At 44.8% G+C, this 60,196-nt stretch overlaps 1 protein-coding gene across 1 annotated transcript; it reads right to left on the reverse strand.

Moving 5' to 3' along the window:
• Positions 1-44,837: 44,837 nt before the first annotated feature.
• LOC119292392 (Werner syndrome ATP-dependent helicase-like) lies at positions 44,838-45,518 on the reverse strand. The gene has a single exon (XM_037571247.1). The coding sequence runs from the start codon at positions 45,516-45,518 to the stop codon at positions 44,838-44,840; it is 681 nt and encodes a 226-aa protein (XP_037427144.1).
• Positions 45,519-60,196: the final 14,678 nt, after the last annotated feature.

Raw genomic sequence — 60,196 nt, forward strand, 5'->3', positions numbered from 1 at the left:
TTTGTTCCTAATAAACATATGAACAGTGCAACATTTGATTTGTTTTCTGCTCCAACCGGCCCTCCCCAACATCCTGCCTCCGCCACTGCAGGCATGCCGGCCTTTGGTTAATTGCTATACTTTTGAGGACACGTCACTAAAACGACTAGAAGAGGTACCACAAGTCTATAAAACCCTTATTGCATTTTTTTCATACGTACAAAAGTAAAGAATAAATGTGAATTTAGCTATATACTTTAAAAGTTGTACTGGTTTTGCATGTCTAATATTTTTTTTCTTATGATATTGTTTTGTTCGCAGGTATTTAATCCTTGGGGATTTTTATCTTTCCCTTTCAGAGTAGTCCAATTGATACTTTCGATGGACACACGACGGGTTGCCGATGATGTCGTCTAATCCATATTGGAAGGTTTAATAACGTACTTGAACACTAAAACTATATGACGGATGGTTCTAGATGGGGGCAGGGATCCTCCATTTCCTTTACCAGATGGAGGTCACATGTTGTCTGGCCTTTTCTCTATGCTCTCTCCACCTTATTATTTGCATCATTTCACATGTACAAGTCATCAAATGGTTATTACTGTTTCCAGTCTGTTGTTCCAGTGTACCGATTTGTGGTCAGGGCCCTGAAGCACAAGCTACTCACTATACTATAGAACCGTGCTACAACTATGAATTTTGCAATCCTGGTATAGCCCAATTTGAAGGTGTTACAAATCATTGCAGAGTAGAATTACAAGTAGCTATATGTGGATTGGAATTTACTGAAGCTTTGCATATTCAAACTTTTAAGTCAAATGAGACGTGCATTGCATGTGCAAGCTTACTAGTCAAGATCTAATGGCCCTTAATCGTTCTGTGTTTAACGCTACCAACGCCAGTACAATCCATCGCTAATCTGCCCGTAGTTAAAAAACCGATTGGCCCGCACGACCGCACGATCTCCTCCTCCTCCTCCTCCCACGCCGTTCATCTCCCTTCGCCGCCGTTAGCCGCACGAGCCGCACCGCCGCGCCCTTCGCCGCCTCCCGCAGCTGCGCCCTTCGCCGCCGCCTCACACCGCCGGAGCCATGGGAGCCGCCACCAGGGCCGCAGGGTCGCCGCCTCCCCAGCGCGGGAGTCGCCCCGCCACCCCCTTTGCCACCTGCCGCAGCTACTCGAGGATGCATTCCTGCAGTTGCCATCGGCGTTGGAGGGGGCGATCCCTCTTGGCCCCCATCTTCCTCGTCCTCGCGGCCGGCGGCCCTGCAGTCCTCTGGTCCGGCTCACAGGCCCCGCATCTCCCCTTGAGACGAGACAAACCGCGCCCGCCTAGGGTTTTTGCCACCATCGGAGAGAGGCGGGGAACAGAACCAGAGCGAGATGGTAGTGTGCTGGCCTTTCGATCTCTTTCTCAATTTGATCTCTACTCAAGCAATGTTTTTTAACTGCGTGGGTGTGGCTGACGTTCTGTTGATGACGATTTTGCAGGCCGATAGGCTACTTGGGAAACTCCTCGTCATGGGCAGCAGGGCCATGGTACAACCGTATAGGCCTATGCCAAGACATCATGAGTGAGTGCTTCCTCTGCCCTCTGTAAAAAATTTATTGGCTGCTTCCCCTGAAAATGCGATTCCTGTAAAGTATTTGTTTGTCACTTGTTGCTAGGAAGGATAACTATAGTGGGAGAATTTTGCAACTCTTCCTAGATCTTAATATCTAGCTTACAATTGTCGTATGCAAAAGATGCTTCTTTTAATCCTTTTGAAAACTGTGTGGTGGTGAAATGATGGTAATAGGATTTATTTTAGGCTTGATGGGCACTGCACTCGGGAATACTGCACTGTTAAACTGAAAATGAGTGAAGCCAGAAAGTTTTTTATCTTCCATGTTACTTGTGTTTGTTCTTGCCATGTATGATTATCGTTTTGTATTGAAGGATGTACACTAAGGATTCATTTAGCAGCCTTAATAATCATTTGATTAAATGATTCAAAACTCAATTCTTTTTTGCCCCATTAGGCCCATGAAGCCATGTGTTGATGCGCTCAACGAAATCCTTTCCCATGAGCTAGAGCTTCTTTTTTCTCTTCATCTACAAAATACAGTACATGGTTGTCCAAATATGCTGCAGCTTTCTGTAATGGAAATTTGCATATGACAGAATTAAATTATTTAGATATAGCTGAGAAACCTTAATCAGTTTGACAAAATAATGGCATCTACAATAGTTCTGCACAGTGAAATTAAGAACAAGGCCTTTGAATTCTAACAATTTTCAATAGTTCTAATGTATGTTAACTTTATAAAATACTCCCTCTGTAAAGAAATATAAGAGCGTTTATATCTTAACCACTTTTAATTGGGTGAAACACCATAGATTTATGTGAGTGCTAATTGTGTACTGGTCAATTAGACTTAGTAAAGTAAAACATGATTCTGCAGTTAACTATGTCACCCTGTTAGTAATCCATACCAACCCTGTAGGTAACTGGGTCATCACACGCAAGAAGAACCTGAATATAGGATAAGCAACGCATTGTGCAAAACTGCAGTAATCTATTTTTTAGCATAAGAAAAGTTTAAAGAGAACAATACTTGCTAATGGACAGTACTGCATGAGTGTTACATGCTACAAGTTTAGCGTAAGTATATGGGCAGGAGTGCTCCAGAGTGTCCCACTATATTAAGAATTTTTACCCCTCCAATAAAAGATCTATTGGTGATAAATATTTCCTATTGAGACAAATCTTCTACTGTTCTTTTGTTGAATGCATATAAGGCACCCTGCAGCCTCTCTGCTTGGAAAATAAAGGCTCTGCTTGGTACACTCATGACATTAGACCTTTCAGCTCAAGTTAGAGATTTTCATGTGATGGTTCTGTATAGTATATTTTTTAGGGTGCTTCCTATTTGGATATGATGTGCTTTAGTTGGATTGGCTAAAAAGATTAAATATTCCTGTAAATGCATTAGTTTTAATTTGTTTATTTAGTTGCAGTTGCAAAAAAGATCAAACATTCCCATAAATATGTTAGATCTCCTTTAATTTGCATTCACACAAAAATGAAGCCCAATGAGATCTCAACTATATATGTTTCAACCATATTATGCCAAGTTCTCATTCTTTTGATAGTTTCTAGGAGCACGGAGCAGAGGAGCGGAGGCATGGGACGCAGCACGGGGCAGAGGAGCGATAGTGCGGCGGTTGCACAGGTGGAATGTTCGTGAGGACAAAGCGGTACAGATTTCTAGGGGCTAATTGGTGGGATTAATTAACTGTGCGCTTAATGTATGTTCAGAGGGGATTTTAACACCTTCCAAAACTATTAACATTTCTTAACATTCTGTCATGTTTAACGGGCAGACTTGCTTGCCTTTTGGAGTTGGTTAGCACTCCAAATGCGATACTTAACATCTTGCTACTGTACCATTGTTGTCAAGTTATATTCAAAGTTTGACTCTGTTTGTTAGATCTTTCATACACCTTTTCACTTTACATCTGTAAAACTAGCATAGAATGGGTACAAAATGGTTTGATGGAGAATGATAGTCATAAGAATAAGAAAGCAGTATCATTTCTATCTAAAAGTGTTGCTTCTTGCAGGTATGAAGAAGTAACTCTACGAGAGAACATCATGGATATGGAGATGGAGCACCCATGCTTTTCATGGATTATGATAAACGGTATGTCAATGTCAACCTAGATGATGATGACTTCTTCTGCACCGAGCATCGTCATCAAGGTATTTTTTCCTGCACACCGAAATTAAAATGTGTAGTGATGGATGAAAATGGAACCGAAGTTAAAATGTTATAGCTTGAAAAACACTTGTATGCACAAATAGTGTCTACTGGCGACCTCTATAAGTGAAGCACAAACCTTGGTTAATACGAGCTGACGGAAACCAATAGCTGGGATTTGTTGGAACCAGAAACTTCAACTTGTAATATACTTTCACCATCAACTGCTAAGCCATTGGTTTTTTAGTATTTATGTCCGAGCATTAGTTTTGTGTAGATTATATCGTTAGGTATAATTTTTGCTTACAAACATGCTCTGAACTGAGATGTGTCCATCTGTCTGCAGCTCCAAGATCCATAGAGCAGACAGGTTAGAAGAAATAGGATTGACCTTGTGCAGAAAAGAAAATGAATTGTGCTAAGTTGCAACGATGTTGATGTGAGAAATTATTCATGACAAGTATCTCAAATACCCCAAATGTTAGTGTAATTAAAAGTGTTTCTTAGACTGCTGTGTTACATGTCTGTAATGTGATATGTTGAGATATCGCAATTGTGAGTTGCCATATTTTCACGTGGAAGTTTATCTGGCGAAGCTCTGCGCTTTGTGTATGTGAGCTTTCCACCAGTATTAGTTGTATGTATATTCAAGTGTTGCACCAAGTATTATGCTCTCTTGCATTTACCCAATTGACAAGAACTTGATGTTGGGTATTGTCAATGCAATGCTCTGCCCTGATCAATCAACTTGAATCAATACCTGGTGCAAACAAAATTCTTTCTGTGCATTTTAATTATCTCGTATGTTTGTAATATTAATGGAGACGTGCATTTGCACGTGCAAGCTTACTAGTCTTTGAAAGAGACGCATCCAAACGACGCGACTCTTCGGAGAGACGGGAGTGGAGATATGCGACGGTTAGCAACAGGCTAACCGACTTTCTCTTACAATGTGGGATTATCTAATTTAATTACATTTAATTAATTCCAACATCCGCAACAGCTGCTGCAGGCGGCGACTGTTGGAGCGCATGCCGACGGACGCTGTTGCACCATACGTACTTACTGTATATTATGTGCCAGTGCAATTAGCCTTTGCATGCCCTGCAAAACCGCATGCGCCATACGTACGTTACATTATTATTTTTCGAAACACACCATGTCATATTGCCATACGTATATTAGACACATGATACGATTCGTATGCACGAAGACCAAACGAAGATGTTCAACGGACGCGTGTGGACGAAATAGGTTGGCGTGTTGGAGTTGCCCCCTAGACATACCCTAACAGAGTGAACATTAAGTTAGATGTGGCATAGTTATATCACATATAGATGTGCCCTAGACAAACCTTATCCGTTTTTTTAATTCATATCTAGATGTTTTTTTGAAGATGTCACATCTAAGCTCTCACAAATATATGATGCAACAACAACAAATAAAAAAAAGTAGGACAAAAGATATAGACCACAAACATAACTATGTCACATCTATATGTGTCATAGACAGACCCTAGGTATATTATGTGTCAGTGCAATTATCCTTCGCACGCCCTGCAAAACCGCATGCACCATACGTAGTACTCCTATATTATTATTTTTCGAAACACACCGTACGTATATTAGACACATGCACGATACGATTCGTATGCACGAGGACCAGACGAAGATGTTCAACCATGCATGAACTGATGCCCTTTTCTTCTATTTTATTTTATTTTCTCTTCTTGCCGGAGAAACAGCCGGTCCAGTTTGGCACGTTGGTGCAGCGATGGTACGGTACGTGAGAGAGAGAGAGGGGAAACAGTGGAGTCCCATCCGTGTAGCCGAAGGGTAAAAAACACGACTCTCGTAACTCTCGTTTGGCTCACAAGGTCGGAGCCTTCCTCGTTCGCGTGGCGGCTCCTCGCGACCATGACGGACTCCGATCGATGCGTGAGCGACGACTCACATGGCCAATACGCTAGGTTCTGACCGACACGACGAACGGCCTTGCCGGGCGACGGCAAGGGATCCGCTGGGTTGTCTAAGCTCGGTTGTACTTGCACAGCACGACGGGAAGATGCAGTGGCCGCGAACAGCAGTATGTCGATTGGAGTTTATTGAGTGGTTAATGGCCGTTAAAAGCAGGCCAGTTTCGTTTGTCCATTCATATTTTTCCTTTAAGTCACGCGCGCCCATATAATAACACCTGGCCGCTGCTCCATCCCCACTTTCCTCACTTCCACAAAACCATTCCCCCACATCCATTGGTGATGCTTAGGTCTCTAATTTATCCCAATCCCCACTCCTTCCTCCCCCTACCCCACTCTCTTCCTCCAATTCTTCATCTGTTCTCAGAAAATTTGTTTCATTGATGTTGTTCTTTCTGCTCACAAGCAATGCAGGTTCGTTCTGCTAGGTTAGCTCACTATGCTGGATTAAACGGTTTAGGCATTACCCATTTGAAATGTGATGCGTTGATTTCAATTTCACTGTTTCTGTTGTCTCTGCTGCTGTTCTCGTTGCTGGTGCTGACTGTTGTGCTTGTTCTTCGTTGAGTGGAGGTTTTTGGGCATCTTCCTGTTCTCTCTTTTGGAGTTCATCGCCGCTGCCGTTGTTTTTGTCTTGTAGCTTTTGAAACACACAGGTGGCTAAGTGGCAGTGCATTTGAGCTTCAACAGAGCTATTTTATACTTTCAGAGGATCAGCTTATGTAACTTTACCTTTTCAGTTGTTGTCGCTGCTGCCGTCTCTGCTGCGGTTTTTTTGGTGAGTGAATATTTTGGCGCTTGGTCTTCTTTGATGTTGATGTCTGCCGTTTGAAGAACATTTTGCTCTTCTTCTTTGGCGTCCTTTTGCTCATCTGTCTCCTCTCTCTGTGATTGAGGAAAGTAGTGAAATGTGAAATGCGTATTTTTGAACTATAAGATAATTCATAGATATTATGTGTTTTCACCTCTGTACTTGTTACTGCTGATTGTTCTATGTGTTCTTCGCTTGGTGTTTTTGGGTCCTTCTCTTGCTCTTTTTTTTGCTGTTCATCATCAGTGACCTTGTTTTTTTTGCAGCTGTTCAAATATAGAGGTGGCAAAGTGAGAGTGCATTGGAGTGAGTACAGGTGTGGTAGGTTGGGGTTTATTTAATTGTGCACGCGGCAATTTTATAATTTCATGCTTGCAAGTTTCGTAACTTCACCTTTTCAATCGTTGACGCTGGCACTGTCTCTGGTAGCTATTGTTTGGTGATTGATTTTTTGGTGGCTTGGTCTTCAGTGGCATTATTGTCTACCGTTTGATAAACATGTTTGGGTTGTTCATTGGGCTCCTCTGGTTGTGTTTGATGGTCTTGATTGTTGGTGCTCTCCTGAGCTTCTTGTGTCTGCACCAACAGAAAAAGTATTTAAGAAATGGGTGCATCTCTGATTGTTGAGTTACAATTTTTTATAAGACCTCTTTCTCTGGATTTGCAGGACTGTCTCCTGCTAGAACTACGGCTTCTCCTTGTCTCGTTCTGTCCTCTACTTTTTCTTGTTCAATGTTTATGTGAGTTCTTTTGCTTGCTTCCTCTTCCTGTTTAATAAAAAATTGAAATTATAGTTTGAAGTTCATTTGTGCCTCAACTTTCTAACCTCACCTCTTCAGATGTTGTTGTTTGAAGTTCTGTGTGTTTTCCAGTTTCCTTTGGTTGCGCTGCTTCTTGATCTTCTAGATCAATGTACTTGTTTGTTTCCTGCATTTGTTCAAAGAAAAGGGTCAGACATGCCTTATAATTGTTGTATTGCGGTGGTGGGGTGTATTACGTAGTTCAGACATCATAAATGGTTTGAAAAGGGTTTGTTGTTGAATTTTTACCTCTGTGTTGATGACTGGGTTATTTGTGCCTGCATCGACTGTTTCTTTGTCAGGTATAACAATCTCTAGTTCCTCATTGGCTTGGATGTCTTGGGTTTTCTCCTTTGTACTCGTGATGGTGATCTGCAATGTCATGGCACTGGAAATCTCTTGTGCACAAACTTCCTGTTCTGTGACTCCTTCGTGTGTTTGAGGTTCACTATGGGGTTCAATTTCAACACTGGTTGTCTCTTGGTCTTGCAGTGATTGTGTTACCTGGAGTTCAAACAATATGAGTTTGTGGTTCACTTTCTTTCCTGCCATTATGAGTTTCAGGTGTGGGGTGTAGTGGGCTGTGGACTTTTACCTCCTCTTCATTGTTTTCTTCTTCTTTGTCGTTTGTTATGCTAACGGTTGATTGTGGGTGAGCCTCCTGCATTTGGTTGACGGGACTACTGACTTGATTGTTCTCCAGCTGAGCCTATATTTTGTTGAAGGTTTGTCAGTTAACTTATAACTCTATCCAGTTTTTAAAGTAAAAATGGATGTTCATACTGACCTCTTCACTGGTTTTGATGTCGATCGTATCTTGTGCTTGTGTTGGAGTAGTTGTTGTTATAGCATTGTCTGTTGTGAGGTTGCTTTGTTTGTTGCGTTCATTCTTGTTTTTGGGGTTGTTTACGCCATCCTGCTGTTGGAGTTCATCTTGGCCTGGCGTGCTATTGGTACGTTCCTGAAAGCATTGACACAGCTCTTTTCAATTGAGGTATGAAAACAAGGTTTTGCTTGCGGATGGCACCATGCATTACTATTTATTTACCTGTTTTTGTTGCTTTATCTTCTTCTTGTCAATGCCCACGTTCCTTGATTTTGTTCTTCTCTTCCTCTCTTCATCCTCTTCTTCTTTCTTACCTTTTCTCATTTCTCTTTGTTCTGTTGTGGCCACTATTTCATTCGTGCGGCTGGCATCGACTTGTCTACTTGATGCTGCTGGAACTGGTTGCTCTAGTGTCTGCAGGGTCGCGTTGTCTGTGAGGTACCTTGTGCAAACTATGTCCTGAAATTGTCTGAGTTGTTCTATAGAATCCATCAGGGCAATTGTTTGTTGCACGACTTTGTCCTTATTTTTTTCATCCAATATCTCTTCTTTTTCGTTGCATCGGTGTTCAGCCCTTTTGGTTACTGCGGGTAGCTGTTTTGCTTCATGGAGCACTTTTTCCAACAATTTGTTTATCCTTTGGAATCTTTCTTCTAGTCCTGTGCTGATGTTTTTGTTTGGTTCCGTGCTTCCACTGGTTCCGATACGTGGTTCACGCCGGCGCTTGGGTGGAGGTGGTAGCAGCTTGGTTGTGTGCTGGTGTTGCTGTTCTTTACGATGTTCTCCTGCTATCTGGTGAATTGAAGACGAAGTTGATGTTGTGCTGGTATAGAAGATCCTCTTTGCTGTTCCTTTTCATGTCTGCATCATTTCGGTGGAAGGGAGTTGATTAGAATGGAAATTGTTTTCAAAAAGGGAAGTACTGATTTATGTACAACAGAGCTATACATGTATCTTGCCAAATTCATAGTCATCTGGTCATGCTTTTCCATCCGTTTTCATGTCTGATCTAGCTATTTTCGCTAGGTCACTCTCTTTGAGATGGTTTGCTCGTGGTAATGAGATTTTGTCCATTGTCTTTGCAATCTTCCGCATTTCTTTTGTGTCGGTTGGTAGCAGCAGGGAGTCAAGGTACATGATTACTGGTACCTATGCCAAACCATTGATGTGCTTTTTGTTCTTTTCCTCCTGAGGCAACATCCTGTGCTTCTGCCATGTCTTAGCTCCTTCCCTAATACATTCGACGATTACCTCGCAGAAATCCATCTTTGCCATTTCTGGATAGTCCATGTCCTTGACCATTATAGCTGTCCGGGCGTAGATAACGACGCTTGACCCGCAGACAACATTGTGGAAAAAAATAAGGAAAAATATTTTAACTGATTTCCTGTTTGATTCTTCATCATCTATTTCCACCAATATTTGTAGCTTCTCGAACAGTTGTTTTGGCGGGAATTTTGTATCTTTGAAGCCAAGCTCTGACATCAGTTCTTTCATTGAAGCTGGGCTAGTCTCTGGCCTTGGTGCTGACCTTTGCGTGCCATTTGGGTATCCAAACACCTTGTGGGTAGCTTCCTTGGTAATCTTGATTTTTTTTTGTCTTCAGTAGCATCACCGAAGGTTATTGTCATGGTTTCTGTGTTGAGGTTGTCGTAGATGTGTGCTGCAAGCGGTCTGCAGATGGAGCCCATTATTTTGCAGTTCTCTATGCTGCCAAATCCTGCCGTCCTAATATCTTTCTTGTGACGGTCTTTAAATAAATTCCATGCTTTCTTGACATGGGCGAATGCTGCCCCTGCCTTGATTTGGCATTTCTCTTTGTCTGTTTCTTGGTGTTCTTCGTCAACTGTTGGTACTACCAGTTCTTTCCCGCTTGTCTTTCTTCTCTTTCTGTCCTTCTTGCCTGATTTGGGCTGTTTCAGAAGACAAAAGGAAAGGGTTTTGTTAGAAAGGAATGTTAGATCCCTAGTGGTATTCAAATTAGTGCATAAGTGTGTTTTTACATCGTCGTCATGTTCTGTGTCGCTGTCGTGCTCTTCGGCATCATCGCCGTCTGTAGGAATGAAATCTGCATCATGCTGTCTGTCATCGTCGTCGTCATTGCTATCTGAACCTTTGCTGTTGGTATCGTCTTGTTCATTTTCTACCCTTTGGCGTTTGTTTTTCTTCTTGCGTTCAGCTTGTTTCTTCGTGCCGGTTGGTTCTGTTGGCGGGAGTACCATTAGAGGTAATGGTTGATGCTGAAAGGTACCAGTGTCGACGATGTTTTCAACATTTTCCTTTTTCTTTTGCCTTTTTGCTCCAGGAGTAATAACAGTGTTGGTATCTGATTTTCTCTTTTTTTTGCTTGTTGCTAGGTGTTTACTCCTGTTGAGCCTGGTGTAAGTTACCATTTCTGCCGCAGGTGGTTTGTTCCTCATGGTCTGTTCTATGTCCTTTTCTGATGAATGAGGAGATATGCTTTGTGTTTGTGTGCTGTCAATATCATCGTCTTTGTGTCCTGCATAATGACCAGGTAACGAAAAACGATATTCTTGTGTCCGAAAATAATTTATATACATTTGAAATATATATCTTCAACGGTTATGCATAAGGAATGTGAAATTCCCAAAAGGGGATTTTTAGTTTTCTTTTTTGGGTTAAGAAAGGTTATTTCTACTATTGCCGATTGAGCTAATAAGAGGACTGAAAAAAAATTAATTATGGTTATAAGTGGAGCTGGGTAAGTGAAGTTAGGGTGAAGCATTTTTTGAGACAAAAATGCACTCTGCAGATGATATTTCTACATGTTTGTCCAAAGTGGCAGGTAGTTTTATTTGTAGACATAGTTAAGTTATTGTTGTCAAGGATAGCAGTTAAGTTATTAATGTCTCAATACAGGTTTTTGCAGATAGGCAGTGGACTCTTTTGGTCAAACCTTTGACAGGAGCTTTCTGGATTGCATGTTCTTCAGTAGGTTCTTCATCAGTATTTTGCTGGGTTTTAGCTTCTTCGCGAGGATTTCTCATTGCTGCATAAAAAAATGGGCAGGTGTTAGAAGCAGAGTTGAGTGTCGCAGAAAGAAAAGCTGCGTGGTGTGAAAAAAAACTTGTATGTATACAGAGGCACGGGTTGTTTTACACCAGAAGCACATGGTACAGGTATTCTGTGTTCACGGTTTTTCAGACCAGAGGCACTTAATTTGAAAAACGGTTATATTGAAGGGACAAACATGTAGAAAATGTCGTACGGTTTTCAGGTTTTGGCCTCTCAGGATGCTTGCGGGGTTTGGATCTACCGACGTATTCTAGTTAGTGATGTTTCAGGTTTAGTAGTTTTGAGCACTTACCGTATGGAGAAAATTCCAGGGCGGAGAGCTGTAGCATTTCTATTAAATCTCATCTCTCCGGCAGTTCAATTTGTTAGACAAATTGATTTTAGGTCATTCGAAAACTCCTTGGTAGCGGTGGCTAGGGTTGCTGCTCCTTGAAGTTGAAAAATCACTACGATCTACCCGGTGGAATGGAGTGGGATAGAATGATAATTACCTTCAATTAGTTGTGCGGTGTTCTTCGGTTCCATCCGCTTATTGTGTCGTTGCTCTTTTTTCGTTGCAATTTCCGCCGCCGCTGTCGAAGTTGTCGCCATCGGTCGCCGCAGCCGGCGGGGTTATTGGTGTTCTCGCGGGCAATGTGTGGCTGTGTGTATGTCGGATTGGAGGGTGGTTGGGGAACGCGGTGGCGGTTTGTTCGGTGACGCGAATTCGATTTCGAATTTGTGTTTGTGTGTAGAAGGAAGGAGGAGCAGAAGGAAGGAGGAGAGCGTGCGGGAGTGATGAAGGTTTTGAGATTTACTTTGCGGAAGGGGAAGCAAAGTAGTAGAAGAGGGAGGGAGAGATGGAAACCATCGAATCGTCTCTAATCTTCAACCGTCCGTTTGAGCATCAAGATCCGTTTTTTCTGATGTTAGGATCCGGAGTGTAGGTTCTACAGACACGTAGATGCAGACACAGGAGGCACGGCAGTGCAGGTTCTACAAGCAGGTAGAGAACCACGGGACAGGCAACAATCGTGTGAGGCACGTGGATGTAAGCATAGGAGGCACGTAAATGAAGGCAATACAGGCACGGACATGCCGCTTTTGGAGGCATGGGTATCAACGCTGAGGATGTACAATAGTGCTGTGGCAAAGGCATGCGTTAGAAGCGCCGAGGCATCATTGTGAAGTCTCAGGAGCGACGCGGGCGTTGCAGTGGGGCCATTTAAGAGTAACGACGTATGTTGTGTTAGGCACGTGAGGCACGTGGGTTCAGGCACGGAAGTGAGAAAAGGTGAATCCACAACAGGCACGTACGTGTGTTTTCTCAAGTCACGGGTGTGCAGTCTATAGATGCAGAAAAGTGTGGCAGTAGGGGCATGGGTCTGACTACTCGGTTACAGAACCACGGTCGTGAAGTCACATGGGTGTGGCACTACGGGACACGTAAGTGTCACGTTGCGGACGTGGGTGCAGGTATGTAAGGAGGCACGACATTCAAGGCAACGGAGGCAGGGACTTGCGGTTTGTCGAGGCACGGGGTATCAACCCTGCGTATGCCAAAATAATGCAGTGGCAGACGCACGTGTCAGGACGCTTGGTAACAGAGGCACGGTTGTGAAGTATCAGGAGCCACGCATGTCAAGTTGCACACGTGGGTGCAGGTACGTGCAGGCACAGAAATGAAGGCACCATAGGCATGTACGTGCAATCTCTGGATGCACAAAAGTGTGGCGGAAGAGGCATGGATCCGAGTACTCGGTTATAGAACCATATTTGTGAACTCACGTGGGTGTGGCACTACGGGGGACGTAAGAGTCTCGGCAAGTGTCATGTTGTGCACGTGGTTTCAGGTGCGCAAGCCACAGAAAATGAATGCACCACAGCCACGTACGTGCATTCTCTGGATGCACAAAAAGTGTGGTGGCAGAGGCATGGGTCCGAGTACTCGGTTAGATAACCACGGTTGTGAAGTGACGTGGGTGTCGCACTACTTGGCACATAAGAGTCTCAGCAAGTGTCGCGTGAGGCGACGTGGGTGCAAGGACGTAAGGCACAGAAATCAAGGCACCACGGTTGTGAAGTCACGTGGTAGTGATGAAGTGGAGCCTCTCTAGAGGCATGTGGATGCAGGCACACAACGCACGGAAGTGCAGGTTCTACAGGCACGTACATTCAGGCATAGGTGGCATGGAAGTGTGGGTTCTATAGGCAGTTAGAGGACCACGGGACAGGCAAGAGTCGCGTGAGGCACGTGGATGTAAGCATAGGAGGCACTGAAATGAAGGAAATACAAGCACGGATATGATGCTTTTGGAGGCACGGGTATCAACGCTGAGGATGTATAAGAGTGCGGTGGCAGAGGCATGTGTTAGAGTGCTCGGTTAAATAGGCACAGTTGCGAAGTCTCGGGAGCTACGCGGGTGTGGCAGTGGGGCCATGTAAGAGTCACTGCGCATGTTATTACGTTAGGCACTTGAGGCACGTGGGTGCAGTTACGAAAGGCAAAATTGGTGAATCCACAACAGGCACGTACGTGTGTTTTGTGCAGTCACGGTTGTGCACTCTCTGGATGCACAGAAGTGTGCCGGCAGAGGCATTGGTCTGACTACCCGGTTAGAGAACCACGTTTGTGAAGTGACGTGGGTGTGGCACGACGGGCCCCGTAGGAGTCACTGCAAGTGTCACACGAGGCACGTGGATGTAGGCACTTGAGGCACGACATTGAAGGCACAGGAGGCACGGATGTAGGTACAGGAGGCACTAAAGTACTGGACCTAAGAGGAGACCTTTTGTGAGTGCGGAATGTTTCGAGATTTACTGTGGAAGAGAGGAAGAAAGAGAGTAGTGGAGGTGGGAGAGTTGGAAATGATGGAACCGTTTGTTATCTTCGACTGTCTGATTTTAGCATCAAGATTTGTGCCGCCTGGCTTTGTTTTTTTTGTTCGACGTAGCGTCTTAATACACGTGTGAGACACGGAACACCAGGCTCTACAGGCACTGACGTTGGAATTATAGAGGCACTGGTATCAACTCTGTGGATGCACAAATGTGTAGTGGCAGGGGCATGCATCTGAAGACTTACTCAGACCGTCACGGTTGGAATTATAGGGGCACTGGTATCAACTCTGTGGATGCACAAATGTGTAGTGGCAGGGCATGCATCTGAAGACTTAGTCAGACAGTCACGGTTGTGAAGTCTTTAGAGTTACGAGCGTGTATCACCACGGGCACGTGAGAGTGATGCGTCGGGAAGTGTGGTAGTAGAGGCATCGGTGGGAATAGTAGTCAGAGAGCATTGGTCGTTCAGTAGTAGCGGCGTCCGTCGGGAAAGGTGCGAGGAGTTCAACATAGTACGTGCTTAGTATATGAACGCAGTGCACTCTATCTAAGTGTGCCAGTGCAGTGTGTGCTTGAATGGTTTTTAGGCAAGAACATTTGTTACGTGATTAATTGGATGATTTGACGGTTGCTTTTTCCCGGCAATCGCGAGCACTGCCACTCGGCGGTTTCCCCGGCGCACAGCAACCGCGAGCGCATGTCTACTGCCCTTATTACCACGATGAGGCCTCGTCCAACCGCCTCTTCCTCGACCCAAACCTTGGCACAAAAGGGCAACTGCGCTTCCATAGCCGCTCAATTACGGACACACTATTGCCGCTCCATCTCAACTAGCAACTCTCACAAATTCTGTGTCAAGGCCGCCATCGGTGGAGGAGCGTAATGGCGGATGAACCGTCTGCCAAGCGTCCGCGTGGTGAGATGTCCGACCAAAGCACCGAGGTTGACAACGTTCAGGTCCCCGGTCAGAAGCACGACTACAAGGTGCACCTCAAGGAGGTTGGCATCCACGGCAAGGAAAAGCTGGATGTTGTATGCACCAGCAATCCTGACGAAGCCGACAAGATGATTAGCAGGATCCTGAAGAGGGTCTGCGGCTTGTACCCTCAGTTTATCGGCGTTGATGTCGAGTATAGCAGGGAAGACGAACCTCCGCAGAGGGCAGTGGTTCTGCAGTTATGCATGGAGGAACTCTGTCTGGTATACCACATCACCGCGGCAACTAAATGGTGAACCATCCTACAGCTTCAACCTCTCCATGTTTTTCTTAGTTAGCATTTCACCCTGAAATTTGATTAAATTTGTTTATTGAATTGATGTATCAATGAAGTTTCTGAAGTAGATAAAGGAGGATAGATTTTGAACTTGACACACCAGATCAGTTTATGTATTTGATGCACTAGATTAATTTATGAATTTGATGTATGAGATTATTTTCTGAACTTGATGTTCTAGTGCACTTTCTGTTCTAGTGTAGTTTCTATATTTGATGTTCTAGTGTAGTTCAGTTTCTTGAATTGACGTGTTAACGTGGGTAAGGAGTACATAGGTCTTTTATTCAAGTGTAACTACCAAAAATAAAAATGACATGCTGTGCTTGTGCTTGTGTTTGCAAACTCTGCACAGCAGTTTGTGAAATTTTTTCGTCCACAAATTATACGTACTATATAAGTATTTACTTGATGGATACTTGATGGATCCACCTTAAATGTGTCATGCCCCTTGCAGGCCCAAGAGCTTGCGCCTGTTCCTGAAGGAGGATAGGTTCTACACCTTTGTCGGCTTCAGTATTGAAGGTGACAAAGAGATGCTATGAAGTTCTGGTTTGGAGATCAACCCCGACAAGTGCATCGACATCCAGCGCAAATGGAGAGTTCCGTTCAAGGGAAGAAAGAGGTACCACTCTTTGGCTGATGTTGCAGTGAGCGTGATCCATCCATTCTACAAACAGATGAAGGATAAGATTGACAGGGTTGAAGACCATAAATTGTGGGGGATCAGCCCACTGCCAAATTACCTCATTGAGTATGCAACGATAGTTGCGTACACCACCTACGAGTCTTGGAAGAGAATTGAAAAGATCAGAGAAGGGCTGGAGAGTGCAAAAGAGGCAGAGAAGAATTATGACGATCCTTACTACGCCTACTAGTGATGACGAAAACATAGAAAACTGGTCGGGGAGTTTCTTGTGTTTCTGCTTGTTGTTTCTATTGTTTCAGGTTCACAGTTTAGTTCTGTTAGGACGAAGCAGTTTCTAATGTCACCTGTATCAGGTTAAACAAGTTTGCTTATGTGAAGTTTGTAGTTTGTTTATGTGATTGAACAGGTTGTCTGGCTTGCTAAGTACTATGTTTATTCAGCAATCTTGTGATTTTGAATCAGTAATGTTGCTTTTTAGTCTAAAAACAACTAAATACAAAGCAGTCTTTTTACGCTAAGTACAATTTAGTTGTGCACACAAGCGCGGCTTCTTGAGGAGTGGCAGGAGTGGCATGGGTTGGAATACGCATTTAGAGAGGCACATGTTTGCAGTCTGTAGAGCCACCGGTGTGTGTTAGTGTAGGTGTCGGAGGCACAAAAATGAAGTCTTTACAGAAATGAAGGCACCACAAGCATCCATCCAGAGGCACGTGGAAGGAGTAGCAGAGGTGAGCTCCGAATACATAGTTACAGGGTCACGGTTTGGAAGTGTGCAGAGCAAAGGTTGTGCGACAGGATGGGGCATGTAAGAGTCATCGCAAGTGTCATGTGAGAGAGGCACCTGGATGTAGGTACGCAAGCCACGGAATGCACTGTCGTGACGTTTGTGAAGAGACACGGGCGTGGTACCGCAAGCATGTAAGTGTCGTGGGGTGTCACACGTTAGGTACGGAAGTGAAGACTCAACCGGCACGGAAGTTGGGTTTTTGTTGTTTCGAATAACTATCAATACTGTGGATGTTCTAAAGTGTGGTACCAGAAGCATGCTTCCGAATACGCAGTTAGGGAGTCACGGTTGTCAAGTCTCTAGAAAGTCACGCGTGTTCTGGCATCACGGGCATGGAGTGGTGTGGGGCTTCGAGGGGCATGAGTGGCCCTCAACCCTGTGGATGGATGGTGGTATGGTAGGAGAGGCACCATTGTGGATGCATAGGAGTGAGGCCTCTAACGGCGTGAGTGGGTGGCACCACGTGCAATTGTTTGAATACTCATTTAGAGAGTCATGTCTGTCTGAAGCCAGATGCATGCCGTAGGTTGGCGGCATTTGGCAGCACGCAGTTGCAGAGAGGAGGAATGTTTGCGAAACATCAAAGTCACCTGGCGGCCACGCGTGAGGAGTATGTAGAGTATCTGCGTGTCGACGTGACGCATGTATGTCTAGTGACGGACTTGGGGCACTGACTTGTGTTTGAATGCTTGGTTAATGAAGAATCAAGGAACTACATCAATAAAAAGAGTCTGCTGCTTCATTATCATACTATGATGTGCGGTTAAACCATTTTCTGATGTTTTGACGGATGTGAAAAAGAGGTAGTGTACTAATACTAATATATTTCACAACCTTTATTCTACACAATGCATTTAAATTGGAAACATAAAAATTTGCATCCTTGTTGAAGTGAGTTCAGCATGGTTGCATTACATTTCCTCTGATTAGTGTTCTAACCCTAGCTAGGCTTGTTCGCTTATCAACAACTTTTTAGTCCTTTTCCTTGATGTCGTCATAGATCTTTGTTATCTCATCGCCCATTTTGCTGGGTTCGATTGTATTCTGATCGCTAAATAGTAGCCTGAACAGTTGTTGTGCTTTCCATTGTTCCGTGCCATCCTATAAAAAATTCAGTGAAAAATAAGGAGAAAAACACATCAGTATCATGTCATGCAGTTGTATGATATCTTGCAGATTTATAGTGAGTTTTAAGTGAAAACTTACATCAAAATTGTCTATTTCTTCAACGAAGTGGTTGCCATCAAAGAGATGCGCGAATCTCAGAACAGCAAACGGGGTTTCACCTTTGTTCACCTTTGGAACATCCTTTAAAAATTGAACTTCCCATTTAGTCTTTTCCTTTTCAAAATTTTCACCGAGTAATATTTCGTTTACTGCCTTGAACCTCGGCACCCGGGAATTGCATTTTGTTTTTGTTTTAGAGAGACATGTTCTGTAATTTGTAAAACCAAAAGACGTTGTTATTTACAATTCTTACCAGTCTGTCTTTATGGTTGTGGTATTTGTTATGCTCCTTTTCTTTGCTGGCTTCGTTGATTTCCATTTGAGCAATTTGCTTACTTAATTTGCCATCATGCACGTGGAGATCACGTTGATTTTTGAGGCATTCTTTCCTCTTCAATTCTTCGAGAGAGGTTTCTTCAGGCTCAATGATTTGAAGCTTCCTTCTATATCTGTCGAGCACTAATAGTGTGTATCTGTCTTCCTTTTCAAATGGCATGAATACCCGCGGTACAAAAGTTTTATTGTTAGAGGAGAGTTTAGAATATAGTATTTCGTTTGAAATGCTTATTTTTATTTTGTTAGAGGAGAGTTTTATTGCTATAGGAGAGTTTAGAATATAGTTTTAACGCTATTACCATTTTTGCTGTTTTGAGCTTGTCCAATTGACATTTCTTAAGGAACAAAGGAACCAAGGCATCCTTCTCTCGTTCGAAATCATTTGTGAATTGTGTCATAGATTTTCTTTTATCCTTTAAACCCAGAATATTCTGCAGGCAACAAATAAAAAATCATTAAAACGAATTAGAAAGAACAGATCGGTACCAAGAGATTAAACAATCGTTGCAAAAAGTCGAGTTTGTATGATCCTTGTGGTTTTTTTTGTTTTGAAATTTACCTCTGCAAAGCTTGGGCCTAATAATAGTCTATGTATTTTGTATTTAGTTTGCTTGCTTCCCTCCCATGCTTCTGCTAACTCATCGAGCACGTTGTTTTCCATTCCTTTACGTTTTTTCTTGTTCGCAGGCCCAAAAATTTCCTTTAGGTTTGATCCAGTGAGACTTGCGCTGTTCCCCTGTGGTTGTTCTCCCAAGAATACTACTTCTCTGCTTACAGGAAAAACAGTAGAAGAAAATTCTGTTTAGAATGTCACTTACAAGCAAGCTGATAAACAGGAATTCAATGTTCTTTCTAGTTTCTGTCTTATTTGTGTGATTGCGCGTAACTTTAACTAATTTCAGTTGGAAAAGGAACCAACTCACCTTTTGAATTTGTCTTGCCATGTGTCACTCATGACTATGTCGTAGAGCTCGTTTGCCTTACGCACGTGTATGAACGAATGCTGGTGTTGCGGGTATTTGTTGGTGCTCATTGATTGATCCTGGTTCTTTTCGTCTCGCTCTGTCAAAACAGATAAAAAGTTATGGCTGTTGCTTCTAAAAGATATATTTGAAGCTCCTGTCATGTTGAGTGATGGTAAAAATGAAAATAGTTATATTACCTTTCATGGGAGAAAATGGTTTGTAGTCTCTGGTTTGAAAACTTTGATTTTTTCAGGAAGTTGATGGTGCTTTATTTGGTTGGTTTTACCAAATATGAGCGTGTATACGTACTCTGGTTTCCATTCTGCATCCACCTTGCGGTGCTGCAGGCATGTCAAAATGCATGGTTTATAGTTACGTGTTGTCCACCATTGTGAATAAACTAATTGCGGTAATAAAGAAATCAAGTAATTTGACGTGTATGTACTGGTAACTTACATGAAAATCCTCCCTGTCCTTGACCAGTTCTTTCCCATTCCAGTGTTTTGCAAATTGGGCTGTGAAGTGTCCGCATTGTGTTCCTTTTTGCTTTGGTGTGCAGATCCTGTGAGGCCTTTCTGCTATCCTTGCCCAGTCTGGTTCGTTCTTGTCTTTTAGTTGATGGTACTTGTTCATCAACACCGACATCCTTCTCATCTGTGATTGCATTTATGTTTTGTTGTTTGGGTGCGGCATTGATAAAAGTAAGAGTATCATACTATCGCGAGGAAAAGAATAAATCAATGTACAAAAAGTACATACCAGTTCTGCTCGATGCACATGGTGTTTACTCCAAGACAAATCGGTGTAGTTTACATAGTTCAGTGAGTCAAGAATGTCGATGCTATCTCTGTACTTGTTCATTACATATAGCGTGTAGTGCTTGTCTGTGTGATGAGATATCATGATCTACGTTGAGAGAGGAGATCGTTGTTGATGTAAAAATTGAATTTCATTTAATTGTTGAAGCTCAAGGAGAATAAGTCGTGTGCTCAGTAATAGTTCCGAACTTACCATCTTCGAGTGCAGGATGTTTTTACCTCGCACGAGTTGTTCAAATGCTTGTAGTGCATCGTCTTCGTTGAATTCTGATAGCTCGCCTCTTTTATAATTGAGACCTAGCACCATCTTCAAGAAAGAGAGTGTGTGGTATTAGTTAAATATTGTACCATAGTAATGACGGAGGTGTTTTTGTGGGTGAGGTATGCATACATTTGTGAATTCTGTAGGGAGTATAGTTGTGACGTCTGGGTTGAACTGTTTCTGTTCTCTCCATTCGTCCAGTAGCGCGTTTAGCATGGAGCCTTCCATTTGTGCGTTTTCTTTCCCTGCTTGTTCCATGAAGGATTTTCCTGAAATGTAGCCTTCGCTCTTTGAGGTTTTATATAGCTGTTCTCTGCAAGCAAGGAGGGTTTAGAATTAGGTGAGTGAATGGTTAGTTGGATGTTAGAGAATGTGCAGCTCTGTGTAATCGTTTCCATGGAACAAGGAGAATCTACTTACTGTCCGCATTGTTTTTGTCCTTGTCGGCTCATCAGATATCTATAGAGTTGCATGGCCTTTTCTTTGTAAATGAAATCTCCTAGAACAAGTGCTGGAGCGTTGACTTCTCAATTTCCTTGCTTGCTCGCTTGAATGGCCTCTTAGTTGAGATTATGTTTGCTGAGCTGATCTCGTGTGATTGAATCGTCGAGGGTTTTGGGGAACTTGTCTGCACTCTTGCAAGATGCCTTCCCCTTTTCTTGTCGTGACCGAACTGTGCCTGCTCGTTAAGCTGCCCAGGTGTTGGTGTGTCCTTTTGTGTGTTGTTGTTTTTGATGCTCGGTTCTATTGAGACTTTAGCATCATGTTCCTCTTTTGAATTATCTTTTCTGATAAAATCTTTCCTTTCTCCTTCTTTTCTTCTTGTGCATGTTCTGCCTCTGGTGATGTTCCTGGTATGCGATCTTCGCCAACAGGGTTCATGTCCTGTTTGGAAAGCTGTTGTTGGCGAGTTGGTACGCTCTTTGTCCTGTTATCCACTTCTAAAGGAGAGCGTGTTATGCCTTCGTTGTTTTTATCTGGGTGTGGTCTGTCTTGTTCTATCGGCGGATCTTTCCGTTCGTCTTCCTTTTGTAAATTAGTGTCTGGCTGCGCGTGTTATTCCCAATGTAAACCAGGATCTGTCTGGGCTTGTTCTTCCGTGCGTGCTTCTTCGGACACCTTGGTGGTATCCTTGCTGCTCACATGATAATCTTCTTTCTCCTCATCTCTGCTTGTGTCATTAATGTCAATAACTTTTATCTCTTGAGCGGTTGTCCCAATGTGCTCGGGAGTTGGAGGAATCTCTTGTTGAGTTATGTCACAATGTATTCGTTCCATTTCACTGTCTTCTATATCGACCTCAGGTTTCAGCATATTTGTTAAAATAAAAAATAAAAACTTATTGCTGTGTCTCTGAAAATTAGATAAGTAGAATTTTACTTTGTTGTCTTCAGTAAGACAAACCTGCGGTGTAGTTGATTAATGACAGTGCGGCCGTATCTCTGTATTGGCTGAATATTTGATAGAGAATTTTCTTTCTCAACTCTGGGACTTGTTCCTCTGTTAGTAACACTGTTTCTCCATCGTCAGTGTAGTGCTTTGCGTTCATGAACACATAGAATGCACAGCCGAGTCTGCAGGTAGAAGGATGATTGATTATTGTCGCTGTCCAAAGATGGTAGGGCAGTTTAGGTGAATTTTTCCTAATGTCCTATGTTTTTATGGATTGCATTAATAATTGTTACAGTGAGTAAGGAAAAGGAGAAAGGTTTGTAGTGCTTACGTTTTCCCTTGGAGTGGCACCTTCATTTTGACCTTTTTGAAATGGTCAATATTACTTGGAGACAGTTGGAGCAATGGGCTTATTTGCTTCCATATCCTCTTTACTCTGCTTGTTACTGTGTTGAAGTAGTCCGTTGTGCCTGTGTATTCAATTGGTAAAGAGTCAAGGAGTTCAAAGCGCTCTTTTTTGATGTTAATTGTAACAACGAAGTAGTGGCCCACATGTCCTTGTTTTTGTTGAACATGACCGCCTATGCAAACTGGTAGAAAGAACTGCAAAAATGCAAAATAAATAAATAAGGGGTCCTTTTTGGATTTAGTCATGATTTGTTGATCGTTATACGTAATTGTAGTGCCGAGATTGTATCTCTTGTCTGTAACATGAGATGTGCTTACCATGTCGAAATCTTGTAGTTGCTCTCCTTCTTCCAGATCAAGGAATCTTTTAAGCCTTTTAGGAATTGTCTTGTCTCTGACGTGTGCTTCATCTTTATTTTTCAACTCCAATGGATCTTCAAGGTTGGCCATGTGTATTGATGCCTACTTGTTTTGTCACATGTGCGTAGAAGAAATTTTTAAATTCAATTGTGCAGAGAGGTTGATTGATCGATAGAGTGATATTCATTGTTGAAACTTGAGCTCTACTTACGGTGTTGTATGTTGATAGAATCTTTCTCTTTGTGCCCCTGAGTTGCTTTTTCAACATCTGTAGCATGACTGCCATGGTTTCGGTGCGCACTGGCTTTCCAATGTCGAAGCTTTGTGCCATGTGGCTGACTGTTACTGTTGTCGTCTCTGTATTTATTAAAATCTCGTGCCTGCAACACATATATTTATAGGTATACATATAAAATGTTTAAGGTAGGAAATCATTGGAAGAAAATAATTCTTTGGTGTTGACATGAACTTACCCTTTGTCCTTATTCGCTGTCATGACGTTGTTGTACAGGTGTTCGATCCCTTTGTCTTTTGTCCCTTCTTCGATGGCCAGGTTTTGTATGATGAACGGTTCATGTTTTGTTTGAGTGCTGCCCTGGGTTACTGCCGTGTTTGTGGCGGCAACATCTTTTACAGCACAATGTTTCTTGTCTGATAGTGCGGCTTTTTTCTCGTTGCTGTCTGACTCTTTCACTGGAATGTTTGCCGCATGGTTTTCCAATGCACTGTGGCCCTTTGCTTCTTTACTTGTGTCTGCGTGCGTGTCTTGTTGAGGTTTCTGCGTTATCGTGCAAAAGCGTCATTAAAAAATAAATAAATACGGTCATTATTTTCACTGTAGTTTATTGTCTATTCCCTAAGAAAAATACTCAAATGTTTAGTGTGTCTTTTGAACTTTTTTTATTGTAGCTTCACCTTTTCAGTCGTTTCCGCCGGTGCTGCCTCTTCGACCTTTTCTTCGGTGAGTTGAGCTTTTTGGACCTCCGTGGTGTCATCGTTTTTGTCTTGTGGCTGTTGAGACATAGAGGTAGGTAAACGAGATTGCATTTGTGTCTTTGTTCACTAAAATTTCTAATTTCCTTAAAAGCAGGTTATCTCACTTCACCTTTTCGATGTTTTGCGTCGATGTTGCCATCTCTGTTATTTCTTGTCCAGACAGCGAAGGTTTTCCGGCTTGGTCTACGGCGGTTAGGCTGTGTGTTGTTGGAAGAACATCTTCTGCTTGTTCCATTCCCCTGTGTTGTTGTGTTTGTTTGCCTTGAACGTTGGTGCTCTCCCCTGTTTCTTGCATCTGTCGGAACGCAAAAAGTAATTACAATGTGTCTGTCTTTGTTTCTGGTGGATCCATTTTTTATATGCTATAGAAAGAGGTTTTGTAGCTTGACCTCTACGTTCAATCTCTCTGGTTCCGTGCCTGTCACTTCTTCTCTGTCTTGTGTAGTTTTTGTACATCATCGAGCGGTAGCAGCACTTTCTATCGCTTCTTGAGGCACATCCCCTGCTTCATTTGTTTCTTTTTTTGTTCAATAAAAAATGTAAATAAAGTTTGGATTTCATTTGTGCATGCACAACTTTTTTGTTTTAACGTTGTAGGAGCAGGTGCGTGTGGCTTTACCTCGTTGGTCTTTGATGATGGTGTACTGGGTACCGTTTTAGTCAGCATTTGCCCTTGTTTTTTGGTTTGTCCTGTCTGTGCTCCTTGCTGTTCTTTGGCATGGTCGTCACCATTTGTTTCCTGCGTTTCATGAAAAAGGAAAAGCATGATTCATTGCTTGTAATTCTTGTATTAGTGTGACAGGTTGTACTGGGCAGTACATTTCTTATAAATTTTGGAAAAATGGTTCTTGTTGAATTTTACCTTTGCGCTGGTGGTTGGGATATCCGTTTGTGCATCCACTTTTTCTTTGCTTTGTATGCCAGCCTTGGGTGTGTCACCAGGTGGATTGTCCGAGGCTTCCTCCCCTGTATAGGTCATCTGAGATGCTCTTGTGCTGAAAAGCTCTTCTACATGAACTTTCTAACTTGCATGAGCATCCTCTTCTCTTTGTTGTGCTTGTAATACCTGGTAGTTGAAACAATATGAGTTGACGGTATTTGGGCAAAGTGGGTTTGGAAGTTTTACCTCTTCTTTGTTGTTTTCTTCTTGTTTTTCTGCCGTGCCGTCAACGGTCGATGCTAGATCAGCCCGTGGCTCGTTTGCAGGAGCGTTGATATGATACTTGTCCGGCTGAGTGTATATTTTGTTGCAGACTTGTCAGTTAACTCAGGAGCGTTTTTAGTTTAGAGAGAAGATACTTTTTAGAGAGAAGAGACTGATTTTTTATAATTACGTCTTTGCTGCCTCCGATCCTGTTTGTCTCTTGTACTGCTCCTGTTGACGCTCTTGAGGGAGCATTATCTGTCGTTGGGTTGCTTGTTCTATTGCTTCCATCGCCTTGCTCGGTGTTCTTGACGACATGGTGCTATTGGCCTTTATGCTTTGGTGGCGTTCTGTTGCCGTGTCCCTGACAGAATTGAAGGTAGATTTTGTAAGTTCAAGTTTGAAAGCATCGCTTTCGAGTCACTTTTTTCATTTACCTGTTTCTCATCTTGATTCTCTGCTTCTGCAGTTACTTTTCTACCTTGTTCTTGCTGTCTTTCGGCACTTGATGTGTTCGTTGATACGTCCTCCTTGTTTTGCTCCTTTTGCACCTTGTTATGTTCTTCTATCTCCCTCTGGCTAATTCCCGAGTTCTGTGTTCTTGATTTTGTTATTCTTTTCTTCCCTTCATGTTTGTTTTGTTGGTCCTGTTCTTCCTTCTTTCTTTTTCTCCTCCCTCCTGGTTCTGATGCGGCTACGATTTCTTTCATGTGGTTGCCATGTACAAGTGCAGCTGTGTCTCCTACGTCTGCTCGATCTTGCAGCTTCAGCGTCGTCTCTTCTTGAAAGCTCACTCTGTGAACAATGTCCTAGAATTCTTTAAGTTGTTCGAGAGAATCAATCACGGCTGTTGTTTGTCGCACCACTGTGTTCCTCATGCTTTCATCTAATTCCTTCTCTTGTTTGCTGCATTGATGTCCAGCCCTGGTCGTTATTCCGGGTATCTGTTTTGTTTCGTCGAGTACTTGTTTCAACATTTCTTCTATCCTTCCGAATATTTCATATGATCCTATGCTGGTGCCTGTGACTGGTTCCTTGCTTCCACTTGTGCTGACATGTGCTTCGTCCTCTTGCTTGGTTGGAGGTGGTAGTAGCTTGGTTGTTTGCTGGTGCTCCTGTTGTTGTGCTGGTATCATCTGTGTTGAATACAAAGGTGTTGCTGTGTTGGCATAGAAGATCCTCTCTGCTGTTCCTTTCCATGTCTGCATTGTTTTGGCATGATGGAGTTGGTTAGACTGGAAGCCGTTTTTACAAGGGATAATGCATATATATATTCAATAGGGCTATACCTGTATCTTGCCAAATTCATAGTCATCTGGTCGTGCTTTTCCGTCCGTTTTCATGTCTGCTCTAGCTATTTTCCTTAGGTAACTCTCATTTAGATGGTTTGCTCGCGGTAAAAATATCTTGTCCATTGTGTTGGCAATCTTCCGCATTTGTTTTGTGTCGGTCGGCAACAGCAGGCAGTCGAGGTACATTATTACTGGTCCTTGCGCCAAACCATTGAGATGCTTTTTGTTCTTGCTTCCCGTGGCAACAACCTGTGCTTCTTCCATGTCTTTGTTCCTTCCCTAATACTTTTGACGATTACCTGGCAGAAATCCATCTTTGCCACTTCTGGATAGTCCAAGTCCTTGACCATAATGGCTTGTTTGCAGAAGGTAGGGGAGGTTGTTCCACAGACAATATTGTGGAAAAAAATAAGGAAAAATATTTTAACTGATTTCCTGTTTGATTGTTCATCATCTTGTTTCACCAATTTTTCTAGTTCTTTAAACAGATCGTCGTGATGGAAACCCATTTTCTTGAGGCCAAGTTCTGTGACCAGTTCGGTCATTGTCTCGGTGGAAATCTTTGGCCTTGGTGCTGTATTTTCCGTACCGTTTGGGTATCCATACACCTTGTGGATGCCTTCCTTTGTTATTCTGATTTCTTTCTGCTGATCAGGTTCACCGAACTTTATTTTCATGGTTTCTATTTCCAGTTTGCCGTACATGTGTGCTGCAAGCGGTTTGCATATGGAGCACTTTATTTGGCATCCCTCTATGCTTCCAAACCCGGCTTCCCTAACATCTTGCCGGTGACGTTCCTCAAGTAATTTCCATGCTTTATTGACATTATCAAATGCTGCTCCTGCCTTGATCTCGCATTTGTCCTTATTTGTTGTTGCCTCCTGTTCATCATCCGTTGCTGCTGCCAATTCTTTTCCACTTGTCTTTCTTCTCTTTGTGCGCTTCTGCCTTGTTTTTATCTGTTGAGAAAGAGAGGGTTTTGTTATAGAGGATGGTTTGGTGAAAAGCGGTAGCAAAAATCTGTAGAGAATATGGTTTTTACATCATCGTTTCTATCCTCTGCGACGCCACCGTTGTCCCCTGCGGCGCCATCGCCCTCTGTACAAATGACATCATCATCGTGTTTTGTGCCATCATCGTCGTCGGGAGTATCACGCTTTGACTCTTTGCTGGCATCATCCTCGTCTTCTTCCAACCGTTGTCTTTTGTTTTTCTTCTTAGCTTTATTTACATCATTGTCGGCGCGTGGAACTGCTGGCGAGGTTATCATTAGAGGACTTGGCTGCTGCTGCTTCAAGCTACCACCATCATTGATGAGTTGAGTTTTGTCCTTTCTCTTTTGTCTTTTTCCTCTAGGAGGAATGACAGTCTTGGTTTCTGATTGCTCCTATTTTCTGCTGCTAGTCACTTGCTTTTTGTTGCCCTCCCTGCTGGAAGCTAGTGCCGGCACTTTCTCGGGTGCTTCGCTGTCCATGATCTGCTTCGTTCTTTTTTCTGACGGGTGAGGAGAGATGTCTGGTTTTCCTGGATATGAACTATTAAGTTCAGACAAAATCGTTTCAATATCTACTTCTCCGTCACCTGCACGATGATTATGTAACAAAAGGATTACGAAGTAACATTGAAATAAATGGGATATAGTTTTAAAAGTATGTCTTCCACGGCTGCACAAAAAAGATTCTGAAGGTTAATCTACATAGATTCATAAGATAGCCATTTTCTTTCATTTCGTGACCTAAAAAAGCGATCAATCCATTGTTTTCTTGTTATATCAAGTCTTCCCACTAACTCTTTGTTTCGCCAATCATTGATAGAAATTAGGGTCAGGTGTGAGCAGTATGTCTGCTATCAAGTCCATATCAGTGAGGGGAAGTCTTTTTTCATAGGAAAAAATACACTACAAATGATATTCTGTAAATTGGAGCAATAACTGTATGGTTTAGAGTGTAAGATAAAATGTTCTCGGATGAATAATAATACACATAGTGTGTGAAAAATTTCATCAAAGTGCAATTTCCCAGGATTTTGTGGACGCAATTGGTTAACTTAATGCTACTGCTACATAGGTTTTGTTATATGGATTGTGTGAGCCTTTTATAGTACCTTGCCGCACGGCAGGTTGTTCCGCAGGTACCCTGTTTTCCTTATTACCAGTCCTTGCTGCATAAAAATGCCCAGGTGTTAGCAGCGGTAGAACCATAATTGAATTTCACAACAAAAAGAGGACATGCATCCCGTGGACAAAAAAATGGCATTGTCGGAGAGGCACAGGTTGTTTCACGCTATAAGCACACAGCTAGATCTATTATTGGTGCACGGACGTTAATACGAGAGAGGCACGTAATTTGAAAGAGGGGCAACCAACGGATATATAGAATCTCCTGTAAATACCAGGTTTTGAATTTAAGGATGCTCTCATGGTTTGAATCTAGAGCGGTGTTCTAGATAGTTCTGGCATGCACATTACGTTTTAGGCAAATTCCTTGCGAGCGGATTTCTGTGACGGGTAAGGGTAGCATCCCATTGCACGCGTGTCTACCTTATTTCAATTTTGCTAGAAAACTCTAGACAGACTTTTTGGAAACACGGTTTTGTGTGGCGGTTAGGGTTCATGTCCGTCAAAAAGGGGGAAAATCGCTTTGATCGACCTATGGTAATGGAATGTAATGGATTAATATTTTTTACCTTCGATTGCTTGTGAGGGATTCGTCGCATCCATCGGCTTGTTTTTGTCCTTGCTCTCTGTTGGTATCTCCGCCGTGAGCACGGGTCATCACCGTCAGTCGCCGCCGCCGCCGTGAGAGGTTTTTGATGCTTTCGCGGTCACCGACTGACTGCTTGTATCTCGAAGTGGATGGCGGCTGGTGGGTGAGGCGAACGCGATTTCGATTTTTGGTTGGTCTGCTGGATTGGCTAATCGGGGCAGAAGGAAAGACGAGGGTGTTCAAGAGAGGGGAACTGGTGAAGTGTTCGAGATTTTCGGTGCGAAAGCAAAAGCTAGAAAGTAGTTGAGGGAGAGAGGGAAATGGTCGAACCATCTCGAATCTTCGACCGTCCGTCTGGACATCAAGATTGGTGTAATTTTCTGTGGGCTTTGATGGTCTTGTTTTTTTCCTTGCTTGCTCAACTGCCGGAACGTTTTTTATTTTAGTGTGGTGACATCCACGGTGGCATGGTTTGGTGTTACCCAGAGTCACGTTCGTTCCTGCCTGTGTTACAGACGTTTTCTATGACGTTTCATGGTGAGTCACATGGAAGTGAGGCCACCGGCGCTCAACCTCCTATGGAAAAAGGGGAAGCGACTCGAATCTTATACCGTAGGTTTGGACATCAAGACTGCTGCATCTTTCTGTGTACTTCGATGAGCTTGGTTTTTCCTTGGCTTTCTTAAGTCTTAGTCTGTGGGATGTTAGCAATTTTTGATTTTAGTGTTGTTGTGTGATGCACAGGGGCATGGTTTAGCGTTACTCAGAGTCACGTTTCATGGTTGTTTTGGAGAGACATGGACATGAACTCAATGAAAGCATGCTAGCGCATTGGTCAGAGTGTCGTTGCCACAGGTGTATGCTTTTGGTATTTCCAAATGATCCCGTTCACTTGTTCTGTTGGAGAGGAATGGACGTGACCAAAATGTTCTGTTGGTACATGTAGGCTAGGGTCATGGATGGCGCGTGTTAGCAGTAGGAGCACGGTTGTTCTTCCACCATAGGCATTTCGTTCCCCCGCGGGGAGCACGTTTTGCCGAATCTTGCGTAGTTTTGGTTCAAATGATTCCGCTTACTCGTTCACTTGGATACGCACGGGCGTCGAGTCTATTGAGTCACGTTTTCCCATTAGGCTGAGTCACGTTAGGCATGCAGTAGCGTCGATGTAGAAGTCACGTTTTTCAAGCAAATAACGCACGTCATGGTAAGTGTAGTATTATGTAGAGTCACGGGCGTGAAACACGGGCCAGTGTGACTCTGTATATTCTGCGAGGCACATTGAGTGGAGAGGCATAGGCATGGTGTGGTATTATGTAGAGTCACGCTCGTCTGTGTTTGGTCCCAGAATAATTCCGTCGACTCGATCAGATATAGAAGCACGGGCGTTAATCGCAGAAAGGCACAGTTTGGTTTGAAGTCATGGTGAAGACCCACTGTTTACTCTGTGAGGCACGGAATGGACTATTTGAGAGACGCCGGTGTTGTATATTCTTCGCTCGGTCATGGGTCCCAGGAAGGCATGACATGGTATCCTGCATTTGTGTTCGAAATGATTCCGTTGACTCGTTGAGAAGAACAGGCACGGGCATGAATGCCATGAGGGCATGGTTGGGTCTGTCGGAGCATCACGTGTCATACGTTTATTATGGAAACAAAGTGGAATGGGTTTAGATGTTAACGCTAAAAGTTTACTTTGCACAGTCGAGGTGTTTAAATGCGTAAGCTCCTTGTTTTAAAAAGCCACGTCTTCGTGCTGAGTTGTGTGGTGCTTCTTTTATTAGAAGCACGGATGTGAAGTGAATACTGCCACGGTTCTGTACCAGGTAGCGACATGACTTGTACAGTGGCGATGGCATGGATGTTCGTGGCAGTGTCAAGGGTCACATGCAGGTGCGTGAAGCACTAAAAGGCATGCTACCGCATAATATAGAGCCACGCTCCCGTGTGTTTGTGTTCTGAATAATTTCGTCTACTCGATCAGACGGAGAGGCACGGGCATTCAGCCCAAAAAGGCATCGTCAGGGTTCGTTTCTTGGTTGTTAGCCGCACAGACGCGTGGATGTAGAAGGCACGTTTTTCAAGCAAAGAACGCACATCACGATCCCACGTTTTTCAAGCAAAACGCGGACCTGAAGTCCATATGGCCACGACTCTGTACTAAGTAGCGTCATGAACGAGTCACCTGGAGTTAGATTTTGATATAAATATCATTTCAAAACAAAAAATGTCAATGGAGAATGGTATGAATTCGACAGTAAGTTCTCTGGAATACAGACAGACGTACACAGTAAGTTAACTGTGTTTGAGATGTTTTCTGTTGAATATGTACGGACCATTGGAAAGTAGTTGAGTGGTTGTGGTGTGGACGAACGCACGGGAAGACGAAATGATAGTACTGGTGTTTCCCAGCCGTGCAGAGTTCGAGGTATTTAAGATAGATTGGGAGAATTCGAGGCGCCGGTTACTCCGTTTGACCATCTGACTGGTTTGCGTATGTTATAAAAAGCTACCTTCTCATCGAACACCCCACATCCACAATTCTCCAGAGACAGGCACCTCTTTCTTGCTGGTAGCTCCTTGCTTTCGCCATGGCCGGTAAGAGGGGTTCTGGTTGTTCAAGCAACCAGGCAGCGAGGACAAAAGCCACGGAAAGAAGGGAGAGGTGCCGCCACTACGCCGTAGCGGCGGCAGGAATATCCTGCCCCATTGCCCAGGTGTCCAGCAATCTCTCGCGTGGATGCGATTCCTCCCACAAGCGCATTCGCCATGGAGACGATCTCGGCAAGATGGCAGTACAGAATTCCTTATCCAGCGACGACTTGCTCGATGAGTTAATTAAGCAGTAGCAGTTCATCACTCGTTTGGAGAAGTTGCTGCAGCAGAGCAATGCCTCTGTGGAGAAGTCCGCTGGTCTCATAGTTCGATCTTTGTGTGAGAATGAGAAGCTTCTAAACAAGCTCGACCAGAAGGATCGGGAGGCCGCCCGCTTGAAGAGTCTGTATGAGCAGAGCCATGCGTTGGTGCAAAAGCTGTCGGGCGAAGTGGGCAGCTTATGGATGAGAATGCTGGGGTCCTCGTCAAGTACAAGAGCCTGGTGGAGGATTCCTTTGCTGCTGTGGAGGAAAGTTATGAGGCGACGAAGAAGGAGATTAAAGACGTGCTCGCCCAGCAGCCGATCAAGAACTTTGCTGGAGTGTAGGCTGAGATCTTGTAGCGTGTTTTTCCGTTGCGTTGGGGCATGTGGCCTTTTGTACTGCCATGAATCTGTAAGGCATTTATGCGTTGCATTGTCGTCGTGTTGTTTCGTTTGTTGGCACATGTAGATGAGTAGGCTAAGGTCATGGATGTCGCCTGTTAGCAGTTGGAGCACGGTTGTGCTTCCATAAGAGGCACTTTGTTTTCCCGCGGGGAGCACGTTTTGCCGAACCGTGCGTAGTTTTGGTTCAAATGATTCCGCTTACTCGTTCACTTGGATACGCATAGGCGTCGAGTCTATTGAGTCTTGTTTTTGCATTAGGCTGGGTCACGCTAGGTCACGTATTTCAAGCAAATAACGCACGTCACGGTGCCAAAACATGAAGGTGAAAGCATGGACGATTCGAGACACGAATATGAAAAACACGGACCTGAAGTCCATGTAGGGTCATGATTTGTACTGTTAAACTCGTCGACTTTCTGTTTCGAATGCTTCCGTCGACTCGTTCAGACGGAGAGGCACGACCGGTCAGCTTCAACAGTGGACACCCACTGTTCACTGTTTCGTCAGAAACACGGGCGAGTGTAACTCTGTATACTCTATGATTCCGCTTACTCGTTCACTTGGATACGCACGGGCGTCGAGTCTATTGAGCCACGTTTTCCCTTTAGGCTGAGTCACGTTAGGCACGCAGTCGCGTCGATGTAGAAGTCACGTTTTTGAAGCAAATAACGCACGTCATGGTAAGTGTAGTATTATGTAGAGTCACGGGCGTGAAACACGGGCCCGTGTGACTCTGTATATTCTGTGAGGCACATTGAGTAGAGAGGCATAGTCATGGTGTGGTACTTTGTAGAGTCACGCTCGTCTGTGTTTGGTTTCAGAATAATTGCGTCGACTCGATCAAATGGAGAGGCACGGACATGAATGCCATGAGGGCATGGTTGGGTCTGTCGGAGCGTCACGTTTTGTACGTTTAATATTGAAACAAAGCGGCATGAGTTTAGATGTTAATGCTTAAAGTTTACTTTGCGAGTGGCCGGTTCGATAGTCGAGGTGTTTAAAAGCGTAAGCTCCTTGTTTTTAAAAGGCACAGCTTTGTGCTGAGTTGTGTGGCGTTTCTTTTATTAGAAGCACAGGCGGGAAGTGAATACAACCACGGTTCTGTACCAGGCAGCGACATGACTTGTGCACTGATGATGGCGTGGATATTCGTGGCAGTGTTAAGGGTCACAGGCACAGACGTGCAGCTGTAAAAGGCATGCTACCGCATAATATAGAGTCATGTTTCCATGTGTTTGTGTTCCGAATAATTCCATAGACTCAGTCTGACGGAGAGGCACGGGCGTTCAGCCCACAAAGGCACCATCAGGGTTCGTTCCTTGCTTGTTAGGCGCACAGACGCGTGGATGTAGAAGGCACGGTTTTTAAGAAAGAACGCACATCACGATGCCATGTTTTTCAAGCAAAACACGGGCCTGAAGTCCGTATAGCCACGGTTCTGTACTAAGTAGCGTCATGATTTGTACTCATAAACGCGTGGACTTTCGTGCCTCTTGGCAATATTTCAGGTCACAGGCACTGGCGTGCGTCCCACAAAGGCATGGTGCTGTTTTATACAGAGGCACACTCGCCCTTGTTTCTGTTTTGAATGCTTCTGTCGACTCGTTCAGAACGAGAGGCACGGCCGGTCAGCCGACAGAGGCATATGGTTGCATGACGCACAGTCAGAGTCACATTACCATCGGTGTATTCTTTTGGTATTTCGAAATGATCGCACTCACTCATTCTGTTGGAGAGGAATGGACGTGAATCATGCGGAGGCAAGTCTTCTTATTAGCCAGAGTCACGTTCGTTTCTTTAGTTGGGGTAATCCTGGGTTCAGATGCGAACACTCACTGTTGAAGCTATTTCTGAAAGCTTCTTTCCTTGTTTTCAAAAGCACAGTCACGGTTCTTTGTTGTTGTTGTGTGTAGTACTCGATAAACGCATTGACTCGATCTGATGGAGAGTCATAGGCATGGTGTGGTATTATATAGAGTCACGCTCGTCTGTGTTTGTGTACCTAGTATTGTAATGACGTACTGATGAAGGCGTGTACGTTCGTGGCTTTTCTGTGTTGGCAGTGTTTCGGGTCATAGACACGGGCTTGCATCCAACAGTTTCATGGTGTAGTTTTATATGGAGTCACGTTCGTGTGTATTTGTGTTCAAAATGATTCCGTTGACTCTTTGATAAATATAGGCACGCACGTGAATCCCATGGGGGCAAGGATTCGTCTTTCCCATAGTCACGTTCGTACGTTTATCGTGGAATGAAAGCAGGATGGGTTTAGATGTTAATGCTAGCTGTTTACTTTGTGAGTGGTCGATTCAAGAGTCGAGTTGTTTAAAAGCGTAAGTTCCTTGTTTTCAAAAGCCACGGTTCTATACTGAGTTACGTCATACTTCTTTTATTAGAGGCACGGGCGTTCAGCCCACAGAGGCACCGTCAGGGTTCGTTACTTGCTTGTTAGGCGCACAGACGCGTGGATGTAGAAGGCACGGTTTTCAAGAAAGAACGCACATCACGATACCATGTTTTTCAAGCAAAACACGGGCCCGAAGTCCGTATAGCCACGGTTCTGTACTAAGTAGCGTCATGACTTGTACTCATAAACGCGTGGTCTTTCGTGCCTCTTGGCAATATTTCGGGTCACAGGCACTGGCGTGCGTCCCACAAAGGCATGGTGCTGTTTTATACAGAGGAACACTCGCCCCTGTTTCTGTTTCGAATGCTTCTGTCGACTCATTCAGACCGAGAGGCACGGCCGGTCAGCCGACAGAGGCATATGGTTGCATTACGCACAGTCAGAGTCACATTACCATCGGTGTATTCTTTTGGTATTTCAAAATGATCGCACTCACTCATTCTGTTGGAGAGGAATGGACGTGAATCCTGCGGAGGCAAGTCTTCTTATTAGCCAGAGTCACGTTCGTTTCTTTAGTTGGGGTAACCCAGCGGAATGGGTTCAGATGCGAACACTCACTATTGAAGCTGTTTCTGAGAGCTTCTTTCCTTGTTTTCAAAAGCACAGTCACGGTTCTTTGTTGTTGTTGTGTGTAGTACTCGATAAAGGCATTGACTCGATCTGATGGAGAGTCATAGGCATGGTGTGGTATTATATAGAGTCACACTCGTCTATGTTTGTGTACCTAGTATTGTAATGACGTACTGATGAAGGCGTGTACATTCATGGCTTTTCTGTGTTGGCAGTGTTTCGGGTCACAGACACGGGCTTGCATCCAACAGTTTCATGGTGTAGTTTTATATGGAGTCACGTTCGCGTGTATTTGTGTTCGAAATGATTCCGTTGACTCTTTGATAAATATAGGCACGCACGTGAATCCCATGGGGGCATGGATTCGTCTTTCCCGTAGTCACGTTCGTACGTTTATCGTGGAACAAAGGCAGGATGGGTTTATATGTTAATGCTAGTTGTTTACTTTGTGAGTGGCCGAATGGAGAGTCGAGTTGTTTAAAAGCGTAAGTTCCTTGTTTTCAAAAGCCATGGTTCTGTACTGAGTTATGTCATACTTCTTTTATTAGAAGCACGGGCGTGAAGTGAATATAGGCGCGGACGATGACTTATGCACTGACGATGGCGTGGACGTTCATGCCAGTGTTAAGGGTCGCAGGTACGGGCGTGAAGCGCTAAAAGGCATGTTGCCATATAATATAGAGTCACATTCCCGTGTGTTTGAGTTCCGAATGATTTCGTCGACTTGATCAGACGGAAAGGCACGGGCGTTCAGCCCACAAAGGCACCGTCAGGTTCTTTCCTTAATTGGGGAGTCCCAGCGGAACTGGTTCAGATGTGAACACCCACTATTTACTCTGTGAGGCACGGAATGGCCTATTCGAGAGACGCTGGTGTGGTATATTCCTCGCATGGTCATGGGTCCTAGGAAGGCACGACGTGGCATTGTGTAAAGTGATGTTAGTTTTTCTTGGTGTTCCAAATGATTCTGTTGAATCGTTCACACTGAAAGGCACAACTATGAAGCCAGGTCAGGCACGCTGATGCATTACCCAGTGTCACATTCGTGTGTTGATTGCAGAAACCCCACCATTCGACGGGCGTCGTGTGAACGCCGGCTGGATGCCGATCCGGAAACCCAAGGGTCCGACAGGCGTTTCCTTTGGTGACGCCGCTCTGCAGGAGGTGGAGGTAGTATTTAATAGAGTGAACGCCACATGTCGATGTTGCGGAATCCAAAAGGACCGATGGCCCCCTCATCCGTCGGGGAAGTGAATGTCGCGTGTCAGTGTTCCGGCTCCTCGCTCGAGGTCAAGGAGCAGTTATTTAAGCCGAGCGGCGTCCGCCACCACTAGACATCATCCTGCTTCTCCCTCTTTCGTCGGCAATCCTAGGAAATCATCCATCTTCCTCTTTTCGTTTGTGACGTTCCCCGCCATGGTTCAGCACAAGATAACTACTTACGCGATGCTTAGTCCCGAGCGCCGCTTTCAGTTGCAAGAGGACATCCGTTCGAGGCGCGCCGCTCGGGTCGCAGCGGGCATGTCTTCGGACTCACCGGGGCTGGAGGAGATTGGGGAGGTGGGGGATGTGGAGGGGCGTGCGTCGGAGCTCATGCAGGGAGTTGATCCAGTGGGGGGAGATGTCATGGAGGAAGAGGAGGGGGGTGATCCAGTTGGGGGAGATCTGATGGAGGAAGAGGAGGTGGGTGACGAGGTTGAGGAGGACGACGAGGAAGGCGTGGACGAGGATGAGGAGGACGACGAGGAAGGCGTGGACGGCGAGGATGAGGAGGACGACGAGGAAGGCGTGGACAACGAGGATGACGAGGACGACGAGGAAGGCGTGGACGAGGAAGACGAGGCGGAGTTCTGTCTCGGTGAGTCGGCCTTGATGGCGGAGCAGACCGCTATCCTGGAGTCCATCCAAGATGAGGCGTATGTGGAGTCCAACCGGCACTTCCTCCAGGAAGAACAGCCGAAGACCGATGCTCTCTTCGATGAGCTAGATGCGGAGCAGGAGGCGGGGGCCAACGACGTTGATGTTAGAATGGAGATAGTGGACATCTCCGACGGTGGGGAGTAGTGTAGTTTTGTTGGTAGATGTTTGCTTTTCCATGGTTTTTATGATTTCCATGTCAAGCAATCGTCGATGTCAAAATGGAGACACTTTCGTTTCCATGTCAAGCAATCGTGTTTATTTCTTAAGTAGTAGTACTGCCCCATCCAAAAAGAAATGTGTCAACTTTGCAATAACTTCATACCAGGCAGAACAATTCACATTGTACTGGTTAGTGGAATGTTGAGCCAATTAATTTGTGACGGAAGGTGTATGTTTTATTACAAATTGCAGTTTCCAGTACAATATTTTTGTCGGAAGGCGCATGTTTTATTACACTGTATTGTTTTATTATAGATTGCAGTTTCAAGTAGTACAAAATAAACGTCTCAACTGGGGCACATATTTTATTCTAGAGATTTCAGTGTGGTTATATTTGAATATGGTTTCAACATGGTTAGATTCTATAGAGGCATTCAACAACATGCCCAAAAAAGCCACAGATGTGCTTCTGAGAACACGGACAGGGGTACGGTTTTACTCGACGTAGAGGCACGCACGTAACGAACTGGAGGCGCGGACGTGATTCTAACGGAGGTACGAACGCAAAAGGATTGTGATGCAAGGATGTGAAGGTGTGCCTCTACTTTAAAGCTGCCTCTGCTTTAAAGAAGCTGTCATTCACACGTTTTCATTGCGGGGGGCATGGACTATGAGCTGCATGTGTTTTTGAAGGCATTAGACCTCGTTAATGAAATTATTAGAGAGAAGGTGAATCTTTTGGTTGGTGTCTAGAATGTTGCGTAAAACTGCTTGAAGCCAAGTTACGCACGGTCTCCTTGGTATGAGAGGCACATAGGGACATAAGTGCCTATGTGGTGCACTGGAAATAAACTTGTGCAAAAGACATGTAAACTGCAAGCAAACTACAAGGTTAACTACGACACAAGCAAACCTAAATTTGTAACAAGAAAACGGCAGTCTTGAGAGAAAGCAAATCTAATGAGAAATCGAGAATGGCGTGAGCAATGTTCTAGATACTTCTTTTGGCCGGGACCACCTGCTTCAGTAGTCGTAGTCGCCACAGGACCTAGCGCGCTTCCTGGTTTGCTTCTTGTCGAGTTTTGCCCGACGAAGCCCTTCCTGGATGATGGTGAGGCGGCTCCATATCTCGTACGCAGCGTAGGCGTCCTTTGCCGCGTACCCAATGTGCCTCATGGACAGGGGCATGCGCGCCCAGCGCTGCTTCTCTGCATTGGTGAGCTCCACGTCGTGGACAAGGATGCCCGAGGCGTCCCCAAGGGAGTCCAGAGGCTTGGTAGCTGTAGGCACCCTCAATTCTTTCTGGATGTCGAAGAAGTGGGCGATCTCCAATCCAACGCGGCCGAGCATATCTATGTGGCCGTCGATGGAGAAGCCAACAAACGTGTACCTGGGGTCGGCGAGGAAGTTGTCGAACCTGGTGCAGTTCTTGTCGGCGGCGCTCAGTTGAAAGAGCAGCACCGAATGATCCATGCCGACGGAGAGCTAGACGAGGGCTGGTTTCTTATCTTCGCCAACGTCGTTGGTGTACTCCACATCAACTCCGACGATCTTGTGGCGCTCCAATTCGAGGTGTCGCTCATACTACTCGATGATGGTGTCCGCCTTGTGCAACTCGTTGGTGTGGATCACTTGCAACTTGGTGTTGCCGTGGGCCTGCACCTCGAATTCCTTGGTGAATCCCATGGCCTAGAGCAGTTCGTCCTCCTGCAACCTGGTATTTCGTGGGGAACAGTGATGTAGCGACCGGTTTTCCGGGTATTAATTTCCAGAAAATGGCCGTTGTGCTCACCAGCCCCAGGATTACTGTTAGCTGATGAGGCACCAAATTGATACAGAAATTCCAAGCAAAATACAAAATATGTAGTACAAGACCATTCTGGCCTATGAGTACAACATGTGATTTCTAGAGGTTGATGGCGGAAGCGGTTTGTGAATCATCGGTGTGTATGGGACTCCATTTCCCACAGGAACAGCTGACCAGGTAACTCCTATCTTCGCGAGGCTGCTACCACCGTTGCTTAGGTTCTGGGGCTGTCGTCGCAACGCTCCTCTTTGTGCAGGAAATCTGGCCAAGACAATAGCCAGGGACAAGCCAGTGAGTACTTTGAATGTACTCGCAAACATTATGAACATGGGTATAATATAAATGATAATCGAGCGCTGAAATATTCTATGATCACTTCGTCAGTAATAAAATAAAATCCCTGATGCATGCATACAAGTTATTCATATGCAACACAAATAAGCAATAATGGAGTGGAAATCAAATGCCGCAGTCGGGCGTCTGTGCGACACCACATAAAGGGCTTATATCGAAGAGTAAATGACATGCGTGCCACAGTCGGACGTCGGAGCGACATCGCAGAAAGGGCTTATATCAAAGTAAATAACAAGCAATGCCACAGTCGGACGTCTGAGCGACATCACAGAAAGGGCTTATATCAAAGTAAATAACAAGCAATGCCACAGTCGGACGTCTGAGCGACATCGCAGAAAGGTCTATATCAAAAGTAAATAACAAGCAATGCCACAGTCGGACGTCTGAGCGACATCGCAGAAAGGGCTTATATCAAAAGTAAATAACAAGCAATGCCACAGTCGGGCGTCTCAGCGACACCACATAAAGGGCTTATAGAATAAATAATCACATTGAATATCCAGGAGGTAGAACCATCCCAGGAATACTCAATAATTCAAATAATATAAAGGGTTAGTCCATAATAAACATAACATAATTATCACAAGTCATCAGTCATGATCCACGTTCTGTTTTAGTAGTTTCTCCTCCGGAGACCGACACTAAGACCGACACTTGATCCAACCCAGACTGTAGTCCTTAACCATGGACACGGCTATTCGAATAGGTTTTAATCTCTGCAGAGGGTGTACTCTTTACCCACGGGTAATGGATTCCTTTAGTCCATCAAGACTAATTCCATCTACGGTCTTTTAAATGAAAACACACCTGACATGCACACACCAGCTTAACTTACCAGTGTCTGGAATCACGCACGACACTCGTTAAGCAAAACTCTAAGTGGGGAGGCTACAACCTCGATTAGCATGGGATCACAAAATTTATATCGCGCGCAAAACTGGGGAAGCTATCCCATCGGCTACAACCGAAACACCCATGCCCCCTGACCGGATGACTGGCTTTAATCCATGGCCTTGGTACCCTCATCCCGGCCCCTCTGTACGGTGTGTGCTAGAAAGGGGTTGACGAATTACTGAACCGTACCCTACCTGTGGCAGGGACAAGTGGTAGCACGAAACAAGTGTGGGGGTTACTGGAACAAGACTCGATCTACGGTCGACTCAGAAGGTTTGTGAATTCCCTGCATGACATGTATAACAATTATATTTCAACCAACAGAATCACTGCTCATTATACCTTACTATGCCATACCGGACATAACCGTCCCGACGGAGACCGGCGACAAGTTCACGCCTACCCAAGGCAGAAGCTTTCTCGGATTCCTTTCCGGCATGCATGCAAGGTACATGAGGATGATTACCATCACAAGTATACTCATTTCCAACAGCATGGAAATCACTAATATGCATCCATGCAAGTGATCATATCACATGAAATAACAAGTTCCCGAAATGAGGTGGTGTTATAAACGTGTCAACGAACACACCAAAAATATTATGCCGGGGTTCAGAATGCTTGCCTTCAATGTGTGGAAAGGCAGGGTGCACTCCAAAACTTTTGAAAGTTTGCTTCTCTCTCTCCAAAGTCCTATTTTAAATAAAATTTGAATCAACACACAAATTCAAAACAGCACAAAAAGTTGTTTGAAATTTTTTCATATAAATCTTAAAATAAACTAGACAATATTTGGGAGAGGTAGGAAAAAGAATCAATCCATTTGGAGTTATATTTAAAAAGTTACAGCCAGTCAAAGTTTAGTCAAATCTGTTATTTAAAATAAAACAGAAAAGAAAAACGTTTCGAATAAATACGTACACGTCGAAAGCGCATTCTGGAAATACGCTTCCACTTATCCAGCGTGGACTGCGCCTGAGTCACTGACAGTGGGCCCGCCTGGCCCACTGGTCAGGTTTGACTAGTCCACTTCCCTCCTCTTCCTCCGCCCGAGAGGGAGGGGCGGGACTCCGGCGACGCTCGCCGGCGAACGGCGACACCGCTCGATAAACGGAGGTCATCCACGGGCTCAGGGGGTCGAGGCGGTCACTCTGGTGGTTGTTTTGTTCTCTGGGGTGGACGGAGCTACCGGCGGCGAGCTCCGCGGCGAACGGTGGTCGTCGGAAAAAGTGAGATTTCGCCCGCGGCGAGTCCCGATCAAGATTGAGTAGGGGGATGGACTCACGAGAGGGTGAGGGGGTTCCTGGTGGAGAGAGTGGAGAGGGGGAGGCCCTGGTTGCGCCGAACGGAGCCGGGAGGCGGCGGTGGCCGGACTAGCCGGAGTGGGGGAAGACGGCCTATTTCTTTCCAATTGCCGGCAATGGGGGCACCAGGAGTACGGTGTGAGGCTGCTTGTGTGCTCGGAGGGCTCGAGGGGCTTCCTTTTATAGCGCTCCCACGTCGGTTCGCGGTGGCAATGGATGAGCTCGTCGGCGACCGACGTTCTGTAGCTGCAGGGCATCGTGGCGAGGCTGGGGATGGCGGCAGGAGCTAGCGGACGAGCGGGCACTGCTCCAAGGGCGAGCTGGTGAGCGGGGGTGGCTTGGGCGGTGCTGGCTAGCGCAGGAGCTGTCGGGCGGCTGTGGCGGCTAGCTGCTGGCCTGCCGGAGACGTGGCGAGGGCTGCGGGGCTCGTGGGGTGCAGAAGGGGACACGGCGTGCTGGCTACGGTCGGTCACGGACCAGAGTGAGTGCGGGGCGAGACGCGGCGGTTCGGGCGTGGCACGTGCAAAACGCGTGCTCCGCTCGCGCTCTGGGCGTGCCCAGTGCACGCATGGAACATGCTCGACGAAATGTGAAGGCATGATAGGGGACCCCAAACCGCAAGAGAGTTAGCAGGGTGGGGTTGTAGGTTAGGGCAAAACCATGGGACATGCTGGTTTGGTCAGGGAATCAAGTTCACAAAGTAAACCAAACTTCATGCCAAAACTGTCCATGCTCTCAAGGTGTTTGACAAAATGCCATGGGCACCTAGGCATTTCTTGGAGTGACCAATTTCTCCAGATCAGTGTCTCTTTGGATGGACAAGTGGGTGGTGAGGTTAGTTTGTCCAAAGCACAAACTTGCTAGTGCAAGTTTTGCAGGACTTCAGTTCTGGACAGAAGGTAAATGGTATCAATGCATGGACAAAAATTCTCCCAATGGGTTCATGCTCTTGGACTTAAGGGTTTGGTAAGGTGTACTACAAGTAGGAAAAGGAATCACAGCAAAAGGAGCAAGTTAAAATATAGTTGTAGTACAAAACCTCAAGTTGGACCAGAATGGAAATGAGGATGATTCACTCAAATTTTTCAAATAACATCACTGGGTTTTTGCATAAAGTTGAATCATATGCTGCTACTAACATCCCATAATTTTGGTGGATTCTAGAAAGAAGTATTTAAATGAGTTGTAGTGCAAAATTGCCCACTAGACCAGAGAAGAAAATTGGGTGTAGAGCTCAAAATATGCAATGAATGAAATATATCATTGCACAAAAGTGGTTTAGAGACATCACTTGACATCTCCAAATTTTGGTTGGAATTTTAAGTAAATTTATCAAATGGTTGTAGTTCAAATATGGCCATATAACCCTGGAAAACCATTTTTCAAGAAAATAAAGATCAAGCAAATTAATTATGTAATTAGTTCTACTAATAAAAGAAAAGTTTTTCTTGAGAGGTTAAACAAGTCCAATAACATATTTGAAAAGTTTTCTCTATGGGGAAAACTCCATAATAGCAAGGGAGGAAAAAGGTTAAAAAAATCAAAAGGGAGCCCAGAAAATAAAAGTTTTAATTTCCTGGCAAAATTTTAACTAGAAAAACAAGATTAAAGTTTTGGGGTGTCACAAGTGAGTGGGAGCGCAATGGCGATTTCTGTTGTTTGTGGGAGACAGGTTCGCAGCGGAAGTGTAAATTTAAGGGCGGGGAAGTGGCAAAGGAGTGCACGATCTCATTGTCGATGCGGTTGTGCACATCGTGGGTTCTGGATCATGGTTTCGTCTCCCTTACGGTGCGGTTGTGCACGTCCTGGGTTTTTGATCGTGGGTTTTCTTTATAAAAAATTAAAATAAAATCAGCAGTTATGTTTTTAACAACCGTCGTATCTCCAGCAAGTCGTGGCCATGATAGCTCTCTTGCGTGGTTTGTTGTCAAATGTTAACTTTTACAATTTATCTAGTGAGGCATGCAGGGGCAGTATGTAGAGGCACAAGTCACTGACCAAGAGAAGCATGCTTGAAGTGGCTGGTTTAACTCTCAGACACACAGGCGTGGTACATTCATAAGGAGTGGCAAATGTTTTCTTCATACATTCGCTGGGAGGAGCAGTGCTGTGTTTCTTCAGAGGCACTGTTATGTGTCCGTGTTGCAGCAGACGCTACCAGATGGACAGAAATAACGAGAAGCAATGAGAGGCGTGGACATGCAGCTGCAAGAAGCACTCATACAACAAGAGGCGCAACAAGAGGCACATATACGATGCTACGTGAGGCACGGAGATGAAGCTACGTGATTGTACGGATGTTAATTCGTGCTATGGTGCAACGTGAGGCACGGGCACGAACAGATAGCCATGCACTCAACTACATACGCAAAAAATCACATATGTGTTTCTGAGAAGCACCGGCCTCTGTGGTTTTACCGCAAGGTGCGATTCGACATTTATCCAGGGCATTCCGGGTTTTACAAGTGTAGGAAGAATCAATTTTCAAATATATGTTCTGTGGCAAAGGCACGTCTATTACTTGTGTGATGAAGGAATGTATGTCGAATGTACGTCACGTGAGGATTGACAATAGGCGTCCGTTACTGTTTTTCCGGAATGTTTTTCAGTTAAATTTGAGAGGCATGAATGTGTTGACAGAACAGGCACGGTTATGTCTGAAATAGTTGCAAGGTCGTCCCTAAGTTGTCCTATACGCTTCACAGTTACAAGCACGGTCGTCGTACTTGTCGAGCCATGGAGGTGTAGGATGCAAATCTTCATAGACCCGATACGTCGGAAGTTGGCTGTAAGGCACAGACGTGATTCTAAGGGAGGTACGGACGCGAAGGATCGTGATGCAAGCACGTGAAGGTGTGCCTCGGTTTTCAAGAAGCTTTCATTGGCACGTTTTCATTGCGGGGGCCATGGCTTATGAGTTCGATGTGTCTTCGAAGTCATTCGGCCTCATTAACGGACCTGAAGCAAATTTACGCACTGTCCCCATATGAGTGGAGGCACAGAAGTGCCTGCGTGGGTGTTTTAAGTAGTTGGTGTTATTGACGGACAACCGTGCCTCTGTAGTGTTCTTCTTTGAGGGTCACGGACGTAAGCAATGTTTTGCAAGGAGAATAAACACCTAACTACCTCTGTATTCAAAATGTTTTTCAAAAGTGTTGCTTTCGAACTATTTTTAATATTGCATGTGCAATGGTTTGTTAGAACATTGTGCATTGCTTTTAGTAGCATTTTGTAGTTGTTGTCCCTGCATTTCGAGGCTGCATCCACAAAGTTACTAGTGCATGTGCGTTACGCTAATCGTGTAGCATTGGTACTGTGTTTATATTTTCTAGTTCACGCCAATATATTCTAATAACAGAAAACTCCAACATTGCATTGGAAATAAACTTTGTCAGAACATATGTAAACTGGAAGCAAACTACAAGGTTAACTGCGACAAAAGCAAATCTAAATTTAGAACAAGCAAATGGTAGTCTTGAGAGAAAGCAAATGTAACGAGAAATCTAGAATGGCATGAGCAATCTTGTAGATACTTTTCTTGGCCGGGACCACCTGCTTCAGTAGTCGTAGTCGCCCCAGGACCTTGCGCGCTTCCTGGACTGCTCCTTCTCGAGTTTTGCCCGGCGGAGCCCTTCCTGGATAGTGGTGAGGTGGCTCCATATCTCGTACGCAGTGTAAGAATCTTTTGCCGCGTACTCGATGTGCCTCATGGTCAGGGGCATGCGCGCCCAGCGCTGGTGCTCTGCATTGGTGATCTTCTTCTTCATGTCCTTGTAGTAGTCGTGGACAAGGATGCCTGAGACATCGCCAAGCGAGTCCAGGGGCTTGGTAGCTGTAGGCACCCTCCATTCCTTTTGGATGTCGACGAAGTGGGCGATCTCCAGTCCGACGCGGCCGAGCATCTCTATGTCGCCGTCGATGGAGAAGCCAGCAAACATGTACCTGGGGTCGGCGAGGAAGTTGTCGAACCTGGTGCAGTTCTTGTCGGAGGCGCTTAGTTGAAAGAGCAGCACCAGATGATCTTTGCCGACGGAGAGTTCGATGAGGGCTGGTTTCTGATCTTGGCCAACGTCATTGGTGTACTCCACGTCAACTCCGACGATCTTGTGGCGCTCGAATTCGAGGTGTCGCTCGTACTGCTCGATGATGGTGGCCGCCTTGTGCAACTCGTTGGTGTGGATCACTTGCAACTTGGTGTTGCCATGGGCCTGCACCTCGAATTCCTTGGTGAATCCCATGGCCTGGAGCAGTTCGTCCTCCTGCAACCTGATATTTCATGGGGAACAGTGAGTGGGAGCGCAATGGCGATTTCTGTTGTTTGTGGAAGACAAGTCTGCAGCGGAAGTCTAAATTTAAGGGCAGGGAAGCAGCAAAGGAGTGCACGATCTCACTGTCGATGCGGTTGTGCACATCGTGGGTTGTGGATCGTGGTTTCGTCTCCCTGACGGTGCGGTTGTGCACATCCTGGGTTTTTGATCGTGGTTTTTCTTTATAAAAATTAAAATAAAATCAGCAGTTATGATTTTAACAACCGTCGAATCTCTAGCAAGTCGGGGAGATGATCATTGTCTTGCGTAGTTTGCTGTTTAATGTTAACTTTTACAGTTTATCTCGTGCGCAAGTCTCTGACCAAGAAAAGCATGCTTGAAGTGGCTAGTTTAACTCAGACACACGGGCGTGGTACATTCACTGGTCGTGGCAATTTTTGTCAGTGATACATTCAGTTTGCCGTCAAATGTTAACCTTCTGCACTCTCATTGTATAAGTGATGTGCTTTATCAGAGGCACTGTTGCGTGTCTGTGTTGCAACTGACGCTACGAGATGGGCAGAAAGAACGAGAAGCAACGAGGGGCGTGGACATGCAGCTGCAAAAAGCACCTATACAACAAGATGCGCAGATAGAGCCACACATACGATGCTACATGAGGCACGGAGATGAAGTTACGTGATTACACGGATGTCAATTCGTTTCTATGGTGCTACGTGAGGCATGGGCACGAACAAATAGCCGTGAACTCAACTACATGCGCAAAAAGCCACAGATGTGTTTCTGGGAAGCACCGGTCTCCATGGTTTTACCGCAAGGTGGGATTCGACATTTATCCAGGGCATTCCGGGTTTGACAAGTGTAGCAAGAATCGTTTTAAACTTATATGTTATTCTGTCTCAAAGGAATGAACGTCGAATGTACGTGACGTGAGGATTGACAATAGGCGTTCGTTACTGTTTTTCGGAATGTTTTCAATTAACTGTTAGAGGCATGAATGTGCCGACGGAACATGCACGGTCATGTCTGAAATAGTTGCAAGTACGAGATGGGCACGAGAAGAAAGGAGGGGCGTTGGCATGCAGGTGCGAAACGCACTTATACAGCGAGAAGCACAGCTAGAGGCACAGGTACGACGCTACGTCAGGCACGCACATGAATCTATGTGATTACATGGACGTCAATCTGTGCCCGTGTTCTGTCAAGTGTTTTAACTGACAGTTTGTAAAGGCATGGATGCTTAAGGTGAGTGAGCCATAGGGGAAGGCGCTAGGTTTTTAGGAGGTGTATGCTTGAGCTCATCGCAACAAACTACTTGGCATGACGATATTATGCGGAGCACCATAGTGAAAATTATGTATAGTACTAACATGGGGAGCTAGCAACGTCACTAAACTATTCTGAAACACACTTCACCACAGCCATACATTCTCCATTATTAGTCAGCGAATCCTTTTATTATTAGTCAGCAACTCCATTTATCATTCTCCATTATTACTGTAAGTGTTTCACCTTCTTTTACAGGAAATTTTCACCACCGTCCTCTTCAACATAATTATATGCTCAGTTACATACCATGACATAACTAAATAACAAAACTGGGGTGTATAACCTGTTCAAAAAACAGACATAAATTACTGAACTAGGAAGTATAGCCACCGGAAGCGCTCTATCAGGAAAGGTCGTTGATTATCATCCGCAGCAATTTCATGTTTCCCAGTGTTGGCCACCGCTTTTCAATTGTGACAAGAACAATTGAACCAACACTTAGCTGAGCTTCCCGGGCAAAATCTGAAAAACATGTCACCTCCATTCTGCCATCGGTTCGTATGGAGTATGTTGTGCTCGTGTCTATTGCATCATACATCTCTGTTAGGATGATTCCACCGTTTTGAGGTAGATATCACAGGTTCATCTTTAGAAGCCTCACAACGGCAGACGGGATTCTCTGCAGATTGTACCAATATTACTAGATAAAATCAATGTACAAGGACATAAAACATCGAAAATAGCAAACAAAACCATGGCAGTGGATCAAAACAAATATTCAATGACTAACCAGGCGACCATTTATGACATTGGTGACGTTTAGACGCTGCACAAAGGGTATGGTGGGGAAGTCGTCAGACTCAAACACATAGTATATCATCTGTCCAAATTGTCTGATGAGAGGTTTACGCCTCGACCAAACGCTATTTTCTCAATGTACCCCCTTTCCGAGTCATTTAGAAAATCAAGAGCTGCATGGAAAAAATAACTCATTTTCAAACAAATTTGTTTAAACTGATGGACTCCGTATTTAAGTTTAAAAGGAATGGTTAAATTCAATGAATGTGATCAAGTTGGGATGATAATCAACAGAATTGCATAAAACATTTTCGAAATAACTTTGACTGTAAGTATGACATTCATTTAGTGGACAGGGGTAGGAGCACCAAAGTATGCTGATAAACGTAGTTGATAAAACAGGATGGAAGTTGGTGCACTTACCTAGTGATGGTTTGGGAAGGGGCCTGTGACCTCCTCGAGAATCACTGAGTCTCAAATCTATCTCAATGGACAGACTCCCAGTATCCAGGTTTATGATGACTAGATCTTGGTAATGAAGATCGTAGTCACTAATTAACTTTTCCCAGCCAGGTCCATGAATTTTTGACCGGTTGTGTTCATCGGTGATGCAGACCTCAAATGACAGATCGTCGTTGGTGATCAGTACTGGATTCCTTTGTTTTCCTTCTTCTTGAAATGCTTGCTCTTTCCACTGATAGATTGAAGAAGTGACTTGCTTCCTGTAATAGCATGGCACATACTCCGCAAGGGAAAAAATCTTCAAACTGGAAAGAAGGAATCCTTGAATAGCGACATGTATAACCAAGATAGATAGCTCTTATCATATATGTACCAATTGTTTTCAACAGGTTGCTATTTGGATAAAACAAGGTACATCAAAAAATTGAAAACATGTCATTAAATTCTTAAATGTAGGCATTCCATTGCAACAATATGGTAGAAACTTCTATTTCCTCAATCAGAAAGATACACTAGTAAGATGCACTGTTATCGCGTTGTGAACAATATGGTAGTAACTGATGGGCAGCACGGGGTGGCAAACTTCTCTCCTTACCAGGCATGTCTTGAAGCATCGAGGAAGTTGCACTGTTATCGCGCTGTAAAGAACACCCAACTCCAATCCAGGGCAGCCGAAGTTGGTACATATATCATAGCACATGGTTTCCCCTAGAATACGTTGCGACACAACGGTTATATGAAATTATGAAGACAAGGAAAATTTTATTATCTTGAAAAACTATTCGTCTAAACCGGCATTTTTACATAAATAGTCTTTCACAAGCAATTTTCTAAAAAGACATGTGCACAGCTTTTGATTAGAAGGTGAACAGTAGATATGGCATATGTAATAACAGAGGAAATATGAAATTAATTAAATTAGTATTTTATTTTCCAAAAATGGTTGCTTAATTCATCAGAATTTAGTATTGACTATTTTTAGAGCAGTTCACAATCTTGGTTGTCAATGTCAATCAGTGAAAGGATTTCTGCTTCTTGTTTTTAAAAGCAGCTTCAGCAAATGTATATTTCAAGACAAGAGAGGCAAAGAGTAGAAACAATAGTCTATCAATAGGCGGCTCAAAGGAGTGTTTGTAACGTTAAAATTATATGTAAACTCGTTAGAGCCGCACTCAGCAACATCGTCATCCGCAACCATACGCCACCGTCGCCAATACCCAACCACCGGAACATGTGTGGCTAGATTGTATTTGAAACGGATGATCCATCAACGTTAACCTTGCCTCCAGCGTACAGGACCCCAGACGCCGACTCCCAGTCAACAGCACCCCAAACGCCGATCTCCAGCACACTGTGGCCGGTTAAGCAATAGAGCTCAACGTCTGGCCACTCCCTTGGACTTCCGGCCACCGCCGTTGTTTGCAAGACCTAACGGGCTTCAATTTAATCTAGCAACCTCCCTCGGCGAAGTTCATCGCTCACCTCGGACTTGGACGCCACAGGTCGCTGCAGCTCGTAGCGTTCTCGAGCACAAACACCGACTCCCAACCAACCTATCCCTAAGAGACATGGGTCGTGTACAGGTTCGCCCTCGTACTGCGCGGATTTGGGTTAGATCACAACGATTTTCCATGCAATTCCTAGCATAACAGCGTAGATGTGTCGCATTCAAACACGGAGAGACGAAACCAATAGAGAGGAAAACGGATCGTAGCGAAAAAATCACATAGAAATTAAGAGAAAATGGACTAACCCTAGACCTAGAGGGAGAATCAAGGGAGAAGGGACGATGAACTTTACAGCGGGTGAGCGGGAGGGGACAGTCTGGGTTGGCAGAAAACAGAACAGACACTTATAATACGCGCCTGCTAACTGACATGGGGCTACTGTACAGCGGTAAAGACAAGACTATTGGCTTATTATATGAGCATAGAGGCACGCACGGACAGCACGAACACGCATGGACTTACATGCAAATAAGGCACGCCCATGACGCACAACCATGCTTCTGTTTTCCGAAGTACTTTTCTCTAACACGGTCTCTCGGAGGGACAGGGGCGTGAAGCCACGGTGCGCATCGTCATGTAATGATAAGAATGAGACACACGGAAAGGCCTCTGTATTCTAAATGTTCTTAGTAACGTGTTCATTGACAGACACGCGGTCTTTAAACAGTTGGTGCACGGTTGTTCTCCTAGTTGTTTTTGTGTTCTCCTGGTTGTTTTTGCAAGACACGGCCACTCCGAGGGACAGGGAGTGAAGCCACGGTGCGCACAGTTCTCCGAGGAGAAGATGCACTAAATTGCCTCTGTTCTCGCAACATTTTACGCTGCTTGTTCACTGAGAGAGGCACGGGTGTATGTTCAAATGACGCAAGTCCCTGCTAGTGTTTTCCGAATTGTTAATTTCTGACACGGCCTCTCGGAGGGACACGGTGCCTGCAATTAAAAATGCCACGTAATCTATTGCTTTGACGAATTCTTCGGATGCATGAGTTTTGTTCAATATGATAATGATAATGGGAACCCGGCATCTAAAAAGTGATTGCAGGTTCGTTGCTGACCTTAAGTCATTATCACAGCATACCAAATGTTTTTATTGACGCGTTCACACGGACGTATGGTTTTCACAACCTCTCGATGCCGGTTCGTTTCCTGTGGGGTGCACGGACGTCTTTCGGAGAGGCGCAGTTGCAGCAGTTGCAGGTTTGCAGTCGACGCATGTTGCTTTTAAAAGACAGAATTTCATGGCAAATAACTGAGATTAACAAGAGGATACTAGTTTGATTTTTGAGCATCTGTGCGAGCTGATTTCTTTTATCATTAGGTCCAGAAAGATATGATCGATATTGAAAATAGAAAGCATAAACGTTTATATCCCTAATTTTAAAAATATGAGTTTACAGCCTCAAAAAAAAACTTACAGACAGTACGGTGGAAAATGAGTGAGAATCGTTTGGCCATGTTTACACAATGCACTCATTCAATACAACAAGTACATCTCTCCAGACCTATTTTCAGCATCCATAGTTGAACGGATCTGGCAAATCTAGATATTCAACACCTGTGTTTTTTTAAATCCATGTGCATATGCTTGCAAGTTGTTGTTAATTTAAGCTTGACACAATTAGAAGCCCTTTTGTCCATCTAAAGTGCCTCTTCTTGCCGTTTGTAAAATTCACGAGTGAAATCTCTGCGCAGGCCAAACTTAAGTCTGATTGTCAGTAGCATCCTAGCATTGAGAACAAAGAATGTCACAAATGCAGTGTTTGCATCTGTGACTTCATAGTCTTCCAGCGTTAATGTCCTCAAACAAATGTCGTGATTATTGAGAAACACCAATTGCTTTTGGCGACATTCATTTGTTATACCTCTTTGATCCCATCCTCCACCCTAAACACACATGAAGAGCAAAACTGAGCAGTTAGTGCCAGTATATTATGTATATTGTACGTGGGCTTTCAAAGTGTGTGAAATCATCACCTCGATAAACAAGTTTTGCAAGCATCGAAAGCATCGTAGCAAGTCAACAATCTCATCCAGATTAAAGCATGTCCGTGAGATAAACAAGGTGTTGACGGAATCTAGGACCGTGTTTAGGCTACTTATGCAGAGACCCTTCATTGAGCACATAACGAGATATTATTAGCTCGTGGATGTGAATCTCAAGTGCTTTTGAATAACGCAGATCAAAGTAACATGCAGATGCAGTACCTGAATAACTGTAGAACCAATGACGATATTTGTTTCGTTGGGAAATTCAGAAATTTTTCCCAGTGTGTCCAACACAGGCGCGGACACAACTGTTATTTGTAGTTGTGCATCTACAGAATCATGTAGCAGTCTCTGGAGGCAAGCGCATCCTCAATGATCAGTTTTCCTTCGTCGGAACGAATGCCAATGCTTACAAGCCTAGCTGATTTTATTCGTAGACAGGTGAATTTCTTGTTGCAAACAAGCAGCAGGCACTACAGGGCCACTGTGGTTGAACTTCCGCAAGGAGACATCCGATATATAAACCTCCACCAACGAAAGTCTCCTGAGCAGTGGGAGGCAAAGCATTTCTACTAGATTGTCTTCTAGTTTGCACATGGCGAAGGTGACGGTGTGGAGAGACGAGCGAAATCTAGAGATGGATGCCGGTGGTGACGGCATAGAAGAAGGGATTCTGACTGCCGATGGCCCTGTATAAAAGAAATTTTGGAATATATGATAGAACTCTAAAACCTGGAGTTGGTCCAGATTCCAAGACAGGAACAACTCATCGACGCCACAAGGTTGGCACTGGAGGTAGCTTGTCAGGATGCAGAGGTGGCGAATCGGGCCCTCGTGATTGGAGAGGACAGATACAGGAAGACTGAAGTCATCGGCGACAGATTCTCCGCGACAGTTGCAGCTAAGATGTCAGCATTGAGTTTCGAGGTATGTTTCCTGGACGGTTTGGTTGCCCGGGAGAACGCGGATGATTTGGCAGCAAAATTTTTCCAGAGATCTCGTAGAACGAGTATCAAGGATCACACGGAAGTTGATCTCGAGTGGTGCGGTGTGCCATATGCGGCGCCACCGAGATGCGAGCACTTGTGTGCGCATGCCTTCCTTTATGGGCAGACGAGAGATGATCTCGCTGAGGATGCCGTCCGGGAGATCGCTGATGCGGTCCGGACCAGACTCAACATGGTTCTCGGATCCAGTGGGCGGGCCACGGTCGCTCCTCTTAACGAGCTCAGAGGGCACGGGTACAGCCGCGAACCTCGTCTTCTTGTTGCTAGAGGCACGCTTCCTCGTCTCCATTGCCGAGCTCGTGCTGCCTCCGATGCAGCTCCCTGTGCGGTGGATCTGGGAAGAGGGGTAGGGTTTTACGATTCACAAAGATGACAATATATATACGTACCTAATCTATAAGATTTCGACGGACGTGGTGGAATAGTCACGGCTTGGACGGACGTGCGTCTGGACGAGGCACGACTATCAAACGTGCGGACACAACAGAAGTTTGGTGGCAGAGCCAAGGTTCGGCATACTCAGTTAAGGACGCATGGTTGTGCGGTCTGTAGAGACACGGTGGTGTGGAGCCACGACACGGTGGCAAGTGTCGTGTGAGGCACGTGCGTGCAGGCGCTCTGGGGGCACCTAATTGCAGTCTCTGCAGGCACCGACCCCATTGAAGCGTCTACAGACATAGGTATCAACTCCTTGGATGCACAAAAGTGTGGTGGCAGAGGCATGGCTGCGAAATCTCAGTTGAAGAGACACGGTCGTGGAGTCTGTGGATCCACGTCCCGTGTGTCTCTAGGGGAACGTAAAAGCCACGGCTCGTGGCATGCCAGGCACGAGCGTTCAGGATCCGGAGGCACCGAAGTCTAGCCTCCACATGCACGTACGATTGTCAACCCTCTTAATGCACAAAATAACAGTGGCAGAGGCATGGATCCGAATACTAAGCTCCGGAGGCACGGGCGTGTATTCTCTGCAACCACAACGGTCACGGCAAGTGTCATGTGAGGCACATGTATTGAAACACCGTAGGCACGGTAATGATGCCTCTTAGGCACGAGTGTCAACCCAACAGTCACGGCTTATGTGACGTGAGGCACGTAGATGCAGGCGGGCACCGGAGGCACTATTGGGGAGCCACCACACGCACGGGCGTGGTGTTTCTCCAGGCCTGGCTCAGTATAAACCCTCTCTGGGTGCGGAAAAGTGTGCGCAGAAGGCGCCGAAGTCAGTAACCTTCTCTGGGTCGGCATACTCTGTTAAAGAGCCACGACACAGTGGCAAGTGTCATGTGAGGCACGTGCGTGCAGGCGCTGGGGGCACCTAATTGCAGTCTCTGCAGGCACCGACCCCATTGAAGCCTCTACAGACATAGGTATCAACTCCCTGGATGCACAAAAGTGTGGTTGCAGAGGCATGGCTGCGAAATCTCAATTGAAGAGACACGGCTGTGGAGTCTGTGGATCCACGTCCCATGTGTCTCCAGGGGAACGTAAAAGCCACGGCTCATGGCATGCCAGGCACGAGGGTGCAGGATCCGGAGGCACCGAAGTCTAGCCTCCACAGGCACGTACGATTGTCAACCCTCTTAATGCACAAAATAACGGTGGCAGAGGCATGGATCCGAATACTCAGCTCCGGAGGCACGGGCGTGTATTCTCTGCAACCACAACAGTCACGGCAAGTGTCATGTGAGGCACATGTATTGAAACACTGTAGGCATGGTAATGACGCCTCTTAGGCACGAGTGTCAACCCAACAGTCACGGCTTATGTGACGTGAGGCACGTAGATGCAGGCGGGCGCCGGAGGCACTGTTGGGGAGCCACCACACGCACGTGCGTGGTGTTTCCCCAGGCCTGGCTCAGTATAAACCCTCTCTGGGTGTAGGAAAGTGTGCGCAGAAGGCGCCAAAGTAAGGACTCTACAGGTACGTGTACCAACCTTCTTGGTACTCAGTTAGAAAATCACGATTGTGAAGTTTATAGGGAAAGTCTGAACTCAAGACGAAGATCAGCCGGCATGTCACGATACACATGGTTTTATTGGCGTACGAATCATGGACTTGCTTCGGTATTGGAAAGGTTCCTACCGACGAGTTCATTATCACTCGGAATATGGTGCTGTACTAACAAAGATTCAGTGTCGTGCCGGTAAAATACTCAGAATCTTTTCGCTAAAACATTCAATGTGCTTGAAGGCATGGACGTTTGCACAGTCACAACACTTTCATTTGCATAGTCACAACACTTTCTGGTCAAGGATTGTTATGGCGATCTTACAGATGGTACAAAATACTACAAGGGTTGTCTGTTCGTGTTTAGACAAAACGCACGTTTAAAAGGGCGCAACAACATGTAAACCTGCAACCTTGAACAACTTACTCCAGCTTTGTATTCAACAGTCGCAGCTGAATGGGTCCGTCAAATCCAGGTATTCAACATGCGTGAGTTTTAAATAAAAGAACCGGTGCTTGCATGCTCCTGACAATATAAGGCGAGCACGTTCAGAAGCCTTTTTGTGCCATAGAAGTTCCTTTTGATGCTTTTCATAAAATTCTTCCGTGAAGTCTTGGTCGAAACGGAAGTTAAGCCTCATGGTCTCAAGCTTGCTTGCACTCAGAACAAAGAATCTCAGAAATTCAATGTTTACCAAGCAGGGTTCATAGTCATCCAGCGTAACTGTCTTCAAACGAAATTCATCTCGTTTGACAAACGGTTGGTGCTTACGACGCCATGTATTTGTTCCTCCGCAACAGAGTCCTCCCTACATGTACATGAAGAATGAAAATACTTAAGATCTAAAAACAGAGATTCTGTCGAAAGAGCATCCAGTGTAAAGTATTTATTGGTTTTTTTGTACATACGGGTGTATGTAATACTAAAACATGTCTAGCCACGGGTGTATCAATTTACAGACGAATGCAAGACAAGATTTTTAAGACATACAGTAGAAGTAGTAAAGTATGCATGTTATGGGTTTTCGATGTGTTCGAGAATCATCACCTCGATAAACAAGTTCTCAAGGCTTCGAAAGCATTGCATGAGGGAAACGACCACGTCCACTTCAAAACACACCTTGACGAGCAAAGTCTTCACCATTTGAAGCACTGTTGATAGGCTGACTGCCGGCAAACCCTGTATGGTGCATGCATAACAATTTTAAAAATTGAACAAAAGGTTCTATTACATGAAATTTGTTTACTCGGACAAATGCAGCTGAAAACTAGGTACCTGGATAACTGTAGGGTTACGCGTGACCTTGGATTCAGAGAAAAAATCATGGAATTAGCCCAGAGTCTCCAGTTTAGGTGCAGACGTGACAGTTATCTGCAAGTTGCTGCTGATAATATCGTTAAGCAACCGCTGAAGTGACGGGGCATCCTCTATAACAAGTTCGCCATCTCCACATCGAATTCCAATGCTTACAAGGTTACGTGAGTTTATTCGTATGCAACGGCTTTCCATATTCCAAGTAAGCAGAAGGCACCGGAGTGCGGGGCAACTAGAATGGATTATGCTTTCAAGCGAGATGTCTGATATACCAACGTCCACAAGTGAAAGTCTCTTGAGCACTGGTAGTTTAAGAGCCTGAACGTAACTGTCTAGTATTTGGCAAAGAGCAAAGGTGGCGGTGTGTAGGGAGGATGCAAATCGAGAGAAGGACGCCGGTGCAAAAGGCGCGGATGATGGTTGTGTGAGTGGTCGTACGACACACTCTCTCACGAAATCTGGGAACGTGTAATAGAACTCGAGCACCTGGAGATTGTTCAGTTTGTATGATTCCAGCCAGGCGTCAACGGCGGAGTGTCTGGACTAGAGGTAGCACGCCGGTATGCAGAGACGGTGAACTGTGCCCCCATGGGCGGAGAGATGGCTTCTGGAAGGGTCGTATCGTTAGTGCCAGATTTGCGAGGGCACCGAGTTCCGAAGTGCCTTTCTTGGGCGAGCTCCCAGGTAGGAGGCGCCACGGAGATTTTCTCAATATGAACTGTTTCTAGAGGCTTAAAAAGACGAGCGACAGGGATCTCATGGCAGTCGATATTCAGAGGAGTGCTGGGCCATAAAGGATTCCATCGACGAGTGATGATGCGAGTACAGATGCTATCCCTGATGGGGAGACGAGAGATGATCTCACCTAGGATGACGTCCGGGAGATCGCTGATGCGGTCTGGACGAGTTGTTTTTCCCGTGCTCCTCAGATCCGGTGGTGGACCCTCACCGGTCCCCGCCGGTACCGCCAAACACCCAGCGGAATGCGTCGTCGGTGGCACGAGCCTTTCCCTCTTGGTACGAGAAGCATCGGACTCCATCTAGGAGCGACGGGTGTCGTGGATCTGGAAAGACGGGTTGGAGTCGACTTTTGCACGCTGTCTGAAGTGTCAACAACGCCTTATAGAAATGAACAGAGGGAGTAGTATTTTTTAAGTGATGTCGCTGCGAGAACAGTGCCATCGGACAGTGGCAACAAGTCGGACTCCATGCCTCCAATTGATTCACGCACATGCCTCTGCGAGCAGCGTGTCACTACAAACATATTGAACACGCACGCACGATCCCAGCTCTTCTTTTTGACATGGGACGCACGACCTCTTCCTAATATGGCACCGTGCCTCCGCTTGCTCGACCAACGTGCCTATCTGAGGACACGACTCAGCTGAAATAATGACAACTGGGAGGGACGGCCGTACCCTCTTATACTACATGACCGTGCCTTCACTAACTTCACGGCTGTGCCTCTCTTACTGCACAAAGTCAGCTAAGTTAACCAAAGCACAGAGGCATGACCATGAGTCTTCTTAACACAGGACTGAGCCTGCACTAGGTTCAAGTGCCTCTCTGAGCAAACATGTTGAACCAAGAGACACACCCACAACAACAACAACATCAACCAGAACAACAATAACAGCGACAACAACCACGTTTAGGACCGCATCTGCTTTCAGTACCATTGTCTGAATAAGAATTTAAACCGATAAGTTCTATTAGGTATGTACTACGACGATTTCAACTGCACTCATAGTTTGAAATAACACACATACGATACTTAACTTAATACCATAGTAGTTCAAATTTATGCGGTCTAAAGACCGGTGATCACAAGTGAGAGTGAGTCCTGCCCGCGCACAGTGTGCCACTCGGTAGTGACCAGTACAACGCAATCAACTGTCAGCCTGGCTGCATTTGCAAAAGGAGAAATCCCGGTGATCGCCATCCTTCCATCTTTGTGTATACAGTAGGTGCTAGGCAAATCAATGCTGCTGAAAATTTGAACAAGCCTGATGCTGCCCTTGAGAGGCAAATATCCAAGCTTCATCCTAAGATCATTTGTAACAATAGCTGGGATTTTCTGTACAATAACAAATTATTCTGGCATTAGATTACGAAGACACACATGTTGACTGTGGTTTAGAGAAATAAACAACAACGTACCAAATGGTCTGTGTGAACGTTGGTGAAACATAGACGGTGCACAAAGGTAATGGCAGGGATGTGTTTAGCATTTAGGACTAGTTTAATCATGCAGGCCATGTCGATATAGGAAAGTTTTATGCCCCGGGTGTAGACTGTCTCGTCTATGTAGCTCCTTTCCAATAAACTGAGGCCTTCGAGGGCTAAGTAAATACAACCATGTATTAGCCACCGTGTGTGAAACACTGAATAAAGCAGTTAAAACTAAAATAAACGAATATTGGTTTTTAAAAGGGAAATTACAGTTATAAACTACATTGTGAGTACAAATAAAGTTTTAATACATTATATCACAGAGATTAAGCACATAGATATCAATGGCATGCCACACTAAAAATATAATAGATAAATGTTAAACCAGAACAAATATTGATAAGCGATCAGAACGTACCAACGGAAGGTTTGGGAAACGCTTTGTGACCTCCTCGAGATTCACTCAACATCAAGTCAATCGGATAGAAGAAATCTTCTGCTTGCAAATCCAATTTTATAATATCACCATAAAACAGATCATAGTCACGTATCATCTTTTCCCATCCAGGTACATGAAACTTAGACCTGTGGTCGCAATCTGTAAACTTAATCTTGTAAGACAATTTCTCAGTAGTGCCGAACACAAGGTCAAAATCTTCGTCTTCAAAACCATCCTCGAAAGCTTCATCTTTCCATAAAGAGATCAAAGAAAGGACCTGGTTCCGGTAATAGCATGGGACATACTGCATAAAAGTAAAATCAAGACAAAGGTAAATAAATGTTTACTGATTTTCAGAAAAATTGCATGAAATTGTTTTTTTCCTTAAAATTTCCTGGCTTTCAGGCACGGGCACAGCCACCATCTATGACATTTAATTAAACCTATACAAAACAATTGAACTTCTAATTACATTACATCAAGGCCTATAAAATAAAAACAAGCATGCGCAGTATAGTTCGCTCCGAACGAATACGTGTGGTTGCTGACTGCGGAATAAAGATAACTTACCAGGCATGACTCATAAGAACGAGGCAAAGACACAATCAAGAAAGATTGGGCAACATCAGATTCAACACCGGGACAGTTGAGGTTCCTCCAAACATTACACGCCATCTTTGTCTGCGAGATGTAACAATATGTAAGACTCAGGTTCATTAATTATTAAAAAAATGTTTCAACACTCCACTAATGGCACAAAGAATTAAAGGACTGTATATCACTAATACACGCTTGTTTCAACGAGTAAGATAGACGGGAACGAATGCTGCTACGGTGATATCCCTCGATCTTAGTGTCTCTGCAAAAAAATGAAAAAACACGCACAGAGCTCCTCAAATCTACAAGCTTGCAGCGAACTAACTGAAAAAAAAATCAACTGTTGCACCCCAAGATTATTCCCCTATAGAACCTCTTAAAAGATGTAAGATATTAACACAAAAACTAATATTAAAAGGGTAACATAAAACAAGAATCCATCTAAAAAAACACAGCGCGGAAGGCGTAAGTATTAAGCAGAAGGGAGAAAACTTACTGTATTTCAAAGCAAGTGGGCGAATCGTAGATCCATCTATGTGGACTATAGAGTGAGGAAGACGAACCAAGAAAGACGAAAGGAACCAGAGAAGAAGAGGAGCGGAAGAGCAAGTGACTCGGGAGAGAAGAAGAACAAAACGATGTATTTATGGAGTAATTATGGAGAGGGAAGTAATTTTTTGTACTCGCTTGCCAAAGCTGAAACTAGTACTGACCTGTACGTGTGTTTTGTGCAGTCACGGTTGTGTACTCTCTGGATGCACAGAAGTGTGCCGGCAGAGGCATGGGTCTGACTACCCGGTTAGAGAACCACGTTTGTGAAGTGACGTGGGTGTGGCACGATGGGCCCCGTAGGAGTCACTGCAAGTGTCACGCGAGGCACGTGGATGTAGGCACTTGAGGCACGGTATTGAAGGCACAGGAGGCATGGATGTAGGTACTGGAGGCACTGAAGTACTGAACCTAAGAGGAGACCTTTTGTGAGTGCGGAATGTTTCGAGATTTACTGTGGAAGAGAGGAAGCAAGAGAGTCGTGGAGGTGGGAGAGTTGGAAATGATGGAACCGTCTGTTATCTTCGACTGTCTGATTTTAGCATCAAGATTCGTTCCGCATGGCTTTGTTTTTTTGTTCGACGTAGCGTCTTAATAC

Source organism: Triticum dicoccoides, chromosome 4B, assembly GCF_002162155.2.
Source record: "Triticum dicoccoides isolate Atlit2015 ecotype Zavitan chromosome 4B, WEW_v2.0, whole genome shotgun sequence".
In the NCBI taxonomy this organism is placed as follows: domain Eukaryota; kingdom Viridiplantae; phylum Streptophyta; class Magnoliopsida; order Poales; family Poaceae; genus Triticum; species Triticum dicoccoides.

What these genes read in the sequence shown, in the direction of transcription:
- LOC119292392 (XM_037571247.1), bottom strand. Translation starts at nt 45,518, where the DNA reads ATGGGATTCACCAAGGAATTCGAGGTGCAGGCCCATGGCAACACCAAG.